General features: G+C 34.0%; 9 protein-coding genes across 11 annotated transcripts in view; 3 read left to right on the top strand and 6 right to left on the bottom strand.

The window, feature by feature from the left end:
- LOC142611704 (1-aminocyclopropane-1-carboxylate synthase-like) overlaps positions 1 to 1,494 on the bottom strand; it is a 3,493-nt gene extending 1,999 nt beyond the window's left edge. Inside the window, exons 1-3 of one of the 2 annotated variants that reach the window (XR_012840087.1) lie at positions 1,131 to 1,426; positions 873 to 1,004; positions 560 to 720 (exon numbers count right to left, since the gene is read on the bottom strand). Coding sequence is in view for 1 of the 2 variants with exons in the window: in XM_075783814.1 (XP_075639929.1) it covers positions 560 to 720; positions 873 to 1,004; positions 1,131 to 1,295 (458 nt within the window). In the remaining variant the exon portion in view is untranslated. Of the gene's footprint in view, positions 1 to 559; positions 721 to 872; positions 1,005 to 1,130 lie in introns of both variants that reach the window. The other variant, XM_075783814.1, reaches the window with a different exon arrangement.
- Positions 1,495 to 8,856: 7,362 nt separating this feature from the next.
- LOC142614203 (2-C-methyl-D-erythritol 2,4-cyclodiphosphate synthase, chloroplastic) lies at positions 8,857 to 14,203 on the bottom strand. Its single transcript, XM_075786766.1, has 3 exons — positions 13,671 to 14,203; positions 11,111 to 11,241; positions 8,857 to 9,516 (listed from the first exon to the last, which is right to left on the bottom strand). The coding sequence occupies exons 1-3, from the start codon at positions 14,020 to 14,022 to the stop codon at positions 9,283 to 9,285; spliced, it is 717 nt and encodes a 238-aa protein (XP_075642881.1). The 5' UTR covers positions 14,023 to 14,203; the 3' UTR covers positions 8,857 to 9,282.
- Positions 14,204 to 14,820: 617 nt separating this feature from the next.
- Positions 14,821 to 20,054, bottom strand: LOC142611788 (DET1- and DDB1-associated protein 1). Its single transcript, XM_075783927.1, has 4 exons — positions 19,753 to 20,054; positions 15,503 to 15,563; positions 15,313 to 15,377; positions 14,821 to 15,153 (listed from the first exon to the last, which is right to left on the bottom strand). The coding sequence occupies exons 1-4, from the start codon at positions 19,834 to 19,836 to the stop codon at positions 15,070 to 15,072; spliced, it is 294 nt and encodes a 97-aa protein (XP_075640042.1). The 5' UTR covers positions 19,837 to 20,054; the 3' UTR covers positions 14,821 to 15,069.
- Positions 20,055 to 26,395: 6,341 nt separating this feature from the next.
- LOC142614181 (G-patch domain-containing protein 1) lies at positions 26,396 to 31,466 on the top strand. The gene is made up of 11 exons (XM_075786730.1): positions 26,396 to 26,613; positions 26,708 to 26,792; positions 26,954 to 27,030; positions 27,132 to 27,156; positions 27,254 to 27,320; positions 27,424 to 27,490; positions 27,592 to 27,688; positions 29,652 to 29,833; positions 30,022 to 30,249; positions 30,321 to 30,437; positions 31,102 to 31,466. Exons 1-11 carry the CDS (start codon positions 26,536 to 26,538, stop codon positions 31,165 to 31,167), a joined length of 1,089 nt encoding a protein of 362 aa, XP_075642845.1. The 5' UTR covers positions 26,396 to 26,535; the 3' UTR covers positions 31,168 to 31,466.
- Positions 31,467 to 31,850: 384 nt separating this feature from the next.
- LOC142614170 (meiotic recombination protein SPO11-2) lies at positions 31,851 to 36,442 on the bottom strand. The gene is made up of 11 exons (XM_075786714.1): positions 36,312 to 36,442; positions 36,155 to 36,238; positions 35,204 to 35,333; positions 34,645 to 34,782; positions 34,476 to 34,564; positions 33,219 to 33,347; positions 33,033 to 33,127; positions 32,778 to 32,840; positions 32,621 to 32,697; positions 32,396 to 32,523; positions 31,851 to 32,257 (listed from the first exon to the last, which is right to left on the bottom strand). Exons 1-11 carry the CDS (start codon positions 36,390 to 36,392, stop codon positions 32,123 to 32,125), a joined length of 1,149 nt encoding a protein of 382 aa, XP_075642829.1. The 5' UTR covers positions 36,393 to 36,442; the 3' UTR covers positions 31,851 to 32,122.
- A 6,720-nt stretch (positions 36,443 to 43,162) lies between these two features.
- LOC142613752 (putative WRKY transcription factor 29) lies at positions 43,163 to 44,527 on the top strand. 2 transcript variants are annotated; one of them, XM_075786239.1, is made up of 2 exons: positions 43,163 to 43,610; positions 43,749 to 44,527. In XM_075786239.1, exons 1-2 carry the CDS (start codon positions 43,291 to 43,293, stop codon positions 44,335 to 44,337), a joined length of 909 nt encoding a protein of 302 aa, XP_075642354.1. In that variant the 5' UTR covers positions 43,163 to 43,290; the 3' UTR covers positions 44,338 to 44,527. The 2 variants fall into 2 exon arrangements, with proteins under 2 accessions (XP_075642354.1, XP_075642353.1); XM_075786238.1 differs by having other exon boundaries at positions 43,746 to 44,527.
- A 1,443-nt stretch (positions 44,528 to 45,970) lies between these two features.
- On the bottom strand, positions 45,971 to 50,196 carry LOC142614125 (endoglucanase-like). Its single transcript, XM_075786670.1, has 8 exons — positions 49,951 to 50,196; positions 49,423 to 49,635; positions 47,767 to 47,967; positions 47,605 to 47,682; positions 47,360 to 47,512; positions 47,181 to 47,289; positions 46,892 to 47,058; positions 45,971 to 46,476 (listed from the first exon to the last, which is right to left on the bottom strand). Exons 1-8 carry the CDS (start codon positions 50,185 to 50,187, stop codon positions 46,096 to 46,098), a joined length of 1,539 nt encoding a protein of 512 aa, XP_075642785.1. The 5' UTR covers positions 50,188 to 50,196; the 3' UTR covers positions 45,971 to 46,095.
- A 5,735-nt stretch (positions 50,197 to 55,931) lies between these two features.
- On the top strand, positions 55,932 to 56,850 carry LOC142614131 (putative WRKY transcription factor 43). The gene is made up of 2 exons (XM_075786674.1): positions 55,932 to 56,424; positions 56,537 to 56,850. Exons 1-2 carry the CDS (start codon positions 56,042 to 56,044, stop codon positions 56,712 to 56,714), a joined length of 561 nt encoding a protein of 186 aa, XP_075642789.1. The 5' UTR covers positions 55,932 to 56,041; the 3' UTR covers positions 56,715 to 56,850.
- Positions 56,851 to 58,544: 1,694 nt separating this feature from the next.
- The window catches only part of LOC142613470 (carbon catabolite repressor protein 4 homolog 6), a 10,952-nt gene continuing 29 nt past the window's right edge, over positions 58,545 to 69,467 (bottom strand). The window contains exons 1-15 of the mRNA XM_075785833.1: positions 69,311 to 69,467; positions 68,848 to 69,223; positions 68,571 to 68,737; positions 67,904 to 67,969; positions 65,214 to 65,266; positions 64,254 to 64,335; positions 64,068 to 64,114; positions 62,726 to 62,807; positions 61,566 to 61,658; positions 61,418 to 61,450; positions 61,251 to 61,339; positions 59,984 to 61,160; positions 59,730 to 59,815; positions 59,393 to 59,477; positions 58,545 to 58,963 (exon numbers count right to left, since the gene is read on the bottom strand). The exon at positions 69,311 to 69,467 is cut by the window's right edge and continues 29 nt beyond it. Coding sequence (XP_075641948.1) covers positions 58,880 to 58,963; positions 59,393 to 59,477; positions 59,730 to 59,815; positions 59,984 to 61,160; positions 61,251 to 61,339; positions 61,418 to 61,450; positions 61,566 to 61,658; positions 62,726 to 62,807; positions 64,068 to 64,114; positions 64,254 to 64,335; positions 65,214 to 65,266; positions 67,904 to 67,969; positions 68,571 to 68,737; positions 68,848 to 69,223; positions 69,311 to 69,415 — 2,625 coding nt within the window. The 5' untranslated portion in view covers positions 69,416 to 69,467 and the 3' untranslated portion in view covers positions 58,545 to 58,879. The remainder of the gene's footprint in view (positions 58,964 to 59,392; positions 59,478 to 59,729; positions 59,816 to 59,983; positions 61,161 to 61,250; positions 61,340 to 61,417; positions 61,451 to 61,565; positions 61,659 to 62,725; positions 62,808 to 64,067; positions 64,115 to 64,253; positions 64,336 to 65,213; positions 65,267 to 67,903; positions 67,970 to 68,570; positions 68,738 to 68,847; positions 69,224 to 69,310) is intronic.

Here is a 69,467-nt window from a genome sequence, read left to right as displayed (position 1 = left end):
GTCAACTGCGTGTTCTTATCTTGGACTGATGGAAAATTGGTATTTGACTCAAAAATGGGAACAAAGGCTGGTCTTTGAGGAAGATGGGCCTCATTTTCCTAGACTATTTTTTTCCAATTTTGCCAAGACTCAAGACATGGACTAAAGTTTTTTATATATGGAGAATCCTTTTTTACTTGAAAACTTCTTTCTTCCAAGTGTAATAAATTGGTTGGTTATGGCACTGATGTTGAAAACTTAAGAGCTTGGGATGTTGACATTAGAGAAATCATTCTCAGCACTCAAGCAGTGTCGTGGACTAAATCAACCTTTTTTTTTTTTTTTAAGTGTAATAGTATATCATGATCAAAGTAGATTTAATAGTCAATCTCTCTCTCTCAAGAGTCATTATTTATATGAGGGAAAAAACAGCTCAAAAGCCAAGTCAAATAGCCACCCCCTCTAAGGTCTAACCTACATTATTACATCATTTTTTAACTTAATTTTCATTAAAAGAGAAATTTATGAAGCATAAAGAAGTAGAGAATTGAAATGGACGAAGAGGTATCGATTATCTTACCCTGGATAATAAGGAGTAGGTACTAGAAATGCATCCCCAGGGTCAGCCAAACAGAAGACAGTCATCTCATGAGCTCCGGTTGCTCCTCCACTCATAACAATGCGGTCTGGGTCGAATCTCACTCTATTTCCTCTTACTTTCTCCATAAAATTGGCCACAGCCTGTGGAATATACATAAGAAACTTTATTAATTAATCTTTTATGTGTGTAAGAGAGATGTAATGGATAATAGAGTACGAGGAGCTCTCTCTCTCTCTCTCTCTCTCTCTCTCTCTCTCTATATATATATATATGAGATTAGTATGTTACTTACATATCTGAACTTTGGCAAGCCGTGATAATCCTGATAGATAGCTATGTCTCTGAAGTCAGTTACTCCTTCAGGTGTGCAAATGGAGGCTTCAGGGTTTTTCATTACCCACTCTTCAACCAAATCAAAAGAAAGCTGCAGATTGAACAAGACATAAAAAGTAAAAACCATGAATATTTATATAATGCAACTAAACTCTGTAACTCTGAGTGTACTTCAAACTAATAAAATGCACATTAAGAAAGTTATAAATTTAGTTACCTGATTTTCTGCTAGGCCCATTTGGATAACCCCATGAGTATTATCAGTAGGATGAAATGGATTATCCTCATAAGCCTTCCATCCATCGAAGTATGAAGAATTTTCACCATGACCATTGCCAGTTGCCATCTTTGACAACAAGTTCTGTTGATTTTTGTTCATCATTTCCCTTTCTTTTTTGAAATGCAGCTAGCTAATTGATATATGACAATATGTATGAAGAAGATGGGAACAGCTTTATAGTTTATAGGAACAAATCAATTGGGTCCTTGCCTTGGGCAGAATGGGTCCTTGCCTTTGGGCTGGCGTAATTGCTTGCTTTAGAACTTTTGGAGTTGGGGACAGAATAACCCACTAAGTATATAATGTTTGTTTGGTTGAGTCGTTGAGAGGAGGTCTTTATATAGTCGAGTTAGAATTCTTTTTTTCTTTTTCTTTTTTTGTTCTTTTTTAAGAGAAAAAAAGGAGCAATTTTAAATATTTGGTGCGACTTGTTGGTGGCCGCGTGGGCTTTGAAATTTATGTACCTATCATATATACTATTCTTTTTCTTTCGTCTTTTGGTAGGAGATTTGGATGTACTATTTGATTGGCCTAAAGTAAACTGACATGGTCAGCTCTTCGAGCAGGCAAAGAGGCAAATTATTAACTGGCTTACCTAAGGTCAAAAAGCTTATTAGGTTTCCTATGTCCTGTCAAATCTGGCAACCGATAAGCTACCTGGATCCCCCCACGAAAGAGAGTATGAGTACTAAAATTATGGACCCGACTCACCATTTTATTTTTATCACTTATAACTCATTATATAGACAAATTATAATAAAAATAATGAAAACTATTGTGACGTTAGACTTACTCCACTAAAAAGTAGTGACATCCCCTTTTTTTTTTTTTGCTCAAAAAAAAAATAAAAAAAAAAAGGGATCACTACTTGATGTCATGGCAATCAAACACTTTATTGAAGAATTACAAATACAGAACATTTATTCCTTGTGAAAACTTCAAACTTCACGGCAGCATGTCTTTTCAGTAACAAATTTTTTTTTTGAGAGGAGTAATAACTTATCTTACGTTTTATTGAATTTTTTTTAATGCGAGCTAAAGTGTACTTTTAAAAAAAATATTTTAAATAGTTATATATAAAAACTAAAAATTAAAAACTGAACTTATAAATTGATGCTAAAAAAACAAAATCAATTTTCACATGAGATTTGTGTTAAAAAATCACAATTTTTTTTGCCATAAATATGATATAACAGATTATGAGCAATTGCTTATCATTTTTGCATAAACTTCCTTTCTTTTTTTTCCACCACTTGGTCTATAGCATCAAAAATTCAAAATTGGTACAAAGACATGTATAAACATGGAAATTTACCCAATCATTCTAGTTTTCTTGATTCGCACTATCTTAGAAAGTAACCAGAACTTTAATTGTATGTACGTACTATGTGACAGACCGCGTAATTTGTTGCGCGTCGAACTCTTTACTTCCATTCTATGTACTATATGACAAACCGCGTAATGTACGGCTTATGCTATAGTTTCAGTGTTTCACTTCAAAATTATTTACAAGAATCTGTAGCCGATTGTCACTTTTTCGACAATATGATTACTGTGAAACATCATAGCAAGGAAAGCTCAAGAATACAACAAACGATACAGAGGAGACTAGGAATCGAAGGGAATCAAATTACCGCGTACAATGTCATATATATCTCACATATATAGAAGAGAAAGATGAAATTATTGAGATGTATGAGACGGATCAGCAAGAATTAAAGAGTTCAAAAGATGAAATTATAAAAGAGATATTATTCAAGCAGTTTAGAAAAGGTGGAAATATATTTTAGTCCATGTAGAATATTTTGATAATCTTAATTATTTTGAACTAGTATGCGACCCATGCATATGTATAGATACACTTAAAGATATAAAATAAAATGCATAATATAATTTCTATATATATAATTTGAATACTATTAATAGTATTTTTTATATTTTTTTAAAAAAAATTTGTAAGGATATTATTAGGTATAAAATAAAAAATTTTCATTATTTTTATTTATTTATTGTGAAGCACCTTTTTTTTTTATTTTTACAATTCATTTATTCTAGACTTTTTAATTTTTGTATTTAATAACTCACTTTGATGAATATTTTTGATGTGGTCCCACATTTGATTCTAAAATTAAGAAATAAAACTCTTTAAGAATAAATAATTTAGAACACATGACGCAAAATTGGAACTTTAATTTGGAATTTTAATTTGAGTTTATCTCAACTTTATCTATTATTATATATAGATATATAAATTATATATACAATATCAATTCATAATTATTGTGGCACAAAAATTCTACTCATTTAGCACAAAAATTATGAATTGATATTGTATATATAGATATTATGACTTTTATAGATACTATTCTACTAAATATTATGCTAAATAATTCATAATATTTAGTAGAATAATTATCTAAATAATTATTTCATAATATTATGCTAAACAATAATTATCTAAATAATTATTTCATAATATTTAGTAGAATAGTATCATAATTATATATAGATATATATATATATATATATATATATATATATATATATATATATAAAAGTCATTTAGCACAAAAATTAACTCATTTAGCACAAAAATTAAAAAAATTTAGATTAGATGGGACATGTGGCACAAAATTAAACTCTAATTGAAATCCAATTTTTATATTGAATTAACTCACTTGGCACAAAATTTTAAAATTTAAATTAGATGAAATACGTGGCACAAAAATAGACTCTAATTGAGTTCTAATTTGAAATCTAATTGGATTATTATATAGATTTGAATTGTTTTTAATTATATGATTAGGTTTTTATGGTTTTTTTTTATATTGAACTCTTCATTTTCTACACTAAATTAACTCATTTAGCACAAAAATTAAAAAAATTAGATTAGATGGGATATGTGGCACAAAATTAAACTCTAATTGAAATCCAATTTTTACATTAAATTAACTCACGTGACGCAAAATTAGACTCTAATTGAATTCCAATTTGAAATCTAATTGGATTTTTTCTCAGTTTTACCTATTATTATATATATAGGTTCATTGTAGGAATTGAAAGGACAATTACGAATATTTGCAACAACAATAAAGTCTTAATCCAAAAAATTTGGGGTTGGTTAATCCTTAAAATATTAGTTAAATCAATATCGTTATCAACCATTCATAAGTCCTCTCGGGGACACTTAAATCTAGTGGTAAATTCAAATGGACTTGAAAAATATGTCATAAATCTAGAGGTCCTAATTTTTATCTATCATTCTATTAGTTCGTAGGAAGATTTTTGAAATATCTCATAAACACGGAGTGAATAGTGTTGGGCATTAAGTTCACAATTAACGTGCATCCCCATGAAAAGGATAACTAATAGATATTATGATAATGCTATAAATTATGGTGCGGTGTTATCAATATCATATGCAGTCAATCCCAATTGATAAAGGGAAAATTATTGAATATTCATGAAGTACCATAAATGTGTACTCTCCCTTCTCACATAAATCATAGGTTTTACCATAAATTTAATTAATGAGACCCACAATTATGTGAGAGTGGGGAGTACGCATTTATAGTACTCCTAAATTACCCAATAATTACCCTTGATAAAGTATCTTGTCATTAAATAAAATTTTTGAGTTCTGAACTTTACTTATAACGGAAATTAATTGGGTGTCTTAGTATACTGATAAAGAGCAATAATTTTAGAGTGGACAAAACTTTAGGTACAGTACCTTAGGTGTTATTCCTTCCTCTTTTAAGATTCAGCCATGTGGCTATTTAACTAAAAAATATACTTCCTTCCCATGAGAAAAAATCTACACGGCAAAATCTTAAAAGAAGAATCTAAGAAACAACACCTAAGTACTGTCCTTGAATCTTGCTCTTTTAGAGTGGACACTATAAGTGTGAAATTCTATTATATATACTAAAATAAATTTTTTTTAAAAAATCAAACTAATATCCTAAGACTCTGATGTCGACTCACGTTGTCAATGTCACCTACTCATCTTATCAAAATATCACATGAAAACATTATGAATTGATGTCGAAACATTGTTTTAGGTCAAAGGCAAAGTATAAACATTCTAATTCTCTTGTTAAGGAGCATGACACATGAGAAAAATTCATAAATTGAGTTCCTACTTTTTCTTTCTTTTTCTTTAATAAATTTCTTTTATAAGCTTGAATTTCATTCAAAAGAGAGTGACTATATACCTTACAAGCAGATTCAATGAACTACTAGTAGCTTACCCTTATTGAAACAAAAGCCCTCATTAAAATTGCAGGACCTTTTAACCCAAAGAAAAACAACAGGAGAAAAACATTTTAGCCATTTTTTTTGAGTTCCTACTTTTGTATACACAGAAATATGTGGCTTAGATCGAGGTTTGGCCATTTTTTAACATTTTAGCCTTTTTTTTTTTTTTTTTGAGTTCCTACTTTTGTATACACAGAAATATGTGGCTTAGATTGAGGTTTGGCCATTTTTCATATAATTGGGAGGGTGACAATGTGGAGGGTATTGAAGCTTGTATATTTATAGCAATTCTTAAACAATTCTGAGCCTCAAAATTCACAACATTCTGGACAGGGACATCTTATTCATAATCCATTTTGGACTCAAAATGGAAATCAATAACTTCTTGTACAAAAAAAAAACAAAAAAAACAAAAAAACAAACAAACAAACAAAAGAAAATAATCAAGAAGCAAAGTGCATTGGAATTGGATAGCCGTTAAAGATTTGTGGTCGCCTAGACAGCTATGCTTTTTGTTTTTCTTTTTTCTCTTTTTGGCTTAAAAAAATAATAAGCGGCCATCAATTTACTTGCAGTCTTTGTCCATCCAGAACATTCAACCACTGTTGTGTGCCCCATATTTTATAATTATAATATAATCCATCCAATTAAGAGTTACACCAGAAATTAATTAATTAGTTTAGTCATAAATGGGCAAGAAAACAGGCACTGAATACAAAACCCATTATGCATTTATCCCTGAAAAAGAAGAATTCCCTGAAATATGATCTCATTTTGGCCATATATTTTAGCTGGCTTAGGTACACCGTCACATAATATGTGGCTATTTTATATGGCATTTGGTGAACCTGATCCTTGCAAATGAATGATGCGGATCTTCTTGCACATGGGTTCGGTCCGTATTTCCAAACTAGTACAGACTACAGAGAAAACTACATCGTTTTTATGAATGTGAATTTTGAATATCTAATCATTGAATTGTAGGTTTTTTATGTTTTTAATGTATGTGTATGTTAAATTTCGTTAAAATCGGATGTTATTTAATAATTCGATTGATAAATTATTTTTTTTTACATAATTTTTATCACAAAAATTTGAAATTTAAACGTGTCATTGATGACATAGTTATTGATCTTTTATCGTGTTAAAATTTCGTAAGCATGTAATATGCAATCCTACGATTAGATTTTCAAAATTTACACCCAATAAAAAAATATATGAGGAGTTCAAAAGAATTTTCTATAAACTAGTTTATAGATAAACTTTTTCCAAATTATAAAGCCCTGGTGTCTAGTGTTGAGTTGAGGTAGGTTTTAGATTTTTATGATTAAATCTAAAGATTATCTCTCATCCTGATTCAAATATTTTTAAGCCAAGGTTGTGATTTTGGAAACTTGTTTAGAGAGAAACATTTTCCTAGTTATAAAGGAATGGTGTCTGGTGTTGAGTTAAGGTAGGTTTTAGATTTTTATAATTAAATCTAAAGATTATCTCTCTCATTCTGATTCAAATATCCTTAAGCCAAGGTTACAATTTTGGAACCTGGTCATATGTACCTTATCACATTTTTTTTTTGTCAAGCATGTGGGTGGCTAAATTGAGTCGTAGGCTCGGATATTCCTGGTCAGCAAAAGCAAAAAAACCATTCAAGTCCTCGAGGTTTCCCATTGGACCAGCTTTGTCTGGTTAAATTCCATTCTTACTGAAACACTATACTTGTCAATAGTCATACGCATGCTCTTCAACGTGGATAGTTGGAGCTCTGATCCGTAGAGGACTAATAGCTTATTTACTTTAAAAAGAGGTAAAACAATTGACTTCCGCTTTTAACTGATCGGGTCTAACTTGAGTTCACTGAAATATTTTATTTTGAATATATCATACATATATCTTACATTTTGGATCATTGGATGTCACTGCCAAAATTCTTTATAGTTTACTTGGCATTTCGAGGTGTTTTAACGTGTTTGATATGATAAAAATCAAAAGTCAACCGAAAACATTTTCGGTGGTTAATGGAAAACAAGCCTAATGGAGCAAAAAAAAAAAAAAAAAGTTTTCCTCTCCATTAAACTTGTTTTCTATTCTTCACTAAAAACATTTTCCAGAATATTACATACTCAGTAAACTATCACAAAACAAATTCCTCAAAACAAAAACTCTCCCACCAATAGTCCCCTCTCTTTGCCCTATCTCTCTCCAATGAATGATCTTTAACCAACACTGACTAATCATTTACTTTTCTCTAAATGATACTTTATGCTTACATTAGTATTCCACTAATTAATTTTTGCAACATTATTTTATTATTTTAAGAATATTGTTAGTAGAATGCTGACATGGTAGAATCTAGACCATTAAATCATTAAAGAGTGGTTAGGATTTAAGGAAATCTATTTGGTAGAGTACCCTAGGAAATCTAGAGGATCAGAATTCTTTCCCTTTTGAGGCCCTCAATGACCCCAAAATAGAAAATATTTTCTTGTTTTGAATATGTGTTCATGAATGAAAATTTTGTTCGTATAATTATTTAGAAATATAAAATAAATTAATATTCATAATTTTCAAGGGAAGTCAAACAACCAAATTTTTTCCCTTGATTTTTTTTTACAATCTAACTGATATTATCAATAATTAAGATTTTTTATTATTGATCTTTATTGTAGTTTAACTACTAAAATTTAGGAACGGGGAATTCAGAAACTATTGATACATAAAAAAATGTATACAATTCAGAAAACTATACACTTTTAAATTCTATTTTTCGAAACTTTTATAGATAATCTGACTGTTTATATTGAAAGAGAAATTGCTGAGTATTTCAAGTTAGATTTATATAAAAGAATGTAAGCTAAAGCTTTTTATTTGTATGTTTGAGAGTTTATAAACGAATTAATAGTAACTATTGTAAGATTTCAAATTTTCTCATCATTTTTACTACCTACCTTTTTTAGAGTGAGGGGTTCTGGTCATTTCACCAACTGGAATTCTCTTTTGTATATTCCAATTTTCAATGCAAGTTTTATGAAAACGGGTTGAACAACTATTTTGTGATGACTACAAAATAAACACGTGTAGTCAATAATTCAAGCATTTAAATTAGCGGTTGTAGATCTGGGCACAATCAAAATTTTCCAAATTCCAACCTTGAATCCTGATATACGTATGGACTTCAATATTGAAAACATGGAAGTTGGTCTGCTAAGTAAAAGGCAGAATGGAGAATATTGAAAACATGGAAGTTGGTCTGCTAAGTAAAAGGCAGAATGGAGAATATTGAAAACATGGAAGTTGGTCTGCTAAGTAAAAGGCGGAATGGAGAAACAAAATGTTGAAATGTTAATCCTTAATATTGACTCTAGATTCAAGTTTGAATTCAAATTAGGCAAACTGATATAAATAATTCTGTTGAAATATAGAAACTGTGCTTAGTCATAACTTAACATAATTGTTTAAAATGTTATCCATGACCAATGTAGAATACCTGCAAAAGCCCAAGGTATTTTAAGACAACTAAAATATACATATGTTGCTTATGCCCATCACTAAAACGATGCTTTGAATAGACTGACCTGAGTCCAGACTAATTTTAAAATACACAACTATCACAACTTGAAAAAAATACACAACTTGTTCAACTATCACATATATTTTAACTGTACCTTAGGAGAAAGGGTAAAAGAGATGGTTTTTTAAGTGTACAACAACCCCAAGGTATTCTATCCCAACCAACGGTTTTGTCAAGCATGTAATTGGATCTGTGTAACCAGTGTACAACTATGCTAACAGCACACAATTCTTACATTTAGACACAATTCCTGCCCCTTCTCTATTTCCTCATAAGAAGAACCACAGTGTGAGCAGCAATACTCCGATTCTCCCCAAGGCTATCAACCTTCTCATGAGTTTTTGCTTTTAGATTTACAACAGCAGGGTCTGCTCCAAGCAGCGCAGACAAGTTTGCCTTGATAGCCTCCTTGTGAGGGCTCACTTTTGGTCTTTGAAGAATCAAAGTGGCATCTAAGTTTCCAAGTTCATAACCAGCCTCATGCATGAGTCTCACCTGAAATGATTCATATCAAGGAGGATAAGCTGAATAAAAAAGTTCGTCTTCTAGTTAGAAAAGTTCTTTTACACCCACACGTTCCCAACAAAGAAGATGGAACAGATAAGGGCCCGTTTGGTACATGTGTTTGAAAACTGAAAATTGTTGTTTGAAAACATTTGTGGAAATACATGTGGGTGAAAAAGTGTATAGAAATGCGTGTAATGTTATTTAAAAACTGAAAATTGTTATTTGAAAACACAAACCAAACACCCCCTAAATCTTATTACAAAGGAAAACACAATGACAAACTTGTGCATGAGCCAGAACATTAATAATTTTTTAAAAATTTCACATGATGGATTATGCAACCGCATTGTCATTTATGAGATATCCACCAACAGCAAATGTCCTCTAAATATTAATATCAATTTTATAAAATCGGTTACTCATAAGCATTTGTTTGATTTAGTCATGTAATGCTATCAGCTTATGAATCCTAAAACCAAGTTGAGAACATTTGTGATTCATACTGGATGATATCCTATCGGTAATAATCTGCTAAAAGTCATACGCTTTCTTTCTTTTCTTGTTTTCTCAAAACTAGGGGTACCCCTTCCTGTTCCCAATTCCTTCCTCCCCATGGTTGAACCCCAAGACCTCACCCTCCCAAAGGGGAGAGGTTAACCACAAATGCCAGAGGACTGGTAATAAAATGTCATCCACCAGTGTGCATTTGGATTGACTTAATTATTAAAAAAAAAATTAAAAAAAGAAAAAGAAAAAAGTGAGGTTTTAAAAAGACCTACATAGGCAAATAAGCTCCAGAAAAAATCTAAACCAAACACACATGGTATGTTAGGGCCATAATCTTTATCAGCACATGGTAGCACTATTCCTTTCTTGAAATGGTGCCATCTTTATTCCCTGTGACCAGAGAGCAGATTAAATTTCTTAAGTCCTTCAATTCTCAAACATATAATGACATGAGAAAAAGACAACTCTGTGATCTTATCCTACTCTACATCCATCTCCTTTTTATCCCAGGATAAGCTGATAATTATATCAAGAATAAGGTTAACAACTATGAATTGCCTCTGCAATATTTTCAAATTTATGAAACAAGGTTCAGTAGCATGATAGCCTGGTGTTTAAATCTTCCTACATTCTAAATTCGACATAACCCATCAATGAGGATGTGTACATATAGATATTGGATTAACATTCATTTAAGTGGTGAGAAAAAATATACTTGACCACGTGAGCTTATGCAGGGTTGGAAAACAAGCGTTTTCAAGACTACGAAAATGTAAAGCTACACTCTACTGTGGTTCAATAGACTGGAATCAAATGCTTAAGATTCCTATAGAAAAAATCTCCATCATGTTTAACAAAGACAGGCCGAATCAACAACTTAACTAAAATGCAACCTAACCCAAATTTGTAAGTCTAGTTCACATGCTGATTTCACAACAATAACAAACACTAATGCTTACTTTTCAAACCCATTAAATGTCGTGAAGTTCCTAAAAGTGTTCCAACAAAGAGAGGCTTATCCAAAGAGATATTATTCATGATATCTAGAAAGCAAAAGCACCCAAAAAAAACTCACAGCTTCTTTGATGAAAACTGAAGATGGCGCTCCTTTCCACTTAGGATCATTATCTGGAAATATCTGCCCAATATCAGGAAGGCCCAAAGCACCCAAAATTGCATCAACCACACAATGTAGTAACACATCTCCTGTAATAACAACAAAATTAAAATAAATAAATGAAACGAAAACCACCACCTTCAACAACACACTTCAATTCCAAGGGGGAAAAAAATATAAACTAAACCATTTTCTCTGGTCCCTAAAATGTTGGGTAGGTTCCAATTTGAAAATTCTAGATTGACCCCAACAAAGCTAATTAATGTGTTCATTGCTGCTTATTCGAAAAATTAACATTTTAACAAATAACACAACCGCAGTAATAATCACCACAATTCAAAGCAATAAAAAGAAACCACTTTGAGGGTGACCAACCCCACCAAATTTCCATTATAGAAGAAACAATTGTTGCAATCAGTCTATACTTACAAAACCTTTTTAGACTAGACACAACTTGTAACCATAGCAAAATACTCGTTTGCCTCCTGCCTCAGTGGCTCCAGATATTTGGCCTTCTTCCATAGAACTTCCTTCACAAATGAACTCATCTACATAAACCCGGAACTCCAATACACTCAATGGTAGAGGTTTCAGAATTTCTATAGTTTTGAATGAAATAACCTTGAAGATTTTTTTGACATGGTTTTCTCATTGATATTTAGCTCTCTTGAGGAACATGGGACAACTACCTCCCTCACCGAATAACGTGCATGGAGGGGTATTTATACGTAGGTTAAGGTTTAGGTTGACAGATATTTATGGCCTGTTTGGAAGTTTAAAAAAGGAGGGGGAGTAGAGTAAAGGAAGGGAGAGTAATTTAATTACCTTGTTTGGAAGTTTTTTAAGGAATAAGGGGGAGGGGTTTGAAGGGGTTTGGAGGGGTATTAACTATCTCTAATCCCTCATTTTTAATTCTCCCAAATTGGAGAGATTTGGAAGGAGAGTAGAGTGCATAAATTATTGACCAAATAAATTACCTAATTTACCCTTATTATATCAACAAAATTACAATGTTTTGTAATGTTAAAAAAAAAAAAAAAAAAATGTAACCCACACATTTCTCTCAAGCTCTCTCAGCTCTGTTCAGAATTTTGTTGTTTTGTTTTTGTTTGTTTTAGCTGAAATAACCAGAAATCATTGCTCCACTTGAAATTGGAAGAAAATTGAGTTTTTTTTATCCCAGTATTTTCTCAGTAACCAAGCAGTGCGTTAATATTATCTTTGTTCGAATTTGTTTGTTGTCTTTTGCATTTTCCTTCAACATTGTCTGGTTGCGGTGTACAAAGAAGACAAAAGTGATTTGAGTTTGATTGCGTGATTTCCATGCCCTTTCCCATTGTTTGGGTAGTGAGAAAACCAAGGAATTAATTTGAATTGATGGAAGTTATTGTTTTGCTTTGATGTGAAGTGGTATCTGTTTTCTGCAACAACTATATTCTATATTTTGTTGATTTTTTCAATAAACAAACAAACTAAACATTTTTTTCTTATTTTAATTATTATCAATTAAGGATGGTTTTTTTTTAGTATAATAAAAAAGCAGAAAAAACATTTAATCATAGACCAATGTTGATTATTTAATTCACATAAAAAAATTATCAAAAAAAATATTGCATGCTATAGTCATAATTATTTAATCTAACAAATTAATCATAGACCAATGTTGCAAGTCCATTTTCAAATAGGAGTAAATTTGTCTATTTAAATCATTTCTTCTCATTTCCATCCTTATATTTAAAACATCCAAATAAGAGGAAGGGTTAATTACTCCTTTTTCCCTTACTAATTTTAAAAACATCCAAACAAGGTGGAAGATAACCATTCCCCTCTACTTTCCTCCCCACTACTCTCCTCCTCTCTACTCCCCTCTACTCTCCTCCCTCTCTAAACTTCCAAACAGGCCATTAAGAAATATCAAGAATTTTCCAAACATAAACCCAAAACCTAACACAAATTAGTCCCCACATATCAAAACCTTCTAATTACATCCTCAATGCAGTATAGAAATTTGATGATATGGCAAAGGAAAACAATAAGTGAAGCCATGTCATCAATTTATTTAATGACATCATCATTATCAAATAGCACAAAAGAACCACATTGATAAAATTATAAGTAATAAAAACACACACACACACACACACAAATCAACGCCAATAGCCTTTTAGCTTAACTGACAACTTTGGAAAACATACACAAGTTCACAGCAACTTGTTGAGTGTCTAATCACTAATATTATTATTTTCAGTTTTTCACATAGACTCACCACTAACACCGCTCTCACATAATCCTACGGTAGCAAGACACTCAACAAATTGTTGTGAATTCGTGTCTCTCTAAACTAATTGAATTAGAATTTACCTTATATAGCAAAATTAAACTAAAGCATTACTCCAATCACGACATGACACTGAAATTTGTGATTTTTTTTTTAGTTTAACTAGACTTCATGTTTCACACAGAATCAACATCAAATTACGAAATTATCCAAGCGAGAGTTGGGGAATTGCGAAATTACCATCGGAGTGAGCCTCGCAGCCTCTATCGTGGGGTATGTCAATCCCACCAATGATGAGCGGGTACCCGGGCTCCAACCGGTGCAGATCGAACCCGTGCCCGACCCGAAACGGCAAGGTTTTGGCGGGAGTGGAGGATTGTGGGGCCTGGCCTAGTTCCACGGCGGTGGTTGCGGCGGCCGACACGGAAAGCCTAGGCGTTGTTGTTTTTAATTTAGTGGATGGTAGCGGCGGTCGGAGAAAGAAGATATTATTAAAGAGTGGTTTATTGGGAGAGCCAAGCTTGGTGGAGAATGAAGAAGAAGAAGAAGAAGAAGAGGCATAGAGTGGAGGTGCTACTGCTGCCGTGGCCATTGAATTTGGAGACACCGAGAGAGAGAGAGAGAGAGAGAGAGAGACGGTAGTGCTACGAGGTGTGTGTGTGTGGTTTGTGTTAAACAGTGACTTTTTTTTAGTTTTGTTTTAAAAAAAACAAGATTTGTCTCCAACTGAGTTCAACTATTTCATCGCATATTCCCCAAGGACTCTCTCTGTCGTGTTACTCGTGTATCATGATTCATGCATTTTTAACGTGGGAGAAAAGAGTTATTATAAATGCCAAAACATTTAAAAGGTTTATAGTTTTCGAAAAGATAAAAATTAATCCAAGGAGTGAGATTATGAGTGAATTTCTTAACTTTCAATTGTAATGCAATTTTTGTTATCTATAACCAATTTGATCCTTTAATTATTGGGTTAAATTCAATTTAATCCATCAACTTTTTGTTTTTAGAATCTAATTCATTAGCTATTAAAATGGGTTAGTGTAGTCTCTTGATTTTTTTAAATCAAATCAATTTCCTCATTAAATTGTTTCTATGTTTAAATTTTAATGAAATTAGCTGCAACAATTAAAACATGCACTAAAAAGTTACAACTTACACTCATAAATATATTAATTAATTTCTAAAATACAAGAAAAATATGTTAGTTTCTAAAATACAAGAAAAAAGATGAAGATTAACTTCTCTCTAGTACTTTTTTAAGTGAAGATCTCTTGTAGTAGATTTTAATCTCTGCATTTTATTTAGTTATTAGTGGTTGATGTAACAACTTCTCATTAAAACAAAAGGAGATTCCAATTAAAAAAGTATTAGAGATAAGCCAATTACATGCTAAAGGGAAGCAAATAATATCTATTACTTTCATTTTATCATCCATGTAAACTGTAATAGGGATCACCCAACTCTATAGTATTTATGAATTATACACACAAAAACTACACTTCTGGCTAAGCTGCTTACAACAATGATCAAGCAAAGTAAAACCCCTTTTCAACCCACAAGAAACTCACGCATATTTGGCATGACACAAACATTTACACGAATTAACTATTGGGGTTCCATATAACAAGATAAGGGCTCAGCAGGAACTGGAAGATGCCCTAGGTTGCTTGCATCCATGCTCGGGTACAAGATGTTCTGGCGCAGCTCTCTTCGGTCTCAGCTGCAACAAGAGAAGCCATTAAAGTTAGAAGGATGTCAGAATCTCAAAAACTGTCCTTTGTACATATATATTTGTCAGTGTGTGTGGGTGCATTATGTGGCCAACACAAATGTGCATGTCGCGCATGTAATTAAGTTTGCATTATAAAGCACACATTACATCCTTCTCTTCAGCACGTTGATAGATGTGCCTTAAGAGAATGTTTTTGGCGTCAGTAGTTATCACTGCAAAAAGAGTTTAAACAGGTTAGTTCCGCGATAATTAATACAAAGCATTAGCCAGATACCAGAGAGAACTTATCATAACAAAAGTAAATCGTTAATTACAAGAAACAAGTTATCTTCACTACCTTGATCAGGTGGTGGAAGGGTGCGGCTGTGAGTAGGATGATAGGTTGCAGGTGTCATTCTCTACATAATGGGAGAAATGTTATTATAAATGAAATGAGAGATGCAGCGCTTTTATTTTACATGTCATAAACAAAACAAAGAATGGGAAGTGACAAATTTGTCACTCTCAAGATTACAAGAAAAATAAGAACATACATCAAAGAAGTCAATCCAATTTTCCTGAACATTCATCTGCACAAATGCTAAAGAGACACACCAGAAGATATAATCATATAAATATTATTATACCAACAACTTATTTACTTGAATCTAGCTTGGTTAGAAGAACTGTATCCAATAGTATCACAGCCTGCACTCTACAGCTCTATGGTACAATTTTCCATATTTTAACAAAAATACATACTGCAAAGACCTCAACTGGAAAACAGTCTGGTTATTGATAATGCTATACCCACAAGATTGCAAACCATATGATAATTTTTGTTATAAACATGGAGAGATTGTTTAAATACCATTGATTTCAACTACAAAAATCATTAAACATTACTTAAATGGATAGAAAACAAATTCTTAAGCATTTAGAAAGTTAACTAATGTAACTGTGAACTTCATTACCCAGTGCTGGTCCCATTAAATTCTGAACTAGTTAAAATTTAATTTGTACTCAGGTTATGTCATTATATCTTTTTGGTGGCTACTTGTCACTATTTTTTTAAGGGATATGGTCAAGCATCCTATAAGTAAACTCAATCAGTTTGAGCCAAATCTCACTTTCTTCACTAAGAGAAACCAACCAAATAGGTAGTTTACATTTTTTTATTATATGAAAGAGTAATTTTATTGCTAAACAAATGAGAATACAATGAAAAAAATGCAAAAAGTTGCAAAAATTCCATTTATTAGAAAATTTTCCATTTCTAAGGCTATCAACTCTAGAAAAACCAGCATTGTTGCCTCTAATCTCCCATTCAATCTTCAGTATGAAGAGTAATGTTTCCATCTAGTGCTTCTGTGCACTGGATGGGATACAGGACCAAAACATGGCCACTTTAGGACATGTGTTGTGTCTGCGTCGCGTCCAGTGCTCCTGTGCACTGGACGCAAGCCAAATTTATGCTAATAGAAAGTTTTCTGATATTAGCTGTGGCTGACTTGTGCCTCATTTGCTCTATTCCCCAATTTAGTTCCCTTTTATAGACCACCTCAACATATGACTAGATATGCTCCTGGTGAATTACAACTAAAAAGCAAGTGTTCCACACTCAACTCAGGATTACCACAAAGCACATATCTTATTTCTTTCAATCTCCCAATATTCACAAGTATTTCCAGTCTGATAAGCCTTTTGTCAACAGTCATCCACTAAACAAAGGCTGGTTCACTTTTAGCCTAAGAAGCACGGGTGCGGGTGCAGGACTTGGCAATTTTTGAAAAAAATAGAGTGCGGGTGCAGCAAGGTGTGGCAATTAAAAAATTATTAAAAATATTTTTATTTATATTTCCTATATATTTTTACTATTAAAATATTCTTAAAAAACACATTACTATGGCCTTGGTTCACAAAACAAAGAAAGAAGGCGGCAAGAAACACAAAACACAAAAGAAGCAACAAATATTCAGAATAAAATTAAGGAAGGACAGATTTAGGATGTTTGGGCCTCATTCAAAGCCGATTTCAGCTGTTCCTGCATGATTCAAGGCCGATTTCGGCTGTTTTGGTCAGTTTCGGCCGCCGGCCGAAACGATCCTATTCAGCCAATACGACCCAATTCTGGCCAAATCAGCCCAGTTCGGTGCGAATCGAAGCCAAGTCAGTGCGAATCGGAGCAGAGTCGGCACGAATCTGAAAAATAAATAAATAAATAAATAAAACTCGGACGCGGCACCGACGCGCAGACAGCAGCGTCGGTGGCCGCACCCCGCGTCGGACTCTGGTGCGGCACCCTCCCAGCCACGTCGGTGCTTCCTAGCTTTTACCAAATATAAGGAATGGTTTTGAACCAAAAGTTGTAACACCATGTCTCTAAGGGACTTGCCAAATAATAACCATGTCAAAACCATGCAGCATATATTTGGCAGAACAGGTGAGGATTTGCCAAAAAAAAAACCCCAAATTCTGAGGGGTGACATAAGTGAGTCCCTATTTAAATTTTAAACACCAGATTTTCTACCTCAAATTGGAAACCTAGCAATTGAGTGGTAACGCATATGGAAATATAGTAGTCACAAATACCAAACATTTAAATGCCAACGCATACTTCTGCCATATTGCTAAATTCTGAATTACAGCATGGCAATGCCTTTTTACCTATGTATGTATAAGGAATTTGTATTCCTTTGCTCTGTTCAATTTTAGAAATTCAATGTATAATACCTGAATATGGAAATATATGTTACCCAAGAGAATCTAGCATAGACCAAGATGGAGATATTATTATTATTACAGACTAAGGAAATACAAAGCATCTTCATAACAAAACATGGAAATTTTCAAGTAAAAATTTTATAGTGTTAAAAGGATAAATATGCATAGTTTATCTCAAATTACTGCAAATAAGATGCTCACAATTCACATGACGATTATGTCAGGTATATGGGGGCAAAAAGGTTGTGCCGAAGAGCATAACCAAAACAAAATACCATCATTAATCAAAGTACTAGAGAATAATACATATTAAATGAATTGCCAATGAGGTACTGATAAAATGGCACCTTCTCCACTTGTAAGAACAAGGGGGAGTGTGAGGTCTTGGATTCGAGATATGCCAGGCGTGTATGTATTACCAATGGGAAGAATGGAATTGTATTAGTGTGTATCTATTAACCTACAGTAATGTATATGCTTACGATTTAAATATTATAAAAGTTATTCAACTGGAATCACTAATGCTTTGACAGCGATATTCATGCAGTTCTGCCAGCATAATCATTACGTAGTAGAAACCTTAAAAACCGCATATTAAAAGGTTTAGTTGGAGTGTAAACGCAAATAACCGCATAAGAAGACAAGAAAGAGAAGAATACAATGTGGAACTTCTCTCTAATCAGTCTCTTCGTTGAATCTTTCCTATTAGGTTCTGAAGATAGTCTCTTAAACTATCAGATTACTTGGAATTTAATTATAAGAAATCTCCATTGCCATGAACAATATTATCATAGTTAATTACATCACTGGAAGGGCAAATTAACTCATAGAAGGCTTCAGCTTATATATCCACCATTGATATCAGTCAAGAATTAAATATCCAAAGAAAGATCTTCTTTTGACACCTCTCTAGAATCAATCCGAACATCCACCTTCTCAACAAGATTTAAGACCATAACAAGTAAAGTGAACTAAATAATCTCTATCATGATAAGGATAGAAAACTCTTAATATATTGGTTTCATTACAAATGCATGAAAGGATAATGCTTGTACAAGAAACATCAAGCCACCCCATAACCAGGAAAAAATGCGACTTTACTTTGTTTCAGGTATGGCACATGAGAATAAAAGAACTGAGAAATAAAATATCACATTGACTTCCACAAGACAAAGAAAGCATAGCTTGGATATGAGAAGTTTGTGATTATGGCTTATATTCTAGATATCGAGGAGCCACTAAGAACCTAACACACATCAAGCTAATGTTTTATGAGCAACAAAGGTTTGCTTGGTAGAAAGCATAAAAATATTCTAGATGCATTTCAACTCAGAGACTTACTTGCATTCCTCCCTCAATTTTATCCACGTCAAGCCCAAGTTAGTGGTTGAATAATCATTCCCAACAAAACTCAGCAAATTTAAGAAGAAGAAAAAATTCCTTTCTAATGTTAAAACTAACCATTAAAGAAATTCTCAATTCTCAGATCAATAAAAATAAATCCCAGTATCTGTTACAATGAAAAGTTTTATCTTTACAGGTTCAGTGCTGCAAACAGCATCAGTGTCTCATACCCAATGCCCCATTATGTTAATAAAGAGTACCCAACCAAGTTAAAGTACCATTCAGATTTCCATGAAGCAAAAATCTTCAGAAAAATCAAATTGCACAATTTCAGAGACTACAATTTGCCTACACGAATCTAACCTGTCACCCTAAGCACTAAAAACCTTTACAAATTTCCATTAAGTTCAGTACCCAAAAAAAAAACACAAGTGGGTATATCAAAAAGCTACAAAAATCATACAAAGTTGAAAGCTTTCCATGACTATGGAAACTTAATATCAAACTGGGTTTGGTTAGAAGTAAAAAAGAAATACTTACAGAAGGACTAGAAGGATCGGAGGGTCGGAGTTGGCTGAAGTTGTGAGGGTCAAATGACGGCCAGTCACCAAAGAGAGAACCCATAAAATGCTGGTTGCTTTCGGCACAAAAAAATCTAGGGGGAGAGAGAAAGAGAGCACAATGCGGCGATTCTAAAACCAGACTCAATAGTGTTGAGATTTGAGAATGGCAAATTGATGATCCTATATATACAACTGTCACTACAATTTGTTTTGGGTTTCTACCCACCAAAATAAATAAATAAATAAAACTTTTTTTGGACCATTCTTTATCTCCCACTACTCCTCCAATACTTAATTACCAAAACTAATCCTTAGCATTATCCATATCCCCCCCCCCCCCCCTTCTTTTTTTTTTTTTTCTTTTTTTCTTTTTTTGTAAGAGATGGTATTTAGAACTCTTTGAACATCTGATTATTTCTTTGAGTGTATATAGTTTTCCATCTCACATACACCTCAGATTATTATACAAATGAATCCTTAGAGTAGCCCGAGTTTAAAGGCTTTGAATCCTTTCAACTTCGGGTCTTATATATATATATCATAAAACCTTAAAAATCATTAAACCAACTCTTTAAAGTTCATATCAATAAAAAAAAAAAATCAATAATTTTATATATACTCTTTTGTTTAGTTTAGGGGTAAACCCATTTTCTAAAATTATACTATCATGAGTAATATATTGTCTTTATTATTAAAACAGAAAATGTTAGTTTTTAAAATTATTATCCTTAATTTACACTCAAATAAAGTAAATAAATGGACTTTGTTGGTTTATTGTGGTTGAATTACTAAAACAAACGTTTATAGTCTTCTTACTTTTTAACCTCTATGAATCACCACCGTGCACCCTTGGTGCGGTAGTTACTCTATAAGTATAAGTGCTTTGTGGAATGTAGGGGACAAGGGCTGAGGTTCAAGTCTCCAAGAGGGAACTTCACATACATATACACTTAGATTAGACTAGAGTAGAAATTCTATCTTGTATCAAAAACCTCTATGAATGGATTTCTCTTGAATGGAATTTTAAAGTTATTATTATTTCACTTTATCATCTCCTTGCCCTTTTAATTTAATATAAAAGAGGTGATTCGAAATATTAAAAAGAAAATGTATTGATTTTTCACAACATACATTATGTTTGGGGAAAAATATGTGTAGGGTCAATGGGTCCCGGAGTATATATCTATGTATGTATTGGGCCAATGGCCCAATCCGAAGACATTAGGAAATTCGAAAACCGGAATATATCTCCTCAAGGGTTCAGGTTGGAAAGTAAAAGGATAAAGTCTGACAAAGGTCGTCCAAGAATGCAGTTCGAGGTGGAATATTTCTTCGGCAAAATAAAGCCGAGGTTGAGAGGGGTGGTTTGTCTACTAGAGGCAACCTTCTAGGAGGTCCTGTAGATAAGGATGTACATGGTAAGAGTATAGGACAAGGAAGGGCCGTGAAATATCTAAAGAAAAAGCTGTTGTCACCACATTGAATGCTCTGCAGTTGACTCTCTGGCCGCATTAATGAGGGGATGATGTCTGAGTATCAGGGTTCAGCCTTACAACTACCTCAAAAGACTTCAGGGATGAGTTGATGGGACAAGTATCCAAACCAGTAATCTGATCCATACGTGGAGGATGTAGAGAGAAAGAAATATGGTATAAAAGGAGGAGGAGGAGACATTCAGGAAAGGGAATCGGAGAGAAATAAAGAAAATACTGTAGATTAGATATTCTTGTAATCTTCCTTTAAAAAGAAAGAAGTATAAGAATTAGCTCATCGGCATGAGTCCGAGGACAGTTTTTCAGCACATAAACTTGTCCATCAGTATTGTTTCGTGATCTTGAGCCATTACAGTTGTGGGGAGTAAAAGGACCCAAGTGAACCTATGGGCCTTTGGGCTGTAACATGGAGGGCCAACTTGTTCCAGGATTAAACTCTATGAGTTGACCCATACGCCGAGGGTCCGAGGATACAGCCGAGGGAGAGTTTCACCTCGGACAGATCCAAGAGAACTCAAGATTTTATTATAAAGGTCAAGACATAACTCTGGAAAGACTAATGGATAAAAGGGGACATCCTAAATCTTCTAGATGCACCAGTATTAAAGAAAATATCAAGAGTAAATGCTGCCACCTCCGCATTAAAGGCTCTGCACCTACCTCCCTGGCCGTATTTATGGGGAGGTGACCCCTGAACAGTGAGGTGGAAACTTCTAGTCACTGTTCAAAAAGTATCAGGGAAGGAAGTATAAAAGGGGGGTAAAGGCCAAAGAAAGAGGGGCGGTAGCTAAGAAAGAAATTGAGAAATTGTAATCTTTAAGAAAGAAAGAGAAATACTAAAGAAGTAGTCATCGGCTCGATTCCAAGGAGACCCATTGCAATTATTATTCGTTATTTACCTGTATTTGTTTATAAAAGTCTGTTATCGAGCTCCCAGTACTTCTAACCTAGGTTTCAAGCCCACACTCTACAAATTTTATTGTTTAAGGCTCATTGGGCCTGAGCCCGTGATTGTCTTTGGGTCCAAGTGCAATTGTGCACTTACAACAGTTGTTAAGGAAGCCCATAAGCAACTAAATTTATGACACACTCTCTACAAATTTATCGTGTTGAGCTCTTTGGGCCTATACCCTTTCTACTATTGAGCTTAGGTGCAAATTGTGACCTTATAATATGTATTGACTTTTCATATCCAATTACTTCCCTTTTGCTTTTCTTTTTTTTTCTTTGTGGGATCCTATTTGCCAAGTGATCAAAATAATCTTTTGTTAAATATGATTTTAGGACTTCAAGACAAATATGGTTTGTCAAACACAAGAGGACCTAATTTATGGAATAGCAAAGAAATATTTCTAAGAGATTTTTATGACATTGATGCCACAATGTATTAAGCCAATCCTTGAGAAATTCAGTAAGCTTGTCACGAATGACATGAATCAAATACAATTAAAATATTTTTAGAGAAGAGGTTGTGTTCTATGCAATAATGCAAATGCACCGAATAAAAAGATTCCCAATCTCAGGGTATATCCGCTATCTTTTATCAAAGATATTGGCATATAGTATATGTTGATATTTGCAAAGCTGTATTAGCCATCTTAAACTGTAAGTTATAAACTGGTTTCTTAGTTACCAAGATTAATCATCATTATCATCATTATTACCCTGTCTTTACAGAATTAGAAAAATTTATAATTTTATATATTATCTTTGGTTTAGTTTTTTAAAAAATTCAAAATTTTAAAATGATTTCATTTAATATATTGTCTTCAAAATGATATTATTATTATTATTGGCTTATACTCAAACACAACATATGAATAAAATAGTATTACCTTTTCTAACAAGTATATGGATTCCATTGGTTTGTTATGGCTTAATTACTCGAAGGAGCCTCCGTAGTAATTAACTCCTATACATGGAATCCTTTATGGATAGAATTGGAAAGTTATTATGGATAAGACTAAGTATGAGTTCACCTGACTTCCTAATTAAGCTTTAAAAAGAATAAAATATATTGATTTGTCATAATAATTTATTCTTAATTTCTCAGGAAAAAAAAAATCTCAAAGTGGATTTTTTTTTTGTTGAGAAATAAGACTATTTCTTTATTGAATTAACAGAAACTTCTGTCAAACATTACAAGATTGGTAGCATCACATTGGATGTTTTGTAACCAAATTTGAAGATTGGAGAAAGTTCTTGCTAGTGTAGTTAATTTATCCGCCACTGCATTGCCCTTGCATTTTACATGGATGAAAGAATCTCAAAGTGGAATATTATGAACAATATGAGGTGAAAAAATACCAATCTAATATTTAGCTATGACTTTCACTCCTATTCAATTGCTGCCACTCCCTTTTTTCTTTGAAGGGTTTTATTTACCAAGTGATCATAAATGTACATTTTGAAGTTCCCCTGCAATCATGCAAATGCAGCCAACTAAGGTACCCAGTCCTATGGTATGTTCACTATCTTTTACCCAAGACGTTGGCATAAAATAGGCCATGATGTCTGCAAAGTTGTATTAGCCATTTTAAATTCGGGTAATATCCTTTTGGCCATAAATTAGTTTCTTAATTACCAAGATTAATCCTCACTATTATCTGGTATTAAAAAAAAAAATCCTCATTATTATCCTTATCTTCCTAGCATTAGAAATTTGACAATTTAATATATTCTACTTGTTTGATTTTTTTAAAATGATATAATTATATATATATATATACACACACATAAACACAAATACACAAGGAAGAAAGAATGAAGTTCAACCTTCTAACAAAAAGAAATACACAGTTTTCAAAAATATTATATTCTTAACTTATACTCTAATAAAACAATTGAAAAAATATACTATATATAATATTCCTTTTTCAAATAAAGAAAAACAACTCAATTGGTTTATTACGGTTGAACCACTTGAATGCACGTATGTAGTATTTTTAGGCTCCGTTCGTTTGGAGTGAAAATAGGGAGGATGGAAAACCGGGAGGAAAGGCCCACAAATATTTTCCTCCCAAATTGGGAGGAAAACTGTGGAGAGAAAAGTTGGGATGGGGGCTTTTTAGTAAAAACCCCCATCCCACCTGAACGTTGTTCCTTTTTTTTTTTTTTTTTTTTTTCAATGTTACTGAACGTTGAACGTTGTTCTTTTTTTTCCTTCAACATTACTGAACGTTGTTCTTTTTTTTTTTTTTCAACATTACTAAACATTTTTTTTTTCAACATTACTGAATGTTTTATTTTAACATTACCTAAACATTTTATATTATGTAATGAGTATAAATAAATCTATTTCTTACATATTATGTAATAAGGATATAACAGTCAATTTATATAAATTACATTTTCCACCCTTCCAACCGGACACACAAGAGGGAAAACTAAATATTTTCTGATAGGGGAATAATATAGCCTATCTCCAAGTCGTCCATACAGGTCGTCCATAGCCCACTTACTACCATAAACACCCTCAGAAACTTACCTACAAGTGCCTCGTCCAGGGAAGAAGAGCTCAAGACGAGGTACGCACCATCAGAGTGATGCACTCGTCCAGAGTGATGCACTCGTCCAGAGTGTCGACATCCTCGTCTTGAGCAAATTCACCGGTTAGACGAGGCAGCCCCCGCGTGTGAAACAAAGCACGCCCAACTGAGGAACTCAAGGACGAGGGTGTCACACTTAGGAAAATCTCCAAATGAGATATGATAATCTCTTATCCCACGCGTAACCGCCAGGTATCCGTTGTGAAACAAGAGCATAACTTCCAGACGGTTATGCAAGTTACGTTTGATTTCTGTCTCTCCTTGAAGCCAGGAGAAGTTCCAATTTTGGTAACCGCCTATGATAACACTATATAAAGGCCGTTTCAGACAAACCCAAGGTATGTTCAGTTTTTACTCCAAAAAAGTTGGAACTCAAATAACTTAGAGGAAAAAACTAACTTTGCCATCGGAGGACTTTTGGCCGGCAGCCCCGGTCGCCTTTGATACGCTTTTCTTTCTTTTTCAGGCCGTAGAAAGATCCAGTAGTCCTTTCCAGTCCGAAGCATCCAGCCTACTGATTTTCTTCGCATCATCTTTTCTATCCTCCCACTTTTCTATCTTCCCATAATTTTTCATCCTTCCACTTTTCCACCCCTCCAACCGAACAGACCCTTAATATTTAACCTTTATGCATGGATTCCTCCATGATTAGAATTTAAAAATTATAGTGATTATGTTATGAGTTGACTGGACCCCTTTACCCTTTTAATTTACAAAAAAACAACAACAAATGTTGTGATTTATTTTTTTGAAATCAATGTTGTGATTATTCATAATATACTTTGAACAAAACAGAAAAAGAAAAGAAAATCTCAAAAATGAAATACTTGATGAATGGTATGTCTGCCGACCAAGTTCAAAAGTCGTAGGGCTGCAAGAATGTCACCAATTTTGGAGCTTGGTTAAGCCACAAATAAATGACCAAAATATGCAATTCCAGTAAAAATTATCCATAGCTACCAATACCATTGACTATAGAGTGATGGCATGCTATTTATGACCCCCAAAATTTTCTTTTATTTTATATTAAAAACTTTGGTAGCTCCAAACTATGATTCCTATGCCTATCCTTGCCTTCGAAGGAGAAAATTTCGAAAAATTCTTAAGTACTCTCGGAATATAGTGAAATGATGCTCCCTCCTCTTACATTCATAGTGGACCTTACCATGAATTTAATGAGCGAACCTCACCATAAATGTGAGGGGAGAGAACACCATTCTTCATACTCCGAGAGTACCTAAAAATTACTCGAAAGTTTTTCTATACTGCTGCAAAACTTTTTCCTGATCATATAATAAAAAATTATCATTAATAACATTAATTATTATTGTTATTTATTCTTTAAAAGAAAAAAAAAATTTAAAGGAAAACGACACCGTTTTTAAATCACCCGCGGTGGTTGAAAACCTGAAAATGCAAACACTCTTGACTCTGCGCATACATAGTCTAAAGGGAGGGGACCGTACGATTTTTGGGACCCACCTTTGATATAACTGTGGATGAAATCAGAACCGTCCGATAATAAAACTCACACCAAATGAAATACAGAGAGAAAAGCACCGTACCCGTTTTTAGGTTTTGAGCTCGTTGTTCCTTCCTTTTTCAAAACGTTTCTCTTTTCCTCCTCCACCACCGCCACAAAGAGAAACAGAGAAACAGAGAGAGAGGCGGCTCTCTGGATCGTCGGCCGAACAACGAAATACGACGTCGCTAAAAGACATGGCCGCTCCCGAAGCCCCTCTCTGCTATGTCGGCGTTGCCAAACAATCCGCTGCTTTCCGCCTCATGAAACAAATGGTACTCCCTCTCTCTCTCTCTCTCTCTCTCTCTTGAGAATTTGAATTCAACGGTTTTTGATTTAACTTTCTGTTTTTTTGATTTATTTATATAGGGCTGGGAAGAAGGAGAAGGGCTTGGTAAAGACAAGCAAGGCATCAAAGGACACGTTCGAGTCAAAAACAAACAGGACACTTCTGGTTCGTTCCTTCTTCTTCTTCTTTTTGTTTTTTTGTTAAATTTTAATCTAGGTCTGATTTGTTAAAATTTTGAATTCATAATCTCCAAGTATTGAGGACTTTACTTAATAATGGATTAGTGAGTTTGATTTGGATATTGCTTTTGGTGGGATTTATGATAGGTATTGGTTTGGAGAAGCCAAATGAGTGGGCATTTGACACTACTCAATTTGATAATATACTCAAACGATTGAAAGTGGTATGTTTCGCATCAAATCTCCGAATAAGCTTTTTACTATGTTGTGCATTTTACTTTCCGAGTTTCTAATGTGTTTTTTTGGTTATGTTTTTATTTTATAGCAAGGGGTGCAAGCCAACAATGAAGGTATAAGAATTGTATAAGATTATTAGATTGACTTAGTACTGTTAACTTTCTGGTACAATGTAACCTATAGTGTTTTGTGTGTGTTTTATTATGATAGGTGTTGAGACCAATGCATCTAATGATGTTAAGGTTCCGGTTGTCAAGGCTACTCGGCCTCAGGGGAGGTTGGTCCAATTTTGTTTAAATTGTGTGTTGGGTGCTTCAAATGTGCTTTATGGTTTTGCTTGTATTAAATATTTTGTTTGTTTTTCCCTTCCTGAAAATCAGATATAAGAAAAGAGAGAGAGGGAAGCTTGTCCATGCCTATTCTTCAAGTGATGTTCAAGGAATTCTCGTAAGTTGGAAGAACACATTTCTTGTGAAACCAATGTCTCCATATTTTTGTATTTTATAATTTATGTTACTGATTATGTGCTTTGGTAATGTGGACCCTAGGCCAAAAAGGTTGAGGAGTCACAAGGAACAAATCCTGATGTAGATGGTGAATTGGAATCAGCAAAGCTGTTCGAAAGTGAATTTATCTATGTTGAAGGTAATATTTGGAGTGAAGTAGCTAGAGAGCTGTTAACTATCCATTGGTTTTGAATAGTGCAGTTGAAATTTTGTTATGAAATGGTTGTATCCTTATGTATGCTAGTTCTTTTAACATTCTGGTTAAACTTTCTTTGCTATTCTTAAAGTAAAATGCCAAGTGTTCTATATAATGTTTTAGTCTTGTTGCTAGCTCTCTCTCTCTCATGCTTTCATTCATGCGTGTGTAAATAATTGTTCACTACATCCACCATGTTGCTTGAGAAGTTTATCCTTGTAGCCTCGCCCCTTAAGCTGGATATTGGCTATGATGCTTCTGATAAGCTATAATCTAACAGACATTTTGACAAATATGTTTTGTTGGAGATATCCCAAAGAGAAATTTTCATTGGAAAGTAAGTTAAGATTTGAAGCATTGAAGTGTTGGCATGATCATTGGTGGGGTGATGGCTTTTCAAGGATCGTTATCCGTACCTTATTCTAATTGCTAGAGACAAAGAGGCAAATGTGGCTGATAATTCGACCATGTTAGGTGGTAGCCTTCATTGGCACCAAGATTTTATTTGAGCTGTGCGTGATTGGGAATTGGAATTCTTGGATTCCTTTTTGGATGATTTGTACTCGGTTCAGTTATGCCAGCTACAAAAGGATAGGATGACTTGGATTCTTTCAAGGCTCAGGGATTTAAATTTAATACTTATTATTGTGCTTTGCGAACATGTGGGGATTCATCTTGGGCCAGCTATTTGGAGAGCTAAATCGGCACTATATATATATATATATATATATATATATATATGGGTGATAGTGAATCGCAGGCTTTTAACGACAGAGAATTTAAGGAGGCAGGGCATTGTTATCCTTGATTGGTGTAGCATGTGTGTGTCTGATAGGGGAGGCAATTGACCACTTATTTTTACATTTTTAGGTAGCCAGAGAGCTATGGGGTTTCCTCTGGTGTCTCTGAGCGTGAATTGGATGCTACGTAGATAGCTGTTGGATTTGCTGCTGAGTTGGGCTGCTATTCATGTTAAAAAGGAAAGGACAGGTTGGCAATCTGGAGTTCGATTCCATCTTGTTTGGAGAGAGAATTCACACGTTTTTGGAGATAGAGAATGTTTGGTTGCTCAGCCTTCTCTCATTCCCCAGATTGTGGTTGTTTTTGTTCCCCCCCAGTTGTTGTCTTTTCTAGACAGCATGTATCTTTCTTGACATTTTTTCCTCTGTTTGAGTGTTCTGTAATATACTCTCTCTGTACTTGGGCCTTGTCCTTTTCTTTTTAATGAAATACTTTAGTGATGGGGGGAAAAAAAACAGATTTTAAGCATTGAAGTTGGCTGAAAGTTTTAAGCAGAGAGAGGAGAGTTGCTATTTTTCTTTTTAAATATATTTTTGTCCATTTTACTTGCCTTTTTGTAGCATGTATCCAAAGAAAACTCTTCCTTTGCAAGAAACAGTATTAGTGTTTATCTTGGTCTAATGGTAAGCTTCTTTTACCATTTAGGTTGTTTAATACTTGTGATGAATAGTTATTGCTGGTATTGCCTTACTAAGTGGTTCCTTCTGAGTCTCTTGATTGCCAAGAAATGAGTGACTGATTTTACTGAGTGGTATTCCCTCGCTGTAGCTTTTGTTTCATTCTCTTAACCCTGATGCTGCCATTGAAGCTCTAGATGTATTAGGGTATCTGTCTTGCATCCTTGTCAATATGCTTTGCTGACTGTCTTTTAAGTTCTAACATGTAGGTGGTATTTGAATTTTGGTTCTCTTCAAAACCTTTTTGTATAATGTACTGTGTTTGTTTGAAATTACCTATCTGCATGTGCGTGCTAAGTATGCTGTTCACTGTAAAGCCTTATAATCCTCTCAATTTGCTACTATTCATATGCTTCATCTTAGCCGCTGGTTGGATAAAATGGGATAATTCCATCGTTTTTTGAAATAGCCTTATTACATTGTGACAGGAGACAAAGTTGAAGATATTCCTCCAGATTGGTGGGGCTATAAATACGGTTTCGTCTCAGGAGGTTTTCTTGGGGCTGAATCTAAGAGAAGGAAATCACAGACTGCTGAGAATGCTCAAAAAAATAATCAGAGAACTGTATTCTGTGAAGATGATCAGGAGAATCTATATCATCTTGTTCAAGTACGTCTCTATTTCATTTGAATTATTTCTTTGTAAACATGTGACATATACCTTGTTCCCGTAAAGGCTAAGCTAATCTCTGACAAATAGGTGCTAGAAGATCCAACGATAGTTAGTTGAGTAAATTGAAGGATAAGCGTATGAGAGATTAAGTTTAGACTTTTGATGCAAGTTTGTTTTCTTTTCAGGATAATGCCACGACTGGAAAGCAAGGACTAGGTATTAGAAGCCAGCCGAAAAAGGTAGCTGGTTGCCGCTTTCAGGGGAAAAAGACATCATTTAGTGATAGTGATGATGAAGATACCAGTGATCATGGTCATTCAGCCAAACGAAAACGTGATGACTTGTCAGCAGGAGACAGGCCTGACGAACATAAAGTGAAGTTGAAGAAGCTGTGCAAAAAGCTTCTTCGTCAGGTTAGTTCCCCAAATTGCAAATTGTTATAATATTCAAAATTATTTTTTGACTGATAGAGGGCTTATCTCAGGTACCTGGAGAGTCATTAAAGCTAAAACAGCTGAAACTTCTTATCGATGAACATTCATCTTCTGTTTTTTCCAACTTTTCCTCAAAGAGAGATGCTGTAGCTTACTTGGAACAAAAGGTATGTTGTTTAGCTACTGTGGAACATTTTTTCTGCTGTTTCCCAAATAATTTTTGTCCCTGGAAGACAATAGGATTTTGCTCCTCGTCCATTTCCCTATTAACATTAAAATGTTAACCTAGAAAAAGTACCTTGCTGAGAGTATGGACTTCAAGATTTGCTTTCTTGCCAATTTTCATAATTCCTTAAGTAGTTTTGAGCTACTGGGCATGTTAATAAACTCCTGAGTGTTTGAATTAGCTTATTTTTATTGGCATTTATTTTGTTTTAAAAAGTAGTGAAAATGTTCATCCCTATCTATTAAAAGTAGGGCTTTAAAATTTCGTATATAATTGGCCATAAAAATAAGTTAGCAAGACCTTTAGTGTCAGTTTGAAAACAACTTATCTAGTTTTTTTTTTTTCCTGAAATTACTGTAAATAAAAGATAAAAACTAAATAAAAATAAGTACTCATGTGGGCCCAAAAATAGTAGGGAAAAAATAGCAATAAGCTGGTTTATAATTAAGATCCAAACACACTTATTATTTAGGGTGGGTCCTTCGGGTCATCAGTAAATAGTAAATACTGTTCAATTGTGAATATGCTACTCATATTTGGGTGTTAGTGTCTTTATATATATAATTTTTAAATTCTGCAATTCGTGAAATTTTCTGTAACTGCAGCTGGAAGGTAGTCAGAAATTTTCTGTGGAAGGAAAAAGAGTGAGTCTCAAATCAAAGAGAGGCTAGAGATTTTTGTTACAAATTTTGGGTGCCATATTCTTTTCCTGGGATTTTGAGAAGCTTGTACCGATACTGTATATTGCAGCTGAGACTAGATTATAATCTAATTACATCAAAGCCTTTAATAGATCTGTTGTAGTAATTAGATGCAAGTATTTTGTTATAGTATATGCTTTAATTTTTTTTGCTGGAATGTAATTTCAGCAAGTGCCGTTGCTTGGGTGAGAATTGTAAACAATTAAACTGCTGCTTTTCTGTCTCATTAAACTGGATATAATAAGATGAACCTACAAAGTCTATGTTAACTTGATCGTTCTTAAGCAGTCTTCTACAATAACCTGGCTATTTTTTAGCACTTGTCTATGGGCATGTAGATGGGACATTTTAGTAAGCCTTTTTTTAGCATTGCTCTTGTTGTGGCAAGGGGACATTTTAGGAAATCGCTTGGTATCTCTTTAGTTGGGGGTGTGCAAGATAGAAAACCTACATACTGTTGGAAGAACTGCACGGTAGCATGAGGTTTTAAATAACAGTTTTTACAGATCATTTTGATTGGGGGCCATAGACCATTTAAATGCTATCATCATTCACAAAGATAGAAAAAAAGGGCATGGTCATCCCTGCAATACTCTATTTTGCATCTAAATTACCTTCAGATTGCTATGATATTCACAACAGAAATTATCAAATTATTTGTGGAATTACGGCTGCTTATCTGAATTAGTTTTGTCGAACATTAGTGTCCTAGGCATTGCAACTTGAAATTGTTAGACTTGCTTGTGGTGTTAGTCTCCCTATGATTTAATCGGAATGTGGCTGGCGTATCATGTACATTGGTACTTCCAACCTATTGCTGATTACAAGTACATAATAGCTATGCTCTTGTATATTTCCATCTTATTAGCAATTTTCTCGTCTCCACTCCTAGAACAATCTTCTTTCCATGCCCATGGGGACTCTGTTAGATGTAATTGGCCTGTACAATTTTCTTTGCTATGTACTTACCCAAATAACTATATCCGTGGAAGTACAGAGCTTCGATTTCTACCCTTTGACCAAGCTGAACCATTACTGCTAGTTCTCTTCTGTAGTTCTCCTGCCATGCCAAAAACCAGTTTGCAATTAAATGTCTTGTTACACTAAACGAAAAACTTTCTAGTAGATAGAGTCACCTACTTTACCTTACATGGGACTAATGAAAAGGGCCAAAGTTCTGTGGTGGTGGGTGGTTTACCTGCAAGATTTCTGAGGACATCAAGCTTGTAGCAATTTGCAAGTCCCGCTGTTTCAGTGGAACCATAGATTGTTCAGGTATGAGTTGTAGATCATCTCCTCGGAGTCCCAACCATTTCACATTGCAAGCTTTAAACATGCAAAAAAAATCATTAGGAATTGACATGTTACTTTCTACTGAAGGAGAAAGTAGGTGCAATTTAGCATGATGTAACAAGAAACTTACCATATCTGTATGCCTCCAGTCCCATCCCTATACTTCCAAACTTGAAGGTGCATAGTATTCCTAATCCAGCTGGGTTCCTTGATATGATTTTCTGGGAGTTACAAGTGAGTGCTAACAAACAACTCAGACAGTGGCAAAGAGAAAAGGTCGCACATACCAGTCAACCAGTGCTAAAATAGGCAAGTCCGGAAATGCCCGGCTTAATCGGTGAAGAAGAAATCTGCATTGAATGTCATAGTTTAGGTTGAGATCAATCCACAATGGAGCAAAAATAGATCCAGCACTAGTAAAACTGCAGTGTGTTGAAAGTTTTGATAAAAGGCAAAATGTTGCCAGATTTTAGGAAAGAAGCAAAACAGCTGCTGGAGCTTAAAGCCTCAAACTCTAGTGGAGTGACTTGTTCGAACTATACCTTGTGGCAATATCTGGGTAACCTTTGGCGGTGATTAGAATGCTTGGAATTTGGTTGAATATGCGATCCTCTGCTAGCCGCTGGAATATTGCATGCTAAACATATTCAAGTACCCAAAATATTGTTACATGGAAATCGGGAAACCATAAAAAGGGTGTAGATTGAGAACTTGAGCAAAGGAAATACCTTTTCCACTACAATAATGTACCGTGCATCTGTCTTTAAAATCAACTTCTCTAGCAAATTCAGATCACCAGAAATAGCATGCCCAGATGATCCACAAGCAGAACAATCCACAACCTCTTCGTTTGGCTCCTATACATGTTTCAAAGACAAGGAAGGGTGCTTATGTGATCTACTAAACTTTTCTTCGCAGGAACATAAATTTAGATTTGAAAATTTGGTCTGTGAACTTCCCTAAATTCATTTTCCAGGACACAAGTAAATTATAAACTGAAGTTCTTTTCGTCTGGTGTCATGACTCATGAGGCTATACCATTTACAGTGAATGACATATCTGCTAGAGTTTAGTTGCATTGGACATAACATACTTTAAATGAGTTGGAAAAAGCAGAAAGGTAAGTACTGCTCGTCCACACTATCAATGTAGTTCCTAAAGTGGGAATGCATGAACTGTTGTTACTCGTTAGTATATGCAAGGATTAATATGTTAAAATATTTATGTTGCGAAGCGTTGTTACAATTAGAAAGTTTTCAAAGTGAATATTTAATTCAAGTACAATGGCTTAACAATCAATCAAAGAAATTCTTTGTGAAGGGAAATTTATATTTGATAGTTGAATATTACAGCTTCACATCACTTCACCTTCCTCTTCTCCTCCAATAAGTCTAGAAGCACAACTTTTATCACAACAGTTGACATGACATGGCTTGTTGTGATTGGTGCATCATAAAATTGGAGTTATGGCATAATTAAAGTGATATTTCTTTGATCATAATAGATTATGTCAACAATTATAAAAATCATTGTGTTACGCATTGTTTTTCCTCACACACCGTGTGGAGAAGACTATCTCCCTTTAGAAAAGATCATATTTGTTTTTTTAAATCAATAAAGACTAAAAGTCTTTTAGCCAATGCTACCCTATAAGGATACATACATACATCATGATCACAAGAAAAACAACTCCAGTAATTTTTTCTTAAGTCAGAGACCCACGTGAGGAAAAGCTCCTCTTGTAACTCAAAGTCAAGAAAAACAACTCATTCAACTTGCCTACCAACTCATCTCAATACAAACATTCCTCTTAAGTATCAATCATATCATGAATAAAACCAGCAGCTCCAGCCAGAGGCTTAAAGCTGGCAAGTGAATTCCCATATCACTAGTAATCAACGTGCTTGTTGGATCGATTTTTTTTTTTAAAAAGTGCCATTGCCCAAATCACGATTGATTAAACTAAAAACAATTAGATAACATGCCTGCAGTAACAGGCGCCCTGCAACCAGTCCTCTGCTAGATGCCATGATTCCAAGACTGAATCGGCTACATCGAAGCAATGCTACTACATCTGTTAGAAGTTGACTGAATAACTTAGAAACAACAGCTAAATTAAGATGTAACTAAAAGAAGAAGAATCAGAAAATAAACCTTGGATTGTCCTGTTAACCTGCAACTGAGAAGTAAAATAGTCTGGAGAATCACAAAGCAACTTGTAGAAGAGCTCCCTCTGTGTGACCCGCTTTTCTTGCACCAGAATCTGAAAGCACATCTCCATCACCTTCCACACTATCAGTTAGAAAAAATATTAAAAAAAACACAAAAATAGAACTGTTATCAATTTACAATTGTACATACACACTAACAAGAAAATAAAATTTTGGGCAAATTGCACTTTCCCCCCTTTAACTATGGAGCAGCTGCAATGTCCTTAAACTACAAATCAATGCAATGTGGTCCCTTAACTATTGGATATAAGCATTTTGCCCCCTATTGTTAGAAATTCTGTCAAATCTAATGGAAAATTCAAATTTCTATTTAAAATTTTTTGATTTTTTCATTGAAGTTGACTGAAAGTTTATCGACAGAGATATTTGCTTATTACCAATAGTCATGAGAAACATTGCTTAGTTTTGAAGGGGAATTATAACTATACCATAGTTAAGGGGTGAGGTAAAGTTTACCATATAATTTTGAATTGAATTAATACCTCGAATGAAGGCTTTAGCAGCATTGGCTCGCATCAAAGACCTTGTGCAAAAGGAGTGAGAGAGAAAAATCCATGAAACTTCAGTTAACAGTCCTTGACTCACTCGCCTATTGCTCGACTTCCTATTGATCTGTTCGTTGCATCGATTCAAAGATACTCAAATCATTTACATACTGGTAATTTGAACTTAATTTCAGTTTAATTTCTGAGGAAACGCACAAAGAAATGAAAGCTTGAATTTTAAAGTAAATTTTTTTTTTCTCTTTTTTCTCAGCAGCCAAACAAAGATTATGCTAATTAATATGCACAATGAAATCAAAGGCTGAACAATTTGTATTACTCGGCTATTCCTCGACCTCCTATTGACCTGTTCGTTGCACCGATTCCAAGATGCTCAAATAATTTACATGCCGTTAATTTGAACTTAATTTCAGTTTAAATTTTGAGGAAACGCACAAAGAAATGAAAACTAGAAAATTTTAAGGCAGTTTTCTTCTCTCTTTTTCTCAGCAGCCAAACAAAAAATATGCTAATTAACGAGCACAATAAATCAAAGACTGAAAAATTTGTATTACTCGGCTAGTGCTTGACCTCCTACTGATCTGTTCGTTGCACCGATTCCAAAGATGCACTAATCATTTACACACCGTTATAGCCAAACAAAGATTATGATAATTAAAGAGCAAAATGAAATCAAAGACGGACTAATTCGTATTACTCGGCTATTAGTTGAGATTCTATTGATCTGTTCGACGTAGCGTTAGTTTTGAACTTAATGTCCGTTTAATTTTCAAGGAAACGCACAAAGAAATGAAAACGAGTAAGTTTGAAGACAATTTTCTCATGTTTTCTCAGCAGCCAAACAAATGCTTATGTTAATTAATGAGCATAATGAAATCAAAGACGGACTAATTTGTATGCAATAATTGGCGTGAAAGCGATAACTAATACCAGAGGGAGATCGGAGATTGCAGGAGCAGGAGAGGTCAAGATCCTGAGGAAGTTGAGCACCGCGACTTCGATTCTTGCTCGGACCTGAACCAAAATATTTCAATTCTGAGCCAAGAGAGAGAGAGAGAGAGATGGTTGATGGTGATGATATTGCTACCTCAGAAGGAGGGATGATATCAGCGAAGCAGAGGTGTTGATCGGAGAAGAACCTCATCGAGGAATTACATAGATCTTCCATTTTAGCCTTTGTTGAGAGCGAGACTGTGTGTTTGATCGCTGAGAAATTGGGATTTTTGAAACTTTTGCACTGTTTGTGATTGGCGCGCAAGCCTGGTGATGATATTTGAATAGAAGGCTGTGTAGTTTAACTGTGTTAGCTAATAACCGATAATTGAAAAGGCGCTTTCAGGTAGATGAAATGATGAGTGCTTGCTTGAACGAAAACGCTAAAGGAAAACACGATTTCGTTATTGTGGCTGGGCCAAGACAAAAATGGCCCACATGCCCCGTCCGTTTCAGTCCATTTGCCTGTATGATTTGAGACTTGACTTGAAAGAGCTATCAATAAAATCTATTTAACCAAAGTGTTTTTTTTTTTTTTTAAGCACACTTAGGATTTGTTTAGATATCACTTATTTTGCTAAAATTAAAAATTTATTGTTGAAAATACTGAAAGATAAAAGTAAAAATTAATTGAAATAGTATCATGAGACCCATAAATAGTGCCAAAAAGTGTAGCGGGGCCTATAAATAGTAGCAAAAATAAATTAAATAGTGAAATAATTTATAATTTTGATCCACGTCCAAACCCACACTAAGGAAATTGTAAAAAAAAAAAAAAAAAATTGTATCCTTTGGATTGTTCAGAATACTATAACTAGTACTAAAGATTGATATAAAAAAACAATTAAGATATGCTAGCCAAGAGATCGATTGTCATTAGGATTATAGATAGACCACTTGGGATCAACTCATTCTATTCTATTTTAGTAGTATTTGAATTTAAATTTGATTGGATTAAGTGTGAATGATACAAAATAAAAAAGTATAATTATATTACTGTTGAAGGTTGATGTAACATCAATTACATTTCTAATAATTTTTTGGATAAAATTTAGTTACAAAATTGGTTATAATCTAAGGTTATAACTTTACTCAATATCTTTTTATTGGAGGTGAATTTTGACAAATCTACTATTGGATTACATTTTCTTCTTATATATTCTCCATGCTTGTCAAATTTTTAGAAAATTAAAGATCAATAATTATGTCCTTAATAGATTATTTAAATTGCAAATTTTTGTAATTTAAAATTTTGCATAAAATATAAGCTTATAAATTATATAGTAAATATTATCCGATTGACACAAAATTTGACATGTGTATTAAGAGCGTAAAAGACGTGCAAACTAATGATTATATTTTCAAAATATGTAATAATGTTAATTTTTTAAAAGAAAATGGTAGCCTTAGATTATAACTAATTTTGTAGCTAAACTTTGTCCAAAAATTTTAAAGTAAAATTTGTATTACCTTGAACATTTTTCTTTTAATTAATTTAAATGCATTTTGTTTGGTTATCATTTCCTTGTTTATTTAGACATTTTTGTTTGTTTGTTGAGAATTTTGTTTATTTAGAACTAAAGATTATAAATACGGTTATGGGCTGGGGTTTCTTGACTCTACTTGATGATTATACAAGTTTTTTTTTTTTAAGAGGTAGAATTTCAATTTATGAAATCTATTTCTGATAATTGGTCTTTTATCATTAGACTAAGACACTAATTGATTACGAATTTTCTTATTTTATTTTTGTTTTATAGAAAGAATTGATTATATATACAAGTTGATTATTGCTCTTCTGCAGCCTTTTTCCGGCCTCATATATATATACACACACACAATCCTATACCCCTCTTCCCTCACCCACCAACTAATGCACATCAATGCCGTACGTACACTGTGCACTACATCCATTGATATTCTTATCTTTGAAGTCTTATGGGGTCTTCCTAGCCATCACCGAATGTCAAAGGAAAATATTTTTTATTGTTTTATGTAAAAAAGTAGTATTATTAATGATAAAAAAAGTAATGGATTTTAATTATCTTTTTTTTTAATTATTTATTTTTAATCATAGGTTCAAATATATCGTTTAAAAAAAAATCAGTTAGGTACGTTATTCTTTGAAATTCTTCCTTGGCATAATCTGCAACGTCTTGCATGTGCTATGTTTGTTCTAATATTGGTAAGATCCCACTTAGACCTTGAAATTATATAATACTGCAAAAGAACACTAATTACAGAAAAGTGGTTTTCGGCGTCAAAGTTTTGAATAACAAAAACAAACAGAGCCAAAGATGGGTCATATTCGTAGTCTTTAGTCCGTAATTACCATTCCGCGTGGAACAGAACAGACAGCCAGCCCATCCAAAAACAAAACCAACAGCTTTCAAGTTACAATCTTTTCAAACTAGTTCCTAGTGGCCTACACTCTATTCTTCTTAGAGCAGCTAAAAATTTAGCTATTTGGCGAAGTGAAAGATATCCGATTTCCCATTCAGAATCTTTAAATGGTAGTGCCATGGTGGTCACCAAAAGTCCATTCTTGAGCTTCCCTGGAATTCACGTAACAATACACATTTGTTTTTTTTAACTTTAGGCAAATTGAGCTCGTGCCCTCTTTGAGTCTCTATTTACAAAGGAGTTTATATATATATATATATATATATATATATATATATGTATAATTATTGTGTATCACACTTACAGCAAGTTGCAAGAAGTGGCCGACTAGTTCTTCTTTGACTTTAAGTAAGTTTATTGTCTTTAAACGGCGGTACATCATTCATGTTCCCTTTGATCCTGAATTTGTGAACAAAGTTACGACTCTTAATTTTGGGCACGTCTTTGTTTCTTGTGAAAGGTAAATTTGACTTAATTTGTCGGTAAGGGGTTGTAGCTAATCTTTTTTCTTTTTGTGCGTGCTGAAGGGAGTTTGGGACCAAGCTAGCTAAATCATATATCTTCCTGTATATCCGAATAAGTGTAAGATATGGGACAAATATTGATCACTACAATAGCCCCCATAATGCATGGCCGTATGTGACACCGGGTTTTGTAAGTTTCTTTTATGGAACCAGAATCTTTTATATATTCTTGAGAATGTTTATTTTATCATCATCAGCTGGTCTCTACTCTTAGATCAAATGCAGCTGGTCTGTCCTCTTCAACACAAACACACACACACAGTGAAAAAAAATCACAAATCCAAATCCATTTTTAAAATTTACCACTCAAATACAGGCCACATTTTAGAAGTATGCTATGCTCGAGATGGAAAAACTTCATGCAAGTGAAAACGTTAAATTGGTATCATTAATTAATGATAATATTAAGTTAAAAAAAAATTTTATTTATGAATAATGATAAAATAATATAAAGTTTTTTTAAGCTATATAATATAAAGTTGAAATATCAAATTGATAATATATATATATATAATATTGTACACATTTGTTTAGTTTACAATGTAATCTTACATTACTAGTACAATATAAACTAAGAGTTTTCTTCGTATAAGAAAATTTTAATTTACATTGTATTTCAATATAAATCTTACATTCTAGACAAAAAAATATTTAGAATGTTGTACACAGTTAGGGATGGCAATGGTGAGGCGGGACCCAAGGATGAGATTTTTACATGGTTTTGTCTTACCCCAACCTTGCCCTATCCTGCATGATTGGAAAAAATTTCTTGTACCATCTCTGTTCCTTGGAGCCCCCACAACGCCTTGCCCCACCTCATAATACCCTACTTCTTATTAATTTTCCCACATCTATTACAATTTTTTTTTAAATAAAATCTGTTTTATTAATAAAAATATATTTGAAATTATAAATAAATTTATCCCATCAAATCAAACAATTTTTTTTTTATAAAAAAAACTGAATAATATTATTCAAGTATTTAACAAGACAATATCACAACAACAAAAAAAAAAATCTCATAATACAAAATTAATGATTTAATAGTATATAAATTTGTTTTGATAAAGACAAAATAAAATGTTAAAATTGGTAACTTATTTACAACCTTGCTAGAGAGAAGAAAGAGGTAGAGAGTCACGTTAGGTAGAATAAAATAAGCTGATGATATGAATGTTTATATAGTAGGGTTTTAGGGTATGAAAAAATTACAATTTAACCTTTACCAATGCAGGGCAGGATGGGTCTAAAAAATTTAAATTCATCTAGCAAAATTTGCCAAACAGCATAATTATGAAAAAATTTTAGGTGGATGGCATGCTTTCAAAGTTTATTAGTTAGTTGGACTATTTTTTGAAAATCGAGGACAGCAAAATCGACTTCCAGCCAAAATCGAGTTTAATATACTCGACTTCCTACCGAAAATCAGCTCTGAGGTGGATAAAAATGAAAGTCGAGTATAGTTGTAAGTGCACAGTTGCACCTGGACCCAAAGAAGATTATGGGCTCAGGCCCAATGAGCCTTGAACAATAAAATTTGTAGAGCGTAGGCTTAGAACCTAGGTTAGAAGTATTGGGAGCTTGATAACAGGCTTTTAGAAGTAAATACAGGTGAAAAACAAATGATAGTTGCAAATGAATCTCCTCGGATCTGAGCCGAGGACTACTTCTTTATTATTTCTCTTTCTTCTTTCAAGATTACAATTTCTTAATTTCTTTCTTTGTTTTTCGATCCCCCCCCTTTTCTTTGGCCTTTACCCCCTTTTATACTTCATTCCCTGATACTTTTCGAACAGTGACCAGAAGTTTCCACCTCACTGTTCAGGGGTCACCTCCCCATTAATGCGGCCAGGGAGGTAGGTGCAGAGCCTTTAATGCGGAGGTGGCAGCCTTTATTCTTGATATTTTCTTTAACACTGGTGCGTCTAGAAGATTTAGGATGTCCCCTTGTAACCACTGGTCTTTCCAGGGTTGTGCTTTGACCTTCATAATGAAACTTCGAATTCTCTAGAACCTTTTCGAGGAGAAGCTCGTCCTCGGCTGTATCCTCTGACCCTCGGCATATGGGCCGACTCATAGAGTTTAATCCTAGAGCAGGTCGGCCCTCCATGTTCCAGCCCAAAGGCCCATATGCCCATTTGGGCCCTTTTACTCCCCACAATAGTAAACTCGATTTTGGCTAGAAGTCGATTTTGCTGTACTCGATTTCCAAAAAAAAGTCCAACTAACTAATAAACTTTGAACGCATGTCATCCACCTAAAATTTTCTCAATATTATACTGTTTGGCAAATTTTGCCAATCCATCTCCATCCCACCCCGTGGTGTGGGTATAAAATCTTTCCCCACCACATTTGCGGGGCGAAAAAAACCCATATGAAGCGAAGCAAAGAGGGGCGAGTCAAGCGAAGCAAGGCAAAATTGTCATCCCTATACACAGTATACATTTGTTTAGTCTATAATATAAATTTTACATTGCTAATATAATCTAAACTAAAAATTTTTATTTGCCTAAGTAAGAGCAACTACACTCGCTCGTGGATAGTCTTCTAAAATACAAAAAATGCTCAATTTTGTACATTTTAACCCAAAAAACCCACACATTAGTCTTTATAAAATTGTCTAAATATACACAATGATTTTGTAAATGAACAGTAACCGTGCATATATACACGGTTACTGTTCACCGTGTAAATAATTTTTTTATTTTTTTTTTCTCTCTCCTCACTTTCTTTTTCTCATTTCCTTTCTCACCTCACTCTCATGGTTACCGTTTACGGTGTTAAAAAAATGAATATTTTATTTGAATAAATATGTATAATAGACAAACTGATGTGGGTGTTTTATAAAAATATGTGTGTAAAATAAAAAAAAGTAAATTTTAAAGGTGTAAAATAGAAAAGTTTTTTAACATACAATAAGTAAAGTAAAATAAGTACTGTACAAAAAGTTACTCATACGGTTTTATAACTGTTAAAATGATACCTAAATTTTATTGACCAAAAAAAGGACGTATTAGCAGGGTCCACGCGGCGGAAGTATGAATTTGGAGATTTGATCCAAAATTCCAATTTACTGGTCCTCGCATATACATGACTTCCAAGTTCCAAGCGTAGTCGCGAGCGTAGTTACAATTTGCACACGCACAGCTGCTCTCACCACTACGCATGCATAACACGATAACATACCATTCCCCTTTAATAAAATATCGTGACATAATGAAAAGTTAATGTTTATATTAAATGGTTTTTTTTAATGGAAAAATGGTTTTTTTTAATGGAAAAATGGTTTTTTTTTTTTTGGTTATTATAAAAGTGGTGTTTCAATCTCTAATTAAACTATTTGATTATGAAACATGCACCTTAAAAACCTTATAAATCATGATGCATAAAATTTGCAAACTAGAATTTTATGGCATGTTTTTCAAATTTATTAAGCCCATTACTCTTAAAAAAACTTTGAAATATCAGAAATTACATTACATTATAACATTTCAAAAATTACAATTTATTCCTTAAAGTTTGGGAGTGTTTAGATTTGACACTTCTAAAATTTGAAACTTTAGAGTGTATAATCTAAACACCCCAAAATTTATAGAATAAAATTCAAACACGCCTAAAATATAGGGGGTAAAATTCAAAATTTGAAATGTCATGATATAAAATTCAAACACTCTCAAATGTTAGAGGGTAAAATCAAAATTCTAAAATTTTAAGGCATAAATTCAATTACTTCCAAATTTTAAGGTTGCAATTTACAATTTATCCAAAAAATTAAACAAGAACATAAAATTAATGAACCCATAGGAGCAGAAGAGAGGATATGCATTCACTAATAATCTAATAAACAATTAAGGAAAACAACACAAAGCGAGTTAAGGTTTATGGCGAAGTTCTTTCCAGTTGTCATAGGCTTTGACTTTATACGAAGTCAATCGAAGAAAAATTCAAAATTGGTTAGAGTGAAAGGAAAGAGACTCCAAAGCAAATCTTTTAAACTCTTTCTCCGATATATAACCAAACCCTGCTCCCTATTTCCTCAGAAAGCTGTTTGCAACTCTCTCACAAGCTAAAGTCAGCCCGTTCTTCTTCTTCGATCTCCTCTGCTCTATCAAAATCTCGTATTTTCTGCACAACAATAAGCTCTTGATGAGTGATTTTGCGTGCATGGAAGACTGGGGTTTGCAAGCAGTAGTAAGAGGTTACATAAATGAAGCCCCTACCACAACCTTGGCAAACCCAAAGTCTTGTTTTGCTCCTTTGAGTGGTGTAGAAGATGACCCTATTAGCTTTCCTGAAATCAGTGAAACCACAACAGTTTTAGATGAACTGGAAAAACTTTACAACCCTGTGTTGCACCCCGTTTCCTCACAAACCATGCTTGTGAGTTCCATTTCCGTTCCAAAAGAGGCCAAGGAACCAGAAAAGCAGCCAAGTAGAAAAGAAACAGCAACTACATATATAAGAAGGTCGGTTATTTGGTGTAAAGTCAATAGAGTTCTGCCTTAAGCTTTTCTTTTAGCTTTTTAGCTTATTTGTTTAAAATTGCTTAGTGGTTATATATGCGGTTTCAATTTTGTTAACCTATCTTTTTTTATATGTAGCAGGAAGAACCAGCACAAAAGGGTAGTGCAACATGTGACAGCGGAGGGACTTTGTTCAGATATGTGGTCATGGCGTAAATATGGTCAGAAACCCATCAAGGGGTCGCCTTATCCAAGGAGCTACTACAGGTGCAGTAGCTCAAAAGGGTGTCCAGCAAGAAAACAAGTTGAGCGGAGCCATTTGGACCCTGAGGTATTCATTATAACTTACAGTTCAGAACACAACCATAGCCACCCGACTCGGCGAAACTCCCTAGCTGGTAGCACCAGGAGCAAATTACCAACATCTAGAAAGAAAGGCAAAAGTAGTACTTCTCCAACAGCCCCTTTGATGTCATCCTCCATTGAAAATGAGTTTGTGCAAAGTACAAGCATTAAGATCGAGGAATTAGAGCAAACAACGGTGCAAGACAATGAAGGTAATGATATTGTTATACCGGATTTGGACAAAGAATTATTTCCATGCCTAGAGGATTTTGATGAACTTATTACTGAAGAACCTGCCTTGGATGTTTGCTTTTTGGACCAATTATTGGAAATATGTCCAGCTTGGTTCATTGATAATTCCACAACCACAAGCCATGGTTGCTAACACGAAGAGGGCAAGTGGGAAATACATCATTTTTGATTTCTCAACACAAAAATGTAAACTGTAATTTCTAATTTTTCAATAACCATTTTTGTTTTGTAATTTAGCGTCCAAGTTGTCTGAAATGGTTTCTGGTATTGGACCAAAAAGATACATATGTTGTATGTTAATTGCAGTGAAATTTTTTGGTGAATCTGGTCTAAGATCCGACTAATTAAAACATTTTAGACCTCATTTTTCTATGATCATTAAATATAATAAGGATTAGGGTCACATCATCTCTAATTTTCTATACGTGGTATTATTATGTGAAAATCAAGTTGGATTTTCTGAGAGTTTTTTTATTTGAGGTGGGACATTTATCCACAGCCCGCCCACCGCCCTATTAACTGTAACGGAAAAGGACAACCAATTAATTTATATTTTATATGAACAGGATAAGGCGATAAGCTTCATTTAGGACCTTACTTAATGTACAATCTCTAGCTAGCTAGCTAGGTATAAGCATTGAAATATAGTTTTAAATCATTATTCTTTGTTATTAGGATTTAGGGCCTGTTGAATCTTTTATTTCCACTTCAAGGGATTGCAGTTTTAAAATTTGGATTGGATGGGCTTTCCACTCGTATATAGAACATACAGTAAAGGATAGGATATAGCAACTAAGCTCAAGAGTTTGTTTTGTTTTTAGACAGGTAGATAGTTGAAGGTGAGTTTCAAATCAAAGACATGAGGCATTATAAATTATGCTATTTCTACTAGATTATTACTTGAACCCCTCAATTAAGCTCGAGTTTACTATAAAATAAAACTATGAACTGTTCCTACTTCTTGTGATTGGTAATAAAACTAACTAGATATATCAATTTATAGGATTTATGTAGTAAAACTTGTAATATACAAGTATAACTCTAATTTTTTTGGGTATATATAAATTTTTTTTTTTAAAATCTTATTGGTCTCATATTTGGGGGCCTTAGTGTATGGCCTAAATGGCCTATGCCTATGGCGGGTTTAGTCAAACAATAACACAACAACATTCAAATCCCAAAGTTTTAAGTTTTTTAATTTAAGTCCTAAATAAATAGCTAAATTGTTAAACACAGTTCTTTTAAATAAATAAAAAATCAAATGAAGTATTTATTTAGTAACAGTTTATTTAACTTTTATACAGAAAGTGTATTAAAGTATAATTGTACTTTGAAAAAGTTTTTTTCAAAAGTAAGAAAAAATAAAGTTTTAAAAAATTGTATATAAAAGTTAAAAGGCAAAAAACTAGCTTATAATTTAGTGCCTAACACACATAAAAATGATAAACAAATTGATACTGGTAACACTTAAGAATTTCTTACTTAATAAAACTAGTTTTTATTTCTTCATCAGTTGCAGCCTTACAGGAATAGGCTAAATGACCATTTTATTTTTTGAATTTATTGGACAATATTGAATTTTGGGGGGCTATAGCCTAGAAGTATTTTTCACATGGTCCTGTCCACGCATAGAATGATACAAAGGTCCAATTATTTATGACGCAATTTCTTTGTCTGGAAGACATGTTTGCAAAAATTGTATTGTTAGAAGTTAGAACAGTATGTTTCAATGTTGGTGAGACCTTAATAGAAATGGCACAACAATATAATTTGAATCTTTGTACTTCTTAATTAATTTCATGAACTCGTGCAAGTTACAAAGATCAGATTCTATATCATTTAAGCACTCAAGTGTTATTTCTGGTTGAACTTTTTTTAGTATATATCACACTTAGCTAGCCATAATAGCAGGTTTATTAATCTGTGACAATTGTAAGCACTCTTCTTTGCTTTCAGCTAGCAGAGCAGCCACTGAACCCACAAAAGCCGCATTAATGTAGGTTGCAGGTTCAGCGTGAGAATAGTCAGATCTCACATCGTTGAAGTGGTCATTTGAATCAGGACCTCCAACTATTGCACCCACATGAGTATTTGGATTTGGTTTGCTGGAAGAGTAATAGTTTGAGAAGCCTTCATTGCAACCCACCTTTGCAGGGTGAGCTTTGATTGAGGGGATGGATGAACCTCTATGGTGTAATTGCATAGGGTATTTGCTGCCAAAGCCCACCATGTAGGACATTTTCATGGGGTTATTTCCCAGTAGATAGTCCACCTGAAACACAGATTACAAATATGATATCTTCATGATTTACGCTATAACATGATTGACCCTCAGGCTTATTTTTTAAGTTTGTTGCAATACATTGGTTCATTGGATGAAATCAGATATATATAAAACAAAAAAAACAAAAAAAAAACCATTTGATCTTTGATTGTGTCAAAGATATCAAGGCCCAATACTATTCATTCTATAACTCTAATCCAGATTCATTGTATCTAATCTTACTTGAAGCGTAAGTAAAGTAACCTTAATCCTAATTGTAGTGTAAGTATTGTAACATTGAGTTAGTCTATAATTAGTTTAGGATTTAGCCTACTATAAATATCATTCGATAAGATGATTTGTCAAATAGATCATTTGGGTGGTATTTCTTCTTAAATTCTTAAGAAGAAATGGTGGTGCAAACCTGTGATTTTGCGAACTTTTTGATTTGAGTGGCAGAGAAATGCATGGAACCACATTGCACTCCATTAACATGAGATGAAATTAAGGTTTTGGTGTAGATGAATAGCACCATGGAAGAGCTTAACACATACTGTAGATTACTACTATCTCTAATATACAATAGCCCACCTGCAAACAAAACAGTAATCAACCTGTCTCAAAAACTTCTCAGCCCCATTGTAGTCAATTATATATAGAATACCCTGGATCATGTAATAAAATAATTCTTGGATTGTAATAATTGTGTGTACCAGGCGTTGTTCGAATTTGTGCAGAGCTACTCCTTGGCATCACTGCACATATAAATGACTCTGCATCACTCTTGAACTTGGTCAAATTCTTCTTCCCACCATAAAATTCCTGAACAAAATCTTACTTATTTCCCCTTCTTTTTGAAGAAAAAACTGCAAATTTGTACCACTAGTTATACCTTTGCTAGTAATGTCTGTGCTCCAACAAATTTGTTATCCCAACTGAACTCAGAGACAGCCTGACTCCACCCTTGGTTGCTTAAGACATAGCTCAAGTACTTCTTTTCTCCACTTGCTGCGTGTAGCCAAGCAGCAGCCCACAGCAGTTCATCCTTATTGACAAGTTTGAAAACATGAGCTTATTATATGAATAACAAGTTAGGACCAGTCTTTTTTTTTATAGCTAGATTCACTTATTTACTACCTGATAGCCTGAATATGAGCAATAGAAAGGGCAAGAAGCACTGTAAGATTTTCTATACTTGTCTGCAAATTCAAACAGCTGCAAAACATATTTAACGAGTTCGATGGGCTTGTGTTAGAGAACTGATTTCAACATGAATTGAAGTTGAATTATGATATTTACTGATTTTGATTGGCTTAGTAGCTTTTTTGAATAATTGGAATGAACCCCTTTGAAGACAATTGAAGCTGCAGAAAGAGCAGCAGCAGCCTCAGCTGCTGCCTCAGTGCCTGGAGATTCTGAGGTGATCTTGTAGAGAGTTCGAGGGGTGTCCATGTCTTCAGGACGCTCCCAACATTGGTGGTCTGAATTACCATCTCCCACCTATGATGAAACCAATATCAATGAGTGAAAATGAGCACAAAAGCCTGAGTGTTTGAAAGAGTTCATTTTTATTGGTTTATTTTCCTTCAAAAAATAAACTCGGTAACAATAAATCAGACACAATCTTTAAAAGCTTGTACAAAAGTCAAATAATAACAGGATAGTATAATTTAAATGTTCTCCCACCCCTGTTGGGGGAATATGTCTCAGTTCAATCCCTTACATGCACCACTCTTTTACATAAAGTGTAGATGCTCCTGAAACATGAGGATAAATCTGAAAAATGTCAACATTGTGTGAAGTAGTATAGATTACGGAATGTGGAACAATAATTTCCCCTATTAAATACCATTCCATGAACACAATCAATGACTTCCCCAAGTTCACGAAATGTCCTTTTAGAGTAAACTAGTTACAGACCCACACAATATGTGAGATAGTTACAATTTTTTGAGTTTATATATATAATTTTTGTTCAGCAGAAAGTTCGGTGCTTCTTCCAACCACATAACAAAGTCTTCAATATAAAAAAACTTGCTTTGTGTGGCTTTGTTTTGTAATATTAACTATTTGAGTGATTGTATGAAAATATATATGATTATTCTTGTTAGAGAATGAAGAGAACAATAAATTTATTTATAAATGAATTTTTGCCATGGTATGTTGAACAACTTATACATTGCAAGATGTCAATAGAAAAAAAATTTCATGCGCTTATGGCAAATTATTTAAAAATTTAAGAGAACCATAGTTATAGCAATATCCTAATTTCTATATGATTTAAACTTGTTTACTCATTTTAAGAAGTCAATTTTTGAATCATTGACTGTATTTATGAAAGACACAAAAATAAAATGACATGTAATTAAATAAAATTAGGAACTTCAAAATTTTGAGAAATCCATGTATTCTAATATGCAAATCATCCTTTAAATTTGTCAATCATATCCATTATTTTCATGGTCTTTACAATTGTATGCAAATCATCCTATTGTCATCAATTTTTTGAAATAATATAAAAGATGTTACTAATCTTTTGTGCCTACTTACTATTTGTTGATATTAAGCAAGGTAAAACACTAAAATTGTGTAATTCACTCAAAAAATAAAATATTAATATAAGCTAAGTGGAAAAAACATTAAAAAAAATAATTCTACAAATAATTAAATTAAAAATAATAATATTACCTTTTGTCACCTTGGACCGAATGAGCCAAAGTGGACTGAATTGGACCAAAATGAACTGAAATAGATCAAAGTAGAAAAAATGGACCAAAATGGACTGAAATAGACTGAACTGGACCAAAGTGGACCGACTTGGAATGATTTCTATTATACAAATCTGTAACTTTAAAGGTGACAATTACTCGATAAACATATGACTAAATGCATGGTTGTGATTTAGTAGCAGGTAGATCACACTCTTTGCGCGTATACAAGAAAGAAAAGCACTACCTGTGTATACAGCGTGGTGGGTGAAGTGTGAGCTCTCAATATGAGGTCAGTGCCCCAACGAATCGCAGTGCGGAGGTGGCCAAGTTGTTTAGCAGAAGATATCTCTTTCTTATACTCAATTGCAGCCCAACTCATCAAGCTCACACTAAATGCCATTGGCCATCCAAACTTAACGTTGTCACCAGCATCATAGTATCCTCCGATTAAATTCACCTGTCAAATTCAAAAACACTCACCAAAGTATCAAATACCATGAGCCAGGCACCATAATTAAACATGAATACCAAGATTAAACATACATGATCATATATATAAAAAAAAATTTGGCAATATTAAGCATTAAATTTAGATATGTTTGCATTTGCTTTCTTCCTTTTTCCATGCTAATAACTACTCCATCCAAGTTTCTTGGTTAAATTTCTTTAAAATTATAGTATATACTAGTGAATTACCTTCTAATACAAGTTCTAAAATATGAAAAGCATGTTTTACATTAATCAATCATGTAAGTGTATATGAGCTTCATACTTTTTCAGTGTGCCCATCAGAGAGTGCGGAGTCTCCCCTCCACTTCACTCTCTGTCTTGATGGCAATTTTCCTGAGCGTTGCCCTTCGAAGAATAAGATGGCTTTGCCAAGTGCATCACCATAGTCATAAGCAGAAGAGCTGCACAGCCCTTCTTCCTCCATAGCCAGCCCATTGTGTATAGACAAGACACACCCCAACAATACCAGTACCCTTAACACTACTCCACAATGCTTCATAGTGACTCTGGATCTGGTTGCATGGTTGCTATTGAGCTTGGTATTTATAGAGCCAGTTGCTATAGGAATGCCCACAATAGGGTATGAATGAAAGGACACTACTCATATTTTACTAACCAATGTATTATCAATCACAAAAAAGTAATTCGATCAATAAATTATTTTTTATATTTTGAAATTCATCGTTCATTACCACATAAATAACTTTTGCATTTTTCAAAAAAGTTATATGACTTTTAAGTGCTTGGAGTGATGTTAGGATACAAAATTTTACAATATAAATATTACAAACTACACATTGTCAATCACAAAAAAAAAAAAAACATTGATTATATTGTTAGAAGTGATGCTAGAATTATTTATTATTAAAAAAATATTAGTGATGCTAGAGATATTAGAAAATTTACTATCTTCTCAAAAAAAAAAAACTACATAGGCCTTACAAATTATTGTCACTAATTACGAAAAAAGAAAATAAATCAAACATTCCTTTATTATGAAGTGTCATCAATCACATTTCTTATCGCATAAATTTGTATTTCCCCATTTCTGCAACAGTGGCACCAATCACTTTAATTACTATGTCAATTTATAAATTATTTTCAAGTACATGTTTGAGCATCATTAAACAACTCCTTACTAATTTCGATTCATTTCAAGATAAAAACAATTTAATGAGCTCAATTAATTAGAATATCAAAAAGTATGGAATAAGAGAATATTTTAGTATTGGTAGTAGATTGAATAAAAGAATTTCATTTTTAGACAAAATAGCTTCAAATAAAACGGAAGTGAGTGGGAATTGATGTGATAACATAGAACAAAGTTTAATTTGAACTTTTCTCATTATATTAATAGTTCGAGAGATTTATTATTGATGAGGCATGGAGTTCAAATTCTTTGTCTCACTTTCTCTATCTCACTCGATGTTCCATGAATAATTGACACATGTCAATCAAATTCTATTAATTGCTAATTTTCTGTCTTATTTCAATTACCTAAATTAAATTAAATGAAAAATAAAAAGGGCACAACAGTCAACACATCCCCACCACCGGCACCACCACCATCTCAATGCCGCCAAACACAACTATCCATCGCCGCTATTACTAGGTATTGGTATTTTTTTTAATTTATAGTTGGTGGATGCCATCATCTCATTGCCAAAACCTTTCTAGAGATTTGAAGAAGACAACTTAGTGGTGGGTACCCATCATAGATTTGAAGAAGAAACTTGTTTTTTAGAATATGATGTTATTATTTTATTCTCCAATGTCTTTTCCATCGGTATGCAAACTATTGGTTAAGAACGAATAAAGACTTAAGAAAGAAAGAATAAAAAAGAAACACGAGACAAATTCTGCTGCTAGTAAGGATTTTTTTTCTCCAGGATTTCTTTGTTCTGCTTCTCTAGCGACCTGTTGCTGGTGACAAGTGGTGGTGGCAAAAGATGGTGGTGGGTTGTGTTGATTGGTGTGTCTTTTTTATGTTTCATTTCATTTAATTTAGGTAACTAAAATAATAAAGGCAAAAAATTAGCCATTAATAAAATAAATTGACATGTATCAAGTTTTTATTTGTGAAACATAGAGTGAAATAAAGAGAGTGAAATAGAAGGTTTGAACCCCAAACTGCAATAAATAGTTTGTAACAGTCCAAGTTTCTCACTTTCAAGTCATAAATGAGGTTGGCACTGCAGTGTGGAGATTGTGTGAGGGGTATAAAGGTGTAGAAAAGTCCAAATAAGTTGTCACAGATGATTGCAATAATCATAACAATAAGATACTAATACCCACTTCTCAACGTCATTACTTATTAGCTTGCATCATTCTCATTTTTAGGTTATTTTATATTTGATACCTTGTATGTGGTTTTTTCTTTTTAATAAATAATTTCGATAGTTATAAAGGAAAAGAGGATTTTAATCTTTGATGTTTCTGCTAGAAACACAAAATACTAGGAGGTGTTGGTTAAGTTACAAAACTCTTAGTGATACCTTGTATAATATACTCCATATTGTTATGAACTTACATCATATACTCAGCGGTTTGCCAATTTGGACACATCACTTAAAATAATCGTTTGATTAGAAAAAGGATGAAAGAATAAATCATTTATCTTTCTGAACTTTTTACCTAAGTCTGATTATTTGAATAAGTTTGGTTTGATTCCAATACTTTGATACATGGACACAACATATATTAAAAAATGATCACTTATCATTTCTGTGTCTCATGCGATACACTAGATGGAAGTTTTTCTCTTTTGAATAGTGTGTAAAAAATAAGAATAATACTAGAGATACAAACTATTTTATAAATTTTTTTACAAATTGTTGATGTGGTGAGTAATTATTGGTAATTGAAAAAATTAATGATATTAATGGTAGGCCTAGATGAAAACCAATAAAAGGTTAATCACATCAACATTTTGTAAAAATGTTGTAAAATAGTTTGTAGTATTACTCAAAAAATAAAATGATGGCCACAAGATTTGACATGCTAATTTAATACATGGCCGTTATTAACAGTGGGTCTTGAGTAATTTTATGATAAACACCCTCCCCTACAATTCCAAACGAAGATGCCATTCATTCCCATCTGTCCACATTGTATCCAAGTTTCTGAATCATCTAAGGTCTTGGGAATGGGCACATATATTCTTGATAGCGACTTAACTATACGGTTCTGATGAGTCTATTTACTGATGCCATGATTATTCTCCATATATCGTGCATATCCCACCCCTACATTTCCAAAAGAAGATGTAAATTCATTCCATTCTTCCACATTGATATTATATCCCATCCGCTAAATTTAGGTCTTGGGCATGGGTATATATCTTCTTGTTACGGTCTTTTTTAGCTACTGTTCTTTTCAGTTTTCACATGGGACCAATACTCGATCTCGATCGTAATCAATGTCTTTCACAAGGATCACATTCACATTTCCTTTCCATGGTGCCAAATTCAGTTCATAAAACAATGATTGCTACCTTTCTCTCTTCATAAATTCCTACTTTGCAAATCAAATTAGGTAACTTATTAGATTGGATCGATGGAAACTTGCGGGGAGAGAGAATATCTGCCGTCATGTGCATGTGCATGTGAACAAGCTAAAATAGCCACACACTCTTCTAATAAATATAAAGCAATATAAAGCATACCCTAAATTATCACCTTGCTTCTAAAACTAAAATTCATTTTCAAACCATGCTTCTCTCTTCTTTCATTATTTATTTATTTTATTTTAAAGCTTTTGTCTATAGCAATAAGTTAATTATTGTTTTTCACTCTCGGAAATAAAATATTTCACATAATGTCCACACTTTCACATTAGTTATTTACATTTTACTCATTATATAAAAGAGTGAGGACAATATTATATGTAAAACAATCAAAGCCGGTAGAACACAATATAACCAAAGATCATATGTCAATTTACACACGCATCTATAATACAATATTATCCACCAGCTATATATGATCTGGAAATTAAGTCCAAATTTTGGTCGAACACCTTTAGCAAGAACTAAGAAATGAATTCCAAATATTAGACAAGTTCATGGGACATACGAAAAGAAGACTAAATGGACATTATACAAATAGTGTTCCAACTTCCAACTACATTATTCAGTTCCTTTATTTTCCTTAGTTAATTAATTTAATACGAGTTTGGGTGCAGAATGTATTGTTGCTTGTTCTTTCTTATATTTATTTATTTATCTACTTTTTGTGTGTGTGTGTGTTAGCTATCCCTTGTACTCTAATTATTATTATATTGGATAAATAGTAAATAATTTTCCAACTTGTCTTGCCCCATCAAGAGACGTGATCTTGAAATATCCTATGATTAAATTTATTGTTTCTTAATAGTTTAAATTTTTTAAAACAATTAGAAGTTAATAAACGTGAGGGTAAGTTTTAAAATTTTTTTTTGGGTAGGTTTTGGGTTTTGAAAACTCACATTAACTTGGAGAATAATAACATTCTCAAAAAAAAAAAAAAAAAAAAAAAACTTGGAGAATAATAAAGAGGTGTAATAATGCATAAGAAAGAGTGGCAATCCCACATTTCTAAGTAAAGAAGTAGAGATGTGTGATATTTCTTATTATTAATGTGGTGTAGATCTTGTGTTGTGACTATATATTGGAGAGCCTAGAGGCCACTCTATTTCTTTGGTCTTGAAATAGAGTACAATTTCTAAACAAACCATTGAGAAACCTTAAGTCTTCTACTAGTATGTGTCTTTTACTAGTATGTCTTGCACCGAATTTTTTAGTTTGTTCCTCCCATATTATAATTTGAACCTTTTATGGGTTCACATTAACTAAAATAGTAGAAATTCACATATATTACACTCATTATTTATCTAACTACTAATAGTTTTATTCATAACTTGAGTGTTGGCTCTAAAAAATATTAAAAATAAATCATTCATGTAAGAAATATCTCAATAGATAAATACAATATTATGAATAAGCATTTTGTTTAGAGTTTTTTTTTGTTGTTGGTATAATTACATTAAATATCACTTAGTATTTAAATGAATAGCTTTTAATTTTTCAAATTAGTCTAAAAAATTATATATTCACATAATGTGTGTAAGTGCATGTATCATATATATATTTGCCCTCTCTCAACTCAAATCCTAGCTCTGCCATTGGTTTGCAGTGGTGAGCCTAGAGTTTATAGCACTAGTATTGGATTAGTCATCCGGCTAATCCAGCTAAAATTTGGCTAAAAAAAAAAAAAAAAAAAAAAAAACACGTAGCATTGGGCTAACCTTGGAAGTAACGTCCCAAGCCGAAGTGCATATGGCAAGTTTGGCTAGCACTGTTACTCAGCAAAATGAATATTTTTTGGGCATGGCCATGGTCACGCAACTGTGGTGGACATTTCACAGCCCTTAGCAAGTTTAGGTGACTGTTTCTCCCATCATAAAGACAGCAATGATCTAACGAGTTTCACAATAGTTTGGTCGGCTTGAATTTTTTTAATTTATTTTTTAATTTCAATTGGTAGTGAGGTGAGGGTATTAATGTTTAAGAATGAGATTTTTGAATTTGCAGTGATTTTGGCTTGAGATTTTGTTAATTTGTTTGTTTTTATTTTAAGTGAAGGTGGGGGTTTTTGATTAAGAAAGAAAAAGAAAGGGTAATAAAGAATGATTAGATAAATAAGAAACAGTATTTTTTTTTGTGAGAAAATAAGAAATAGTATTTTAACATAATGGAAAAAGAAAATAGATAGTTAGATATAGGGTGTATTGGTTCTTAAAAAAAAAAAAATTGAAAACCAACATTCTAGAGAATCTTGACATCATCATTAACAAAATAAATAGTATTAAAAAAAAAATCAAAATCAAAATACAGACATAAGGCTAATGACCTACGTAAAAATTTTACAAAAAAGGTTTCATGGATGAGGTGGTCACTTGGTCAGCCAATTGATGACCAGATTCTGAACTACCACAACAACATTTGAGTAGTCTTAACAACGACTAAATCCTGTACTTTAAGCCATTCAAAAGCCAATCACATACTATCTTGCACGCATGTGTGTGTGACTTTGTGAGAGAGAGAGAGAGAGAGAAATTCAGTTCCATCCATTTCTCATTTCTGCAGGTCTTTTTGCAATCGGACAGTTGAACAGAAGTAGGTGAAGTATAGTTGGCTATATCATTCTCTTAAGCCAGGGTTTCCTAGAAAAGTTACAGATCTCTAAGACTCTAACCCTGAAATGCATGGGACTGTCCAACCCCTTTTAACCTTCCATTATCTTTGAGGTCCAAACATATGTTATATAAATCCTTACAACATACTTAGATTTCACATTCCTAGCTGAGCTGACTTCATGGACGAAGTCCCACTTGTACCACTGACTCTAAACAACATTCAGGCCCTCACATGCTCACTTCCATCAACCTCATTGCATCAACCCAGACAAGAAACTATTGATCAAATAGCTTCAGACATTGACTGGGTTAGCTTCCTCTCTGCTTCTCCATTCATATTTGGCAACCAAAAGCCCTCATCAACAGGCCAGTCCCTAACAGCTGAGAATGGAAGAAGAGGTGAATTAAATGGCACTAAAAATAAAGGAAAAGCTAGCAGGACCAAGAAAGTTAATCCATCAAGGATTGCCTTCCATACTAGGAGCATCGACGATATTCTAGACGATGGATACAGGTGGCGGAAGTACGGGCAGAAGGCTGTGAAGAACAGCAACCATCCCAGGTACTAAATTCATGACCACTGAGCTATTAATTAGCTGAATAATTTGTGTCCAGCTTTCACTTCTTCCCAATCATATTCTTATTGTATTTGACAAAAATATATATGTGTGTAGGAGCTACTATCGCTGCACGCAACTTACATGCAACGTGAAGAAACAGATCCAACGACTCTCAAAAGATTCAAGCATCGTAGTTACAACATATGAGGGCATCCACAACCATCCTAGTGAAAAATTAATGGAGAGCTTAAGCCCACTGCTGAGACAACTGCAATTCCTCTCAAGAATCTAGACCTGGTCGCTTTATGCATGCGTAGGGCAAAATCTTAAGTGTATATATGGTCATAGTGCACTTACAAGTTCCATCACTGGTTTATGGCATTAATTGTAAAGAAAGGCAGAGGTGTAGCTCTATGGCACGGTGCAGGGTCCTCTGAAAATTTAAAAAATGCCTTATACATCAGCTTTCTTGCTCCTGTTCTTTGCACCAACACCTTGTTTGTTTCAGAGAGGGGATCTTATCATTACTCATTTGATCCTCCAACTCTTTTAAGTAATTGATTTTATTTTACTAGTTCAGGAACTAAAACCTTCAATTTCAATTGAATTTTATATTTAGAACTTGACTTGGGTCTAGAGCCTTCCGTGTACTAGACCTGTTGCATGGAGAGATGTTAAACCAGTCTTATTCAAACAAAAAATGACAAAGTTTAGCTATAACCTTACTTAATATCTTTTTATTGGAAGTGAATGTTGACAAATCTACCGCTAGATTATATTTTCTTGTTATATCATCCATGCTTGTAAAATTTCTAGAAAATTAAAGATTAAGAGTTATGTCATCAATAAGTTATTTAAATTGAAAGTTTTTGTAATTTAAAATTATGCATAAAATATACGCTAATAGATCATATAATAAATAATATCTGATTAACACAAAATTTAACTTATATATTATAAAAGTAAAGAACAATCAATTCAATGGTTAAATTTTCAAAATATATAGTTATAATTATTTTATTAAGTAAGGTTGTAACCTTAGACTACAATTAATTTTGCAGCTAAATTTTTTCCAACCAAATTTAAAAAAAAAAAAAAAAATCCCCAAATCTCCATTAGGCTAAAAACACCCACCACCAAAGAGGAGCCTTCCATGTCCAAAAAAGCAATACCCACAACAAAGGAAGCACTGCTTACTACTAGAGGAAGGCGGCGGGTGCTGATTTGGTTAGAGAGGGAGATGTAGAGTGAAGAGTGGGTTTTAGTCTGAAATGCTACTGTCGCTGGTGTATCTGAAACTACCCGAAACTCCTGAAATTAACTGATATAGTCCGTTATTTTAAGCAATAAGAAACATAAGGTTGAGGTATACTGGTTTTGTTTTTGGCGTTGAAAAATACTGGTAAAACGGCTGAATTTACTAAATTAGATATCTTGGCACATGGATTCTCAAGACTCTGGTGTTAAGAAAGAGTGCTTGTTGGATGGAAAGTTAACATGGGAAAATAAGGTGTACCACATGAAAACAGAAAACAATCTAAACGGACAAAGTGAGTATCCATTGATTACCATCCAAGAAAAAAAAATCAATTATGGGAGATTGCTTCCCGCAATTTCAGCAAAGATGAGGAAAAAAAGTTCCATATACTTTTAAAAGAGTTGGAACAAATTTGTTTCACTAATTATTTGCATTGAATCATATAAATTCATTCATGCGTTGGATGGAGGACTAAAATATAAACGGTAAGATAAAATATATACGAGTATTCAAGTGGGGGAACATTTTGGGATAGACCGAAAAAAGGAAAAAAAAAAAATCTGAGTATTGGCTAATTGCATTGATTACAGTCCAATGATGTTCAGCCCCATCAGCAAAAAGTGAAAAAACCACCGCACACCCTTGGTGCGATGGTCACTCCACAAGTACAAGTACTTGTGGGGTGTGGGGGGCAAGGACCGGGGTTCAAGTCTCCAGGAAGGAAACTCACACACATATACACTTAGATTAGGTTAGAGTAGAATTCTATCTTGTATAAAAATAAATAAATAAATAAAAATAAAAATAAGAGTTCCATGTAAATGAATTAGCATGAACTTATTCCAGTAATATGCACGAAGGATATAATTCAAGCAAGAACTTGTATGATCACGAGCCCATTAATGTATTTCTCTTTGATCAGAATCCGATGGTACATGAAATCAAAATTTTTACATGAAGTCAAAATCTTTTGATTCATAAGTAAATAACTTGAGCGTTAACTAGTAACAAAATATATACAAAAGGTATGGTGCAAATGACTATAACCAACCTTAAATAGCTAGGAGTAAAACTGTGGACTTCTCCACAAATTTAAGCTTCCTGTTACAGGTAAAAATTTAACATTGAAGGAACTGGTGCAAACTTCCCACTACTTTTCCATGCAAAATTGCAAACCTCAATTATCGACAATGCCACTGCTATAGAACTTCTGTGTTATGATTGGTCAAATCCTTCATGAATGCCAATTCAGCAGCCAAGGCAATATGATCACTACCCCATTTCTGAAGAACACAGCAAAAGACACCTTAAAAGTAGAAGATTAACAACAGTATTGTAAACCTATATGCCAAAGTGCACCTATTTGCTGGGATTAACCAATCTGTTATTTATTATAGCAATACTCTTTTAAGCATATAATTCTAAGCTGGGATGGGATAAGGGGACAAACAAACAAGAAAAGCTTAATCTCCCCAGCCAAAGAAAAAGGGTCAGTATTGTCTGAGGAACCACTTCATCTTCCACAATCACTTGATTTACTGTAAAACAGCACCACATTTATCATAACAGGCTTTAAGGTGCAAATTATTAGAATGTTTGTTATTACTATAGTTAATTCTTGAACTATCTAATTCCCTTGATCTTTGCTGAATTTCATTGTTCGCATAGCCTTCCACACCTCCAAAGTGAACTCCAATTTAAATGTCAATTACCTTTGTTGGGAATCCTGGAGTCCATTGCATAGCCTGTTTTTGCATTGGAGCAAGCACCCTGACTGTTTGGAGACCTTCAGAGCGCCTGGATATCAAATCAAAGAGATTATATGTTTCAATCTATACAACTTCGTCCAAACAAAGAAAAAGAACATAATCTAGTCACACATTCACGTTATGTACTGATAATACTGCTAGACATAACATAAAAGACAGTTAATGTGTGAGCAAATCAGAAAAATAGAAAATATGTTCATCATGTGTGATTAGTCATCTAAGTTCCAATTTATAAGCAGCATTTGACAGAAGACAAGACCAGGGACAGCAGAAGACTTGCCATATGTAATCAACTGTGCCAAAAAAACACCTATTGTAACTGGTAACTAAGGGCTCTCCATTTGAGTCTCTGGTTCCGGAACAATCCTGCAAAGATGCAGAAATGTAATACTTCCAATTGCAGATCAGTATTGTATAATCAAGAATGCATAATATCTAAGAGCTGCAATTTTTCAAACAATATATTTCTCTATCAAAGTTAAGCACTTCAAACAGAGTTCCCAGAGGAAGAGAAAAGGTAAAAGTGTGATCTACCTTAACTTCAACATATGTGCTACTAAGCATTAAAGGGTGTTCCAAAAGGGTGCAGTCCGGACTGCCTGTTGCCGTTTCTATTTCCATTGGAGTCCACAATGACGGATCATACCCATATTTCTCCATGGCTACAGACTCAGAATCCAAGCCTTGAGATAAATCATCCTCAACTTCATTGCTTAGTGAATTCAAGGGGGACTTGGAGGGAACAGACTCAAGCTCCTTTGAGTGATCTGACACCTCAAGATCTGATTTTAATTGACCAAATTCAGATGGACAGGCATCTCCAATCTCATGCAATGCAGATAAAAATGTACTTTCATCTTCACCGACATCTCCACCTACCACAGCTTTATCAAGCTCATTTAGAGAAAAATTCTCCAGTTTCTCATCTACCAAAAAGTTGACACTAGTAGATGGATCTGAAGCATTAGCATCACCATCATTCACAATTTGATGGGCTGATAGACTTCCTGAGTCCCCTTGAGGAATGACTTCAGCTTTGGAGGAGGTCTGGCAGGATGGCTCAGATGATGAAATTTCAGAATTAAAAGGATCAACACATTCTGAATCAATCTTGGCCTTGGTTGACTGATGAATTCCCAGAAAGGAGATTGTGGGATTATCATGGTTCACACTTTCATTTTCTACATAGTCATTGGACTCAGCTTGTCCACTTAACAATCCATTATTAGAATGAGAGGGGGCATTTTCCCCTTCACTGTATCCAGTGTGAGTTGCATCGGTGTAAACCTCTTCAGGATGGGAAGCTACAGGAGTAAATTTATTGATCTCATTATGCACATGCTCAATAGGAAACCCACCTTCACTGTAAGAAGTACTTGAGTCTCCCTTACACCCATCACCTGGAACAAAATTTGATTCGTGTAACTCCCTAAAGCTATCTACAGAATTCTGCTGGATTTCCTTTTTCAATTCATTAAGCAGTGTGCCATCATCAGTACAACTTTGCATATCACTACAAGATTCATCAGACAAATCCGGCATAGTGTTTGCACATTGAGGCTGAGAGTTGTTCATCGCAGGAAGACTTTTCATACTGCTGTCTGGATTATTCAATTTCTGCATATGTGAGACAGAATCGCTCAACTTGATGTCAATTTTCTTTCCATCTGCCAATGATGGATCTTGAATTGGATTATTAATAGACCCATTCCTGCAATATTTTGCAAGCTTCAACATTCAGGGGCAGGCAGTAAACCTACTTGAGCTCACCAAATGAATATTTGATGTGTATGAACCCTACCTGGAATTAGAATTATACGGCCTTGATGAAGGGATTTCTGCAGTAGCTTGTCCAGATACCTTATCTCTATCCACTTCAGACAAATCTAGCTGCAACAGACTATAACATATATTATATATGTAATCCATAGACCATCAATGATCAAACATAGAAAAGAGAAGGCTTACCTTCTGTTCTGAGATAAAGTTGTATAATGGACTCTGATAACAAAACAAGAATGTAATTGTAATGAGACATTATAAAAGAGAGTCAATTCAAACATCACACTACACCAAAACTGAAACTTGGAAGTCCAAATGTGAGAGAAGCTATAACCTTTGGGGTACAATTGAAATCCCCACAAAGAATAACTGGAGCTCCATCCCAAAGCTTTGAAACAGAATGAGCCCTATTTAGGAGCATCCTGACCTGTATGAAGGAAGCACATAGGAAGAAGGCAATTACAGGTAGAATTGAAGTAAGTCAAGAATTTAGGATGGACTTCACACCCAATTAAATCTTTATTTGATTTTTTATACAAATTGGCATGAAACAAGTTTACATGCAATGCAGTTGTTAAAAGATTAAGGTGAACTGCATCTAAGGCAGCACACCTGATAATCACAACAATCAATGATCATATGCAATAGGGTGCTCTAGTCTCCCAGTGCCTAATTGATCCTGAATGAAAACTATTGACATGACAAAAACTTTTGCTTTTTTGTTATTACACCATTTCCATGATGAATGACAGATACAGGGTTTAAGAATTTTGTGGTGGGGGGTTTAAAAATACCAACGGAGAAATATATTAGTCAAAATTATTATGGACTACCTGTGAGGATGGTAGCATAACCATTCACGAAAAATACTAATCAATAAAATTGGAAAAATGTCAATTTCCTTTACAGAACAGCAAGTTTCTTGTTACTTTTTTAAAAAAAATGCAAGTTTCTTGATGAGTAGCTGCAATAACACACATATGAGAGTATGAAACAGGTAATATGAAACATTGTGACAAATTTTGAATAGATTGAGGGAGAGAATGAACAAGGATCAGTGCAGTGATAGTAGTTGTGCATTCTGAAATAATGGCATTAGACGAGTAGAAGGGTGGAAAAATAAATAGACAAGGTATATAAACAAGTTGTTTCCAGAACACAATTAACAATGTGTCACCAAATATCAACATTTGGGAAACAACCTTTCTATTAACAACATTAGGTAGTGATGCAGCAGAACCAAAACAGTATCAACCAAACAAACAGCATCAAAATTTACATGTAAAGTGATTCGATGTCACAAGACAAACTAATAATAGTAAAGCATTTATTATAGGTATAATACAAAAAGAAAATGGTACATCTGAAAATGAAAGTTGGGTTTTATTCTAGTCAGACTGCTCTATGTTTACATCAATCAGTTACAAATTAAGATTTATGAACATCGCATAAGAAAGAATAATCTGTATTGGCTGCACCTGAGACCATAAATACCTGGCCAATCTTAACTTCTCCCCTTTTAGGATTGTAGAGCACATGAATGTTACATATGACAACCTTGCTGGAACCTACTGAGCTGCAGATACTAATGTTAAATACATATTTTAAGCATAATTTTTTTTTTTTAAGTTCATCACCTACAAAAATTAAAATCACATAATACAACAAGGGAACAGAAAACCAGCCATTTAAATAGCATACAGTATCATTCAGGGAAATATGCTGTAAACTTCTAATTACAAATGCAAAAATGTTCACATAGAATTGGAGGATTCAATTTTGTTACTCCAACATCATATTTTATACTCGTCTTTTCTCAAATGAACTTCAAATTGTGGGGATTTTAACATAAGACCTCACTTATAATATTAACTTATTCTTATTTCCATTCCAGTAATTCAAGTGAATTGAGTCCTTTTTCTTATTTGTTCTTGGGGCCTGAGAGGTTAGTATTCCAATCTACATAACAAGCAATGCCATCTAGCATATCTTGATTTCCTTACATATATTAAGCTATAAAGGAAAAGGCAAACACCAAAACAAAATACCCACAAACGCACTCATAATAACAATTTGTGCAGGAGTTGCCATACGATTGCCTCAAGGTTGCAATCTTTTACACACACACACACACACAAGTGTAATAAAAAATTCATTGAACCAAAAAATCATAGGATGTATCTAGGAAGCACGGGGATTTGGTGCGGCAACTCGGCAATTTATGAAAAAGTAGGGTGCGAGTGCGGCAAGATACTATGTACTTGTTGAAGTTAGTGGATACTTGGTTTCTTAACAATATGAGGGCCTTGAGGAGAAATAAGACAAGGGTAACACTCCAGCATCTCAATCAGAGTCTTCGAAAACACCCAAGATAACCCTGGCAATACAAACACAAAAGGGTGTTTCCCAAGACTCTGATTGAGATACTGGAGTGTTGGCAAGGCAGATTTCATCATCATAGAGTTTCAAAAATTGGGAAGGCCACCCCTTTGTGGGTTATGTGTACAATTTGGCAAGAGAGAAAAACAGCCCTAACCCACACTCTCTAGAACAAGTACAATCACTGGTGTTGAGATTTCATTTTAGCCACAGAATTATTATAATCATTATTATAAAAAAGGACTGGAAGAAAAACATAAACTTAAATAACATTAAAAAGCTTATCTATCCATAAAATCAATGTTTCATGAAGTACATTAATCTACAAAAATCACATCATGAGTAGATTGATTGATTTTTTAGTTCATAAGTAGATTAATAATGTCTAATATAGAAGATACTCAAAATCAAAATTATTATAAATATACATTGTATTGACAACTTAACTATAAATTACCTTGTTGGAAGAGCTGCAGTCTCTTCAGTGCAATTTTGATTCATTAACTGCAACAAAATAGTAATCTTATAATAATTGGCTAGAATGCATGTCAATCAGTGGGTGGGAAGTCAAGATAGAACAATTCAAAACCACCGTGGGTTAGTGCTTCTATGCAACTCTCTTAGATACAAAGATTTGATGTACCTCCAGCACGCATATCTGAGCAACATTATCCCGCAGTCCAAGCTTATTGAACTCAATGCATTCTTCATGGAGCAACTTGAATCTAATATAGAGATTATAATATTGAGTTTTATACATTAACAAGGAAATAACTCTAGGCAATCCAACTCTAGGCAACACTAGCAACCAAGGAAATAACACAAATCAATGTTGCTTCTTAAGATCTTAAAACCTTCATTATGCACCGGCACAGAAAAGAAAAAAAGACAAACTAATACAAAAAATAAATTCAAAATTAGTTACTACTATGAAATCAAGTGGGAGAAGAATCCTTAGAATGTAAAACCACTGCAAGCGCAAGGTAGGACTACTTAAAAAAAAAAATCAAGAAATTCTGATATGCTGCATGATTCCCATTTGTCAAACAAATGCCACCACTGGCCTTTCAGTGCACCAAAATGTAGGGATTTCTACTGTTAATGAACTAATGCACAATCATTTTTTCTTTCTTCAGAAAGAATACAAATTGAGGAAAATATTGCTTTTTTGCACACAAAGACCACCAAACATTACATGACATTCTAAGTACCAGCTGCTCATTTGGAGGTTGGGTAGAATGTGAACATCTGTTTGGTCATTTGAAAGATAGGCATACTATTAACATGATCTAACCTACAACCTACAAGGCACACTCATGGTGCCAAGAAAGTTGAGAGGAGGAAAACCAAACAAAGTGTACAAAAGCAATTTTAGTACTACAATAATGAACTGGACAACCAACTACTTGTTTAAAACTAGCATCTTACAGGAACATTCTTTTCTGGACGAGTACAGGAACAAACACATATATTGATTCATGAGTACACAGTAAATAAGACCTCTTGTGTGCGAATGTGCATGCCCATGCACATAATTTCACATTAAATCTTACCCATTAATGCATACTTATAGGGGATTGCAAATGCTGTAGATATAATTTACCTTGATGTTCGCCAAAAGATTGCGCAGCCATCAACAGGAATGCCAGTACGCATCTATATTTCAACCAACACATTGTTAGACTTCTCTTATCCATTAGAACTTCTTTCTTTCTTTCTTTCTTTTTTGATAAATAACGTAAGAACTTTCTATTAAAGAAAAGCCAACCCATTAGAACTTACTTCTATTTTATAATTAAGTAAATAAGGAAGCATGACAATAACTGTCATGAATCAAAAATAAGTTGGTCAATATCGTAAGTTTGCAACCATAACCTCAAATTCTGTACATACAAGTATAGACATAAATAAAAATGATCATGTATAATGTTAAAGCATCAAACCCAAAAGCTTAAAGCTTGTAGATTGAGAGATCTAACAGATAAATAAACCCACAATAATTGGTTTTTTTTTTTAATATATAAAATACGTTATTAAAATAAAGAACTAGTTGGATTACACAGGCTATGTACCAACTAGCCAAACCAATTACAATTTGAAATTCAAAGTATCTAGGAAATCTAAAAAGGACATAGTAGGGCTGTTGCCCAATGCATTTATCCATTAGTACAAGGAGCATAGCAAGGATTGTTTAATAATGTGAATAGGATATTCAACTCGCCATATAGTCCACAAGATACTTATATATATTAGTCCACAAGATACATAGAGGAGTAGTCTGCCTTCCAAAAATTTAACGCCCCTGTGATCATGGAACCTTTCTTGCCAACAAACCAGCATCTATACTACCGTCTTTGGCATAAAACCCAAGATACTCCAAATAAAGCAAACTCAAGCAACCACAGATCTCCAGACATAGAACAATGAAGCAAAAGGTGCTCCACCATCTCTCCACTGTTCTTACACATGCAACAGCAATCCAAAGTCACAACCATTGTTGTCAAAATTGCAATCTAGATCATAGGATCATACAATCTTATGATTTGAAAGTTGCAGATCAATCCAGATTGGGCAAAAAATTAGTTCTAGGTTCATTGTGGGAACGCTTCTGAGTCATAGGAACATGGGAAATTCCAATCCAGCAACAATTCACGGTAACATTTGGAGCTGCTGCCGGTGAACAGATTATGCTCTTTATGGGATGCCAGGACTGTTAAATAAGGTTTCTCTATTTCTCCCCAAAACCACAGAGCTGTACCGTGTAACATAGAAAATCCTAATTAACATGGTCATAGGCCTTTTCCACATCAAGATTGCACAATACCTCCGGAATGAGAAAAAAGAAATTTAAAATAGAATTAATATCACCAGGACCCAAAACACGAGACCTTTCAGACAATGATCCAGTAACATACGTCTTCAATCAAACCTCTGAGTTTTCCACATCTTCAAATCTCCAACAATTCTTCTCCCTCCACAATATCCACAACCAAAGAGCATAAGGGGCCTAGATTCCAAACAAAAGAAGCATTTTGCCACGTCAATTCCTTGAAGCAGATAGGTCTACAATACTCTTTGGCAATACCCACTAACCCCAAACACAAAGAAAACACAGCTCCACAATGCGTATGCAATATTACAATTCAACAGAAAATCTGATCTTACAACTTGATCATACTGTCCAATCCTACAAAATCTCCAAATGATCCTAGGTAGGATCCCCAATTTAACCACTTCACTCACAACTCACAAGCTAAAATCCAACCTATATTGCATTCACTAACATCCCTTCTTATGTCCAAGTCCAACCAAAACCAAAGCCAAAATAAGTAGGCCAATAACCCAACCAAAACAAAGTGAGGCAAACAAGCCTGCATGCAGGTGGACTCCAAACAAACCCAAAACAAATAAAAAGGCTTTGGTACCACGTGAGAGCATCTTACCCAAAAGCTTAAGCTATTAGGTAAAGAGGCCCACAAGTACATAAGCCCACAACCAAATTCAACCCCCAATTAATATAGGACTTTCCAACATATAAGAGATGGAAATTTCCCATTTGAAAGAAAGAAACTTGTTGCTGATGAAGTTTTGGACATGCACAAATTTGCTAGTCTATCCAAAATATAGATCAATACAACCTAATAATTTTTTGATTAAATAGGATTGAATTTCAACTTATGGTGTTCGCTCTATGATGATTGCTCTTTATTATTAAGCCAAGACACCAATTAATTTTTGGCGTAGACAGAGTTTGAACTCCATATTTCTTATTCAACGATAAGAAACTTTACAAATTGCACTAACTAAAACCCTCAACAACAACAACAATACACACCCAAAAAAATTAAAATTAAAAAAAAAATTATAGATACCAAATAAAAAAAGAAAGAAGAGAAAAACTTAAACCCTCTTTTCTTTTAACAATCAATTATACTCAACAAGTATTTATTCAGAATGTTATTGAGTTGATGATGATACCCCACTTCAAATAGTTTGAGGTATAAGGCCATATAAAACGGAAACTCAAAATGCTGGTAATGGTCATCTGTTAGCTAAACTAAAGACCATCATTTAAGCGAGAAAATTTATTCTTTTGAACTTTGACCATAATATAACCTCTCAATAAGATGTTAAACTCTGTATTCAGATACCTTAATGAAAAAAAAGATAAGGAATCTTAATGAAAATGAAAATTGGTGTTTAAAACACAGATATAAATACAAGCCTTTTTGATAACCATGTCTAGAGAGAGGGGATATGGTGTCCTTGTTACATAATTGCAAGAAAACTCACCTTCCAAATACCACTGTATCCCCTAAGCTTCAACTGCTCTTCTAATTCCAGAAATCTATCAACCTCCTGAAAAGATGTTACAAAAGCACAAACAGTGTCAAGATCATATGTATACAGGAAAGCGTTAACACGCCCTAAAGTAAAAGCAAGAAGTGGGAAATTTGACTTTGAGAAAGAAATGATAACAAGTAAGTAGATTGAAGGTTACAACAAAGCACATAAATGTCAAGCAATCTAATATGGCAACTTACAAACTGCGAAGGAAGCTGATGAGCATAACCGAAATGACCTTAACTGCATGAACACACACTCACAAAAAACACTCATGCACAATTCATAGATAAATGAATCCATTTTTTAAATATTTGACTCAAACCCAGAAAAAAAATATCCTTAGAAACAACAGGTAGTATGCAACATTTTCAGTCAGGTATCGTACATTATAAGTGGAGGCAATTCATCTGTCTACCTAGTTATGGGCAACTGACTTTATATCCTTATACATAATATTACAACTCTCAAATTAGTCGAAAAGTTTCATGACACGCATTCAAAATATTCAACTTAGGAACAAAGTTAGGGGATCACGTGAGCTGAAGCGCGCGCGCACACACAAACAAACAAACATTATGGTGGTGTATGTATGAGATGTAGCAGAGTGATTAACCTGCAAGCACATAATGTCAGCTGACCATAATCCAAGCTCAAAGAGTATATTCTTCTTTCGCCACTCCCAGTCCAACATATAACGGGGTATGTGATAGTAGAGCTTGCTCCGGTGGCTATTAGCAAGGTAATCAGCCAGTATATTATATGATACTACTATAAAACGCTCTGCAAATATACAATTCAACGAGGCTATGTAATGCACTATAAGAAAAAAGTATGTAAATGTAATTGAATGAGAAAACTAAAGAAATGAAAAAGGCCACAAAATCGATTACCGGAATTAGGAGGCGGTGGCAGGGCGGCGAGTTCCCAATTCCGATAATCCAACGGCTTGGGGCGAAAATGGTGAGGCGGACGAACCGTCTGGTTTGGATCGAACGGCCGAAACCTTTGGGTTTGATTATTGTAAGGGTTGGGAGGTGGTGGGCGAGGCCGAGGGCGGAAGGCGGTTTGGTTGGAGAAGCGTCCGCCGGAGCCGCCTTGGCGGAACCCTAGGTTGGCGTCGCGGACTGACCGGAAGTGGGAGTCTCCGCTCACAAACTGAGCTTGGCCTTGGCTTTGGGTTTGGGTTTGGGTTTGGGTTTGGGCTCTTCCACCGGTGTAGGGACGATCGGAGAAGCCTCTCCGCCCTTGGCTGCGGCCACCGCGGTACTGCAACCAAAAAAGGAAATTTGAGAAAAATTAAGCAAAACTGGAAGGCTATAAATAGATAGAGAGAGTGAGAAGAGGAGGGAGTACGGGAGGGCGAGAAGACATGGTAGTGGAGGAGGAGGAGGAGGAGGAGACGTCGGTAGCGGCTGAGGCGAGGAGTTGGAGTTGGAGTTGGAGAGGACGCCGCCGCATTGAGAGACGATTCCAGTGACTGGCTGGCTGGCTGAGTGAGCCTGTTGCCCAC

The sequence above is a fragment of the Castanea sativa genome, chromosome 10, assembly GCF_040712315.1.
Source record: "Castanea sativa cultivar Marrone di Chiusa Pesio chromosome 10, ASM4071231v1".
Taxonomy (NCBI): domain Eukaryota; kingdom Viridiplantae; phylum Streptophyta; class Magnoliopsida; order Fagales; family Fagaceae; genus Castanea; species Castanea sativa.
This window is presented reverse-complemented; position numbering and strand designations above follow the sequence as displayed.

Excerpts from the sequence above, each read along its gene's own strand:
- LOC142614203 (XM_075786766.1), bottom strand. The coding sequence starts at position 14,022 with ATGGCCACGGCAGCAGTAGCACCTCCACTCTATGCCTCTTCTTCTTCT. Across the intron at positions 11,242-13,670 it reads CTGCGAGGCTCACTCCGATG|GAGATGTGTTACTACATTGT; the intron begins GTAATTTCGCAA and ends TTGTTATTACAG. Across the intron at positions 9,517-11,110 it reads CAGTTTTCATCAAAGAAGCT|GTGAGACTCATGCATGAGGC; the intron begins GTGAGTTTTTTT and ends GAATCATTTCAG.
- LOC142611788 (XM_075783927.1), bottom strand. The coding sequence starts at position 19,836 with ATGGGTTCTCTCTTTGGTGACTGGCCGTCATTTGACCCTCACAACTTC. Across the intron at positions 15,378-15,502 it reads CCTTCCACCACCTGATCAAG|TGATAACTACTGACGCCAAA; the intron begins GTAGTGAAGATA and ends CTCTTTTTGCAG. Across the intron at positions 15,154-15,312 it reads AACGTGCTGAAGAGAAGGAT|CTGAGACCGAAGAGAGCTGC; the intron begins GTAATGTGTGCT and ends CTCTTGTTGCAG.
- LOC142614181 (XM_075786730.1), top strand. The coding sequence starts at position 26,536 with ATGGCCGCTCCCGAAGCCCCTCTCTGCTATGTCGGCGTTGCCAAACAA. Across the intron at positions 27,031-27,131 it reads TACTCAAACGATTGAAAGTG|CAAGGGGTGCAAGCCAACAA; the intron begins GTATGTTTCGCA and ends TTTATTTTATAG. Across the intron at positions 27,321-27,423 it reads GCTACTCGGCCTCAGGGGAG|ATATAAGAAAAGAGAGAGAG; the intron begins GTTGGTCCAATT and ends CCTGAAAATCAG.
- LOC142614170 (XM_075786714.1), bottom strand. The coding sequence starts at position 36,392 with ATGGAAGATCTATGTAATTCCTCGATGAGGTTCTTCTCCGATCAACAC. Across the intron at positions 36,239-36,311 it reads ATATCATCCCTCCTTCTGAG|GTCCGAGCAAGAATCGAAGT; the intron begins GTAGCAATATCA and ends ATTTTGGTTCAG. Across the intron at positions 33,128-33,218 it reads ACATTATTGTAGTGGAAAAG|CATGCAATATTCCAGCGGCT; the intron begins GTATTTCCTTTG and ends GAATATGTTTAG.
- LOC142613752 (XM_075786238.1), top strand. The coding sequence starts at position 43,291 with ATGAGTGATTTTGCGTGCATGGAAGACTGGGGTTTGCAAGCAGTAGTA. Across the intron at positions 43,611-43,745 it reads GCAACTACATATATAAGAAG|CAGGAAGAACCAGCACAAAA; the intron begins GTCGGTTATTTG and ends TTTTATATGTAG.
- LOC142614125 (XM_075786670.1), bottom strand. The coding sequence starts at position 50,187 with ATGAAGCATTGTGGAGTAGTGTTAAGGGTACTGGTATTGTTGGGGTGT. Across the intron at positions 47,290-47,359 it reads CACAGACATTACTAGCAAAG|GAATTTTATGGTGGGAAGAA; the intron begins GTATAACTAGTG and ends GATTTTGTTCAG. Across the intron at positions 46,477-46,891 it reads AAAAGTTCGCAAAATCACAG|GTGGACTATCTACTGGGAAA; the intron begins GTTTGCACCACC and ends TCTGTGTTTCAG.
- LOC142614131 (XM_075786674.1), top strand. The coding sequence starts at position 56,042 with ATGGACGAAGTCCCACTTGTACCACTGACTCTAAACAACATTCAGGCC. Across the intron at positions 56,425-56,536 it reads AAGAACAGCAACCATCCCAG|GAGCTACTATCGCTGCACGC; the intron begins GTACTAAATTCA and ends ATATGTGTGTAG.